The sequence below is a fragment of the Diceros bicornis genome, chromosome 31, assembly GCF_020826845.1.
Source record: "Diceros bicornis minor isolate mBicDic1 chromosome 31, mDicBic1.mat.cur, whole genome shotgun sequence".
Taxonomy (NCBI): Eukaryota; Metazoa; Chordata; class Mammalia; order Perissodactyla; family Rhinocerotidae; genus Diceros; species Diceros bicornis.
Genome location: NC_080770.1, coordinates 5,913,128 through 5,978,664, shown reverse-complemented (window position 1 = coordinate 5,978,664; position 65,537 = coordinate 5,913,128). Strand labels below are relative to the sequence as shown.

At 57.1% G+C, this 65,537-nt stretch overlaps 7 protein-coding genes across 11 annotated transcripts; 2 read left to right on the top strand and 5 right to left on the bottom strand.

Moving 5' to 3' along the window:
- Window positions 1–3,509: 3,509 nt before the first annotated feature.
- LOC131394750 (glutathione S-transferase P) lies at window positions 3,510–6,666 on the top strand. Of its 2 annotated transcripts, none has more exons than XM_058526243.1 (7): window positions 3,510–3,552; window positions 4,176–4,211; window positions 4,462–4,568; window positions 4,676–4,763; window positions 5,107–5,210; window positions 6,115–6,222; window positions 6,410–6,666. In XM_058526243.1, exons 1-7 carry the CDS (start codon window positions 3,525–3,527, stop codon window positions 6,596–6,598), a joined length of 660 nt encoding a protein of 219 aa, XP_058382226.1. In that variant the 5' UTR covers window positions 3,510–3,524; the 3' UTR covers window positions 6,599–6,666. The 2 variants fall into 2 exon arrangements, with proteins under 2 accessions (XP_058382226.1, XP_058382227.1); XM_058526244.1 differs by lacking the exon at window positions 3,510–3,552 and adding an exon at window positions 3,713–3,776.
- Window positions 6,667–23,062: 16,396 nt separating this feature from the next.
- On the top strand, window positions 23,063–28,554 carry NDUFV1 (NADH:ubiquinone oxidoreductase core subunit V1). Its single transcript, XM_058526238.1, has 10 exons — window positions 23,063–23,196; window positions 24,269–24,351; window positions 24,423–24,593; window positions 25,355–25,538; window positions 26,387–26,576; window positions 27,005–27,217; window positions 27,379–27,545; window positions 27,846–27,927; window positions 28,155–28,300; window positions 28,402–28,554. Exons 1-10 carry the CDS (start codon window positions 23,125–23,127, stop codon window positions 28,486–28,488), a joined length of 1,395 nt encoding a protein of 464 aa, XP_058382221.1. The 5' UTR covers window positions 23,063–23,124; the 3' UTR covers window positions 28,489–28,554.
- A 351-nt stretch (window positions 28,555–28,905) lies between these two features.
- On the bottom strand, window positions 28,906–32,923 carry LOC131394748 (double C2-like domain-containing protein gamma). The gene is made up of 11 exons (XM_058526240.1): window positions 32,751–32,923; window positions 32,259–32,646; window positions 32,017–32,096; window positions 31,869–31,940; window positions 31,544–31,653; window positions 31,330–31,465; window positions 31,146–31,199; window positions 29,714–29,871; window positions 29,547–29,628; window positions 29,300–29,396; window positions 28,906–29,220 (listed from the first exon to the last, which is right to left on the bottom strand). Exons 2-11 carry the CDS (start codon window positions 32,506–32,508, stop codon window positions 29,090–29,092), a joined length of 1,170 nt encoding a protein of 389 aa, XP_058382223.1. The 5' UTR covers window positions 32,509–32,646; window positions 32,751–32,923; the 3' UTR covers window positions 28,906–29,089.
- A 1,791-nt stretch (window positions 32,924–34,714) lies between these two features.
- NUDT8 (nudix hydrolase 8) lies at window positions 34,715–36,862 on the bottom strand. 2 transcript variants are annotated; one of them, XM_058526241.1, is made up of 4 exons: window positions 36,615–36,860; window positions 35,810–35,942; window positions 35,145–35,222; window positions 34,717–35,051 (listed from the first exon to the last, which is right to left on the bottom strand). In XM_058526241.1, exons 1-4 carry the CDS (start codon window positions 36,806–36,808, stop codon window positions 34,824–34,826), a joined length of 633 nt encoding a protein of 210 aa, XP_058382224.1. In that variant the 5' UTR covers window positions 36,809–36,860; the 3' UTR covers window positions 34,717–34,823. The 2 variants fall into 2 exon arrangements, with proteins under 2 accessions (XP_058382225.1, XP_058382224.1); XM_058526242.1 differs by lacking the exon at window positions 35,145–35,222 and having other exon boundaries at window positions 34,715–35,051; window positions 36,615–36,862.
- Window positions 36,863–38,268: 1,406 nt separating this feature from the next.
- On the bottom strand, window positions 38,269–46,968 carry TBX10 (T-box transcription factor 10). The gene is made up of 11 exons (XM_058527684.1): window positions 46,912–46,968; window positions 45,195–45,245; window positions 44,796–45,061; window positions 44,521–44,552; window positions 41,687–41,954; window positions 41,507–41,608; window positions 40,906–41,077; window positions 39,602–39,757; window positions 39,253–39,320; window positions 38,962–39,056; window positions 38,269–38,558 (listed from the first exon to the last, which is right to left on the bottom strand). Exons 1-11 carry the CDS (start codon window positions 46,966–46,968, stop codon window positions 38,269–38,271), a joined length of 1,557 nt encoding a protein of 518 aa, XP_058383667.1.
- A 631-nt stretch (window positions 46,969–47,599) lies between these two features.
- On the bottom strand, window positions 47,600–52,627 carry ACY3 (aminoacylase 3). Its single transcript, XM_058527354.1, is given in 7 exon segments — window positions 47,600–47,938; window positions 50,138–50,247; window positions 50,426–50,533; window positions 50,668–50,761; window positions 51,038–51,153; window positions 51,156–51,232; window positions 52,125–52,627. Coding segments are annotated over 7 exon segments (957 nt in total). The 5' UTR covers window positions 52,361–52,627; the 3' UTR covers window positions 47,600–47,722.
- Window positions 52,628–59,019: 6,392 nt separating this feature from the next.
- Window positions 59,020–63,146, bottom strand: ALDH3B2 (aldehyde dehydrogenase 3 family member B2). Of its 3 annotated transcripts, none has more exons than XM_058527352.1 (8): window positions 62,985–63,146; window positions 62,490–62,600; window positions 62,174–62,294; window positions 61,913–61,998; window positions 61,044–61,170; window positions 60,192–60,358; window positions 59,486–59,585; window positions 59,020–59,204 (listed from the first exon to the last, which is right to left on the bottom strand). In XM_058527352.1, the coding sequence occupies exons 1-8, from the start codon at window positions 63,144–63,146 to the stop codon at window positions 59,020–59,022; spliced, it is 1,059 nt and encodes a 352-aa protein (XP_058383335.1). The 3 variants fall into 3 exon arrangements, with proteins under 3 accessions (XP_058383335.1, XP_058383334.1, XP_058383333.1); XM_058527351.1 differs by lacking the exon at window positions 62,490–62,600 and adding an exon at window positions 61,711–61,792 and having other exon boundaries at window positions 61,044–61,430; XM_058527350.1 differs by lacking the exon at window positions 62,985–63,146 and adding an exon at window positions 61,711–61,792 and having other exon boundaries at window positions 61,044–61,430; window positions 62,490–62,534.
- Between the last annotated feature and the right edge of the window lie 2,391 nt (window positions 63,147–65,537).

Below are 65,537 nucleotides of genomic sequence, written 5' to 3'. Positions count from 1 at the left end.
TATGTCATAGCTGCACATACTTCTAGTTGCTGTATGTGGGACGCGGCCTCAGCATGGCCGAAGAAGCGGTGCGTCGGTGCACGCCTGGGATCCGAACCCGGGCTGCCAGCAGCGGAGTGCGTGCACTTAACCACTAAGCCACTGGGCCGGCCCCTTACTTTTCTTGAATACAGACTTTCTAGAAACATGTAATTTCTCATAGGAAATTTCCCAGTGTGGCACAAAACACGTTCATCAATAAACCCAAGCATATTCCAGTTCCTCTGAAATAAGAAGCCAAAGGCAGACAAATTTATGCCTAGTAATTAATTTTCACACTTTATCTTATGTGGACATGACCTAGATACTCAACAAATTTTTATCATTTAACTTAATTTAGCAAAACTCATCAGGTTTCAAGTCACCAAAAGGTTTTGAAGGTATTTTAAGTACACATACCATAACACGTAATTATTATTAAAAAGTTCACCCCCAACACTTTTATCCTTTCACAACCATTTCGTTTACTTGTTCCCAATAATTATATTTAGATTGCCTACAAAAACCTCATGAGACATTAGACAAAATCAGCTATTAGTCTAAGTTATTTTTTACTGACAAATTTTGTTACAGAAATAACATGTTTGTATCATATCCAATGTTGGTAATTCTGAAAACATGTCTATTTTAATTAAACCAACAACTTAAACAAGCTTTCATTTATCAAAGATCATTTTATATCATGTTAACTTGAAAGACATTTGGGTTAATTTCTATTACATTTAGAAATAATTTATATGAGCACCTACTTCAAGCCAATTAAATAGAGCTCCTTTAGAAATTATACCATCTGGAGGCAGACAAATATAGAGAGACTTACATACAGGTAGACACAAACAGAGATCTTTAAAATTTTAGCCATGTCTCAGGTACGAAACGCAAAAGAATAGTTGCATCCAAATTGTTTTTATGGCAGATGAATTAAATTAAGTTTGTTTGCTCAGATGGCTAAAAATTTTTTTTGTGTGCTTTTTTTTATTGATGTCTTAATAGTTTATAACATTGTGAAATTTTAGTTGTACATTATTGTTTGTCAGTTACCATATAAATGCCTCCCCTCACCCCTTGTGCCCACCCCACCCCCTTGCCCCTGGTAACCACCAAACAGTTCTCTCTGTCCATGTGTTGGTTTACATTCCACATATGAGCGAAATCATGTGGTGTTTGTCTTTCTCTCTCTAGCTTATTTCGCTTAACATAATACCCTCCAGGTCCATCCACACAGATGGTTAAAAATTTTTCCTGAAGATTCTTTTTTTTTTTTGTAAGGATCTTTTTTAGAGTGGTTTTTGAAGTCATTTTGTCTTTTAGAAGTTTCTGCATAACAATCAAAGAATTCATTCCACTGTTTCTGAGAGGTTTTGAATCCTCTCTTTTAAGGGTGACCCTTAAGGTGGACTTATCTGAAACGAAAGTTCAACATGAAATTGACCAGAGTACTAGCTGGTGGCTGGCTGTCAGATGTCCCACAGTTACCAGATTTTGATGTTTTGTTTCCCATTCTGGTTCAGTAAGTCAAACAAGTGATGTACAGTGGTGGATCAGAAGTGTGCTGGTTACCAGCATAGCTCCTCAAAGTGTCACCAATGAGGCGGTTCAACCTACTTAAGTGCCTTGGTTCTCCTGCCGATTATCTAACACAATCGTAGGGGCTCAGAGCACTGGTGATCAACCTTATAGTGCATCCCCAGGAGAGCCAAATTACTTAATTATGTGGTTTGGAGTCCCCTGTGGGACTGCTACGTGTCTTGAGAATTGATCTCAGACACCTCTGCTTGGCCCCTGGTCACCCAGAGACCTAATCAAATAGTTTTGGTTTTGGCAAGCTGAACCAGTTTCTGATTCTCAAGAGAGCCAAAAGAAAACTCCGACATTAGCCGCCATCTATCCTGTCTTACTTCCCTTGGCTCAAAAAGCCAGAAAATCTGAGCACCAAGTTTGCAATTCCCTTCTCTGCGAACACAGAGGATAACCTGTCCCACCTGGACAATTACAAACAATTGAATAAACTCAAGGACCTTCAATCATTAATCAGGAGATCTAAGGCCCAGGAAGGACTTACCCTGCCTCAGCTGGAGCTCCGGGGAGCCTGTTGGGTGCAAAGGGCCCTGCTGGTACCACAGCACTGGGTCCTCTCGATGTCCCAGGTGGTCTCAGGCAGTCTCTCTGGGTCCCTTCGTGGTCACCAATTTGCAGACTGCAATAAAGAGTCTCGGTGATGTTAGTGAAGGGGGTTTATTCAATAACCAGCGTGAGGAGTTCGAACCCTGGGGAAACAGTCCAACAGGGTGTTCTGATGGAAGTGCTCCGAGCTGTGTGAGTGTAAGTGCAGCTTACATCTCTGTCACAAACGGTGCACGTGCAGGGAAGAGGAAAAGAGAAAAATCTTACAGCTAGATTTCAAAAAAAGGGATAGAGGACATCAGGGCTTTTCTCTAGACTCTACATTGAAGGTGACATAAACAAGAATTCCTTGGTTAGACATCAAACAAGTTCAGAGATTCTGATGTTATCTATGTGTGAAGGGAGGCAAGGACCAGGGTCGTTAATTAGTCCCTCAATCTCCAAGAAATGCAGCTGGGAAACTTGAGAGCGCGGTATGCTTTATCTCTTCCTGCTGAGGATCTGTCCAGCTGGCGTCTTTGGTCATGAGGTGTCGGGTTGAAAGGTCACTTGACCCAGGGTGAGGATGGCATGCACGGCTGCTTCACAGGACAGCACGGATGTTATTGTACTGACTTAAAGCCTGTGCCATTTGCCTCCTAGATTCGCCTGTTAGACCAGAGAGAGGGTCCCAAAAATCTGTCCACACGGAGTAGGGCCTGAAATTCTGGAAAGCAGTTCCAAGGCAGACAGATGGGGTTAAACAGCATTGAAGCTCGTCCTCAAACCGTTTGCTATTGTCCTCAATCCTGATGCACAAAGGGACACAGTTCGGTTTGGTGCTATTGTGCCAGAAACACCCAACACTCGCTAATGTTACTTTTGAAAAGGGAGGGTCCAGTGTCCCTTTGTTCAGGTAGATTTAAAAAGCCATATTGTTCTCGTCATTTTTATGGTGACTTTCTACTTATGACAAGTGGTGCCCGTTTCCACTTAGAATGAAAGAAAGTGAAACAGGTTCCATTTTAAAGTGAGCGAATTTCAGCTGAAGAATTGAGGTAATTAGAGAAAAATGGTAAGCATCGGGGTGCCTGACTATGACAAGAACAGAGCCGGCTGCTGACGGGTATACGAAACTCAACTAGGAGTGTGAGTTTGCATGTGTGTGTGTCTGTGTGCCGGGCAGGCGGGTGTGCCCGTCTTTGTGCAGCGTCTATTGTGTCCTTTGTCTGGAGGGAAAAGTATCTGCATGCAAAGAGTTGGGCCTCTGAGGTCTGCAATTCAAGCATGGAAAGGGCGTGGACTGGGCGGACCCTAAGGCTTCTGGAAGATTCTAGAACCCCTATCCCAGCCTGTGCCGCGAATCCACCAGCCCCCGGGGGATGTTGGGCAAATCCTCGAGGGGCGCAGGTCGGGGCTCGGCGGGCTGGGAGGGGCTCGACCGGGGGGGTGATGGGGGCCGGGTGGGCAGGCGGAGGAGGCGGGGCTACGGTCTGGGGCCAGCACGGTGACTCAGCACTGGGGGCGGAGTGGGGCGCGCGGGGCGGGACCACCCTTATAAGGCTCGAGGCGCCAGGCCTGCAAGAGGTGTGCCGCCGCTGCCTCCGTCCGCGTCAGCGTGTGCACCGCAACCAGTGAGTCCGCGCCGCCGGGCCTCCGGGGGCTCGGAGCGCTGCCCTCAGCGTCGGGCCGGGGCTCCTAGGAGGCGCTGCCCCCCTCATCCCGCCCCCCCCCGCGCTGCCCCCCTCATCCCGCCCCCCCCGCGCTGCCCCCTTCATCGCGCCCCCCCCCCGCGCTGCTCCCTTCATCGCGCCCCCCACCCCCCAGCGCCGGGACGGATCCAGGGGACTCAGGACGCCACCATTGCGGGGTTGAGGCTCTGGACGGGGCGCGGCGCCCCCAGCACAGAGACCGGCTCCTGGGGGCCCGGAGCGCCCAGAGCAGGGAATGGGACCCCAGGAGGACAGGTGGGTAAATCTCCCCGTGATGCTCTTCTCCCAGACTCTTAACAGACTTTTCTTTTGTTCCTCTAGTGCCGCCCTATACCATCATCTACTTCCCTGTTCGAGGTAGGGGCCTATGACTGGGAAGGAGGGGAGGCAGAGGTTGGGGCCTGCAGCCCACGCCCCTCACCCGTCTGAGGGAGACCCCAACCCCCACTTACTCCTCCATCACGTGGCTACTAGCCCGGGCCTCCTTCCCTGTATCCCTGAGCTCCTGAGGCTGGAGTATCCAACCTCCTGGCTATGGCTGGTCCCCTCCCCAGGATGCCGTGAGATCATGGGAGGAGTCCCCACACCCCTGCCTCCCCTCCCCCAGGGCGCTGCGAGGCCATGCGCATGCTGCTGGCTGACCAGGGCCAGAGCTGGAAGGAGGAGGTGGTGACCATGGAGACCTGGCTGCAGGGCCCACTCAAGGCCTCCTGTGTGAGTGACTGTGCCCAGATGGGGGTCAGAGGCTGCACTTGAGGGGCAAGACTAGGGTGAGGAGGCAGCCGAGCTCAGCACTTCTCACCATGCTGCACTACCCCCAGCTCTACGGGCAGCTCCCCAAGTTCCAGGATGGAGACCTCACCCTGTACCAGTCCAATGCCATCCTGCGACACCTGGGCCGCTCCCTCGGTGAGTCCTGAGGTCGCAGGCGGCCCAGCGCAGGGCAGGGGTGGGTGAGCCCCAGCCAGCGTTCCTAAGCATCTGCTCATTGCCCCAGCCCTGTGAGTCTCGTCTGTTTAAATCAGGTTTCCAGCAACCCTGTGGAGTGGAGATTATAACTTGTCCAGGGTCAGGCCCGAGTCTGCCTCCCACTGAGTTCTGAGCACCTACTGTGGGTCAGGACTGTCCCTTCCTTCCGTCCACATCTTCTTCCCTGGCTGTGGCCTGAAGGCAGCCACGTGGCGTGGCAGCGGATCAACAGAGAGTTTCATGTCAGGCGCCCAGTCATGCTGTCTGCTCTCCCGACCCCCAGGGCTGTATGGCAAGGACCAGCGGGAGGCAGCCTTGGTGGATGTGGTGAATGACGGCGTGGAGGATCTCCGCTGCAAATATGTGACTCTCATCTACACCAACTACGTGAGCCTGGGCACTGGGGTTGGGCACCAGGGACGAGCACAGAAAAGGGTTACCCGTACTCTCGCCCGTCACTCCTCCCGTGGCTCTGGCTGACCCCTGCCTCAGTCAGGGTGTCTGGGCTGGGTAGGGCTCTGTGCTGGGGGCCAGCAGCCAACATGGACAAGACACAACCTGAAGCCTCATTGCCTGGGGGAGGGACCCAGTCGAGTCAGGGGCACTGGTTGGTAGAACAGTGCAAGGACGGGAGACGTGGGCCAGAGGACTCCCGATCCCCTCGGCTGGGGGAGGTCGGGAGGGCCTTCTGGGAACTGGTGTAGGAGGATGTATAGGGGGTGCTGGCACTTTCAGGTGCACAAAGTATGCAGACACGGAGGACATTCGGGGATCTCGGACCAATTTTGCAGAGGCAGGGCGTGTGTGGGTGTGTGCGCGTGCGCATGCGTGTGTGTGCATGCACATGAGAGAGAGGGAGAGTCACGAGATGGAGGTGGAGGGGCAGCAGGCCCAGGTCCTTAAGGCCTTGAACTGGCTGGCTTGAACTCTCCTGACAGCAGTGGGGAGCCGTCAAGGAGTCTTAAGCAGGGCGGTGTCCAAACTTGAGGTCGAGAAGGATCCTCCAAGGTTTTTGCAGTAGTCTGGTGAGAGATCGTAGCAGGAATGGAAAGGCGGGGGTGGAGTAGAGAAGAATCAGCAGCTGCAATGGACAGGATGTGGCAATAGCTTGGGTTGGGCAGTGAGCAGGGGAGCACTGGGGCTCCAGCCCAGGGTGGTGGTGATTCACTGAGATGGGGCGGACAGGAGGGGGCGTCACGGGGCAGGGGCAAAGGCAGGGGCAGGGGCTGGGCTGCGCTGGGCAGCAGTGTGAGGGTCAGGAGAATGATGCGCAGTGGCACCTTCCTGGCAGGAGGCGGGCAAGGAGGACTATGTGAAGGCACTGCCCGGGCACCTGAAGCCTTTTGAGACCCTGCTGTCCCAGAACCAGGGGGGCCAGGCCTTCATTGTGGGCAGCCAGGTGAGTGTCGGGCCCTGTCCTGCACCGCCCTCTTCTTACAGACGGGAAACAGGCACAGAGAGAGCACTTGAGCCATGTGTTCAGCAAAGCTGGGCAGACCTAGGGAACGGTTCGGGCTCTCTGTGCCCCCTCCCCCTGTCCCCTGGCCGGTTCCCACCTGCTGAGTCCCCGGCCCCCTGCCCTGCAGATCTCCTTCGTCGACTACAACCTGCTGGACTTGCTGCTGATTCACCAGGTCCTGGCCCCCAGCTGCCTGGACTCCTTCCCCCTGCTCTCGGCCTACGTGGCCCGCCTCAGCGCCCGGCCCAAGCTCAAGGCCTTCCTGGCCTCCCCCGAGCATGTGAACCGCCCCATCAATGGCAATGGGAAACAATGAGGGCAGCCCCCTGCCTAGGTGCTGCCTGCCTCCCTTTCCGCAGGACCAATAAAATTTCTGAGAGAGAAGCACTGCTGCGAGCATTGAGTTTCCTGGGGAGGGGACTTTGGGATCCTCAGCTGTCAGACTCAGGAGGGACAGGGCAGCTGGCTAGGGTACTTGAAGTCCTAAAACACAATCGGAGTGTCTTCCCGGAGCCTTCAACCTAGCCTGTGTTTACTGAAGTCTAGAAACTGGAAGAGAAGATAAAAAGAAACAGAAAAAGAAATAATAACCATGGTCCCTGTCCTGGAGGTCCCCGCAGTCTAGAGAGAAAAGGCTCACTTTTCTAAACATGCTTTCTGGTCCCAGCAGGCCACCTGCCAGAGGGCCCCAGTCAGGACAGCGGGAGCTGAGGGCCCCCTGGTGAGGGGGGTGTGGGCAGGAGCCGAGTAGCTCAGAGCAGCCCAGGTTGGGCCGGGCAGGGTCAGACGCTCTTCTGTTCAGACACTGAGGGCATATGAGCCACACTGGATGACCCAGGTGGCTCTCTTGCCACCTCACCATCTGGGTTGCCAAAGGATGGAGTCTGGCAAAGAGAACAGTGCAGCCTGGGTGAGCTGGCGCTGGCCTGTCCACAGCAATGAGAGGCCCAGGCAAAGCAGAGGCATTGGGTTGCTAGCAGGTCAGGACTCTGGGGGCTCCCAGGGCCAGCCAGAGGGGAGGAGCCATGGGAGGCCCCCATGGTGCAGCCTGGAGGAGCAAACACTTGTCTGGGGATTTTTGCCTAGCAGAGGGGGATCCCTACATAGGGGAACCCCTCAGGAGGTCAGCCTCATTCTGAAAGGACTCAGTAAGTTGACACTTCGCAGGAAATGTCGCTGGAGGGCCAAGGAGGAGGCCTTCTGCCCCACGCTGCAGGGGTGGTGGGTTGGCAGAGGAATCCCTGCAGCCGTCCCATATCTCAGAGGCCCCCTTTGGGGCCGTTTGTGGTGTCAGAGCAGTCACAACCCCAAGCATTAGGGTGGAATGCAGGAACCCCCTTGGGGATCCCCCAGCTGGGAGCAGTGCCAGGCGCTCCCTGGGGAACTGGTAGAAGCTAGAATAGACTTGCCAGTGGGAGGAGTTTGGATTGAGGAAATGTGGATCGAAGCTGAAAAGGCACATATCCTTGAACTGCCTACTTTGTAAATAAGTGTTTTTTGAATCATTATTTGCACTTGCAAATAATGACAACAGTAATTGCTAATGCTTGTTGAGTACCTGGTCCGTGTCAGGTGTCAGGCTGCATGCTTGAGTGTACTCCCTGCCTTATAGTAAGGACTCAAGTACCTTGAGTAGGCGTTCATCCTCTTCTTACCCCTATTTATGGATGAGGAAACCGAGTCACAGGAAGTTTAAGTAACTTGCTGATGTGTGAACTGAGGCACAGACAAGGTCATTCATCGTGTCATTTGTGATCACAGCAGATTGAAAATGGCATAAACGGACAGGAGATCCGCTAGGCGCATTAAATGCATACACAGTGGATTTTGCTGCTGTGACAAAGGACAAGGGGGCCTGGACCAGGCTCTTTTGGAGCACAGGGCGCTGGGGCAGCTGAGGGCAGCCCACTTTGCAAGGACTTTTTTCTGCTGTTCACCAGTGACATGAGGAAATGGCAGTTCCCTGTCCCCCTTGCAGTCGGGGGCGTATATGACATGTTCTGGTCTGCGCTGTGGGCAGGGTGGGTGAATCGGTTTAGGAAACCCCAGTGCTGTCCTCTGCCTGCCACGACTGGCTCTGGCAGCCTGGTCCCTGAGGCAGGATGATGTGGAGCAGAGCCCCTGCTAGTGTGTGATGGACATGGTGAGGGTGAGCAGTGACCCTGGGGTTTTCCAGTGCTGGCAGTTTCCAGTTGTTTGTAACTGCGGCATAACCTGACCCATCCTGTCGGATCCATCCTTTGTTCTCAGCTCAGGCAGAGGGAGTCCAGTCACCCCTCCAACTTTGTCCTGCCTCTGAAGGTGATCAGAGAAGGGGATGAGAGAGAGGGCTATGACTGGGGTATTCTCCCCACCCCAAGACTAGGCCCCTCCGGCTCCCCTAGACCAAGCCCTGAGAGCTGTCAGTGATGAGGAATTGAGAAAATTGCCTCATTGGGGGTGGAGGAAGACACCAAGCTGAAGGAGGTGACAGGAGAGAGACTAAAGGGCCAGCCCTCTCCTCGGCAGGGACATTTGTCTGCAGCGCAGGAAAAGGTGAAACAGATGAATGGGGTCCTATCCAAGGACTGTGGGCACAACTGGTGTTGCTCCTGAGGACAGTGCCTGGGCCTGGAGACCCTGGCCAGTGACTGGCCGCTGGGGAGAGCAGAGGAGGGTATCAGAGCTAGACTGGGCCTGCTCCTTCTGGCCCAGGAGTAACCTGCAGATGCACACTTTGTCCCCTGCATCCCAAAGTCCCCATCCCCACGGACCACTGAAGACTTTGGTCTGCCTCCATCTTCTTCCCGCATCAGCACCTTCCTCATCTTGCTTTCGGAAATTCCGCTTCCCTCATAGCTGGTTCCAGCTGCCCTGTGTGAAAGTAAACGAAGACCAACAAGTGAGAGCAAACAGTGACTGTTGACTCGGAGCTTGCCGCAGCAAGGGAGTCGGCCACTATAACTTGAATTGGCAGAGACAGAGGCAGCCAGAGGAGTGGGAGAGCGTTAGGGGAGAAAAAGGGAGACTTTCCGTGTGCCCTGATAGGACGCTGTCGGCCTGGGGAAGCTGTGGGCTGGCTAACTAGAAGTGGGGCGTCCCATGTCATTGTTTAGGGAGCAGGTTTGGCTCTCTCTGGTTGGTCCTAAGTTGGAAAAGGGGATAAAAGCTAAGGAAGCTGTCATTTACTAATCAAGTCCTGGACACTTTGTGACTGTCACAAAGGTTATCGTTTGGCTTCCTATTGACTGACTGACTTCCTAGAAACAGCAGTCTGACTTTCTGCAAGTCTGACTTAACAGCAGGCTGGCTTCCTGGCTGGTTATTGTAGATAAGAGGTTGCTTTTCTGGGCAAGTGGCTGCAGGTTGTGGGTCAGATTTGTATTTTCATCTATGGTCTGGCCATTATGGGTTTGTGGATTCAGTCTCTTGCCTCTCTGGAGACATGAGATCCCAGCCACACCAACCGGAAGCCTCTTCCTCAGGCATTTGAAACTTGATTGGAGAAAGATCCAGCAGGGAGAAAGCAGAAGCCTGCTTTCAAGAAACGAGCTCCTGGCTCATTTCTGGGCCCTGAGAGAGACTGGACACTTGATCGTGGGGCACCAGAGGACCAGTGTCAGTCACTCATCAGAACACCAAGATACAGAGATCGTGTGCCAAATGGCACTGCCCTAGAGATGACCGTGGGACCTGCTTGAGCAGGTCCTGAGGCCCCAGGAAACCGCAGGAGCCTGTGACTCCTGTCACCAATGTGCCTGCACCTGTCCCACCTTGGCCTCCAGGGCCCTGGAGACTAACCCCAAGGGCTTGGCTTCCCTGGGGCTCTGCACAGCACGACAGGCTAGCTCTAGCCAGGGTGCGCAGCCCTGAAGGACCCTGGTAAAGAAACCTCTCCCCGGGCAGAACTTCACATGGCCCCTCTCGCTGTCGATTTTGCCGGGAAAGAGAGAAGGCCAAGGTCAACATCCACAGTCCTGGGCAGAGGCCAGCGTTCAGGAACTTGAAAGAGGCAAGACTGGGGGAGTGGCGTTGCGGTTGTGGGTGACAAGGTTTAAGGGAGGGCCTTGGGGGTGAGCCGTGCATGCCAACGTGCATGTGTTGTGGGAATGCTCACCCAGAAGACCCTGCTGCAGAAAAAGGCTGCAAACAGTCGGGGCGATGACCCCCACGAGGCTGTCTCTTGAGTCGTCCTTTCCCAGCTGACCCAGTTCCTACTCAGTGGGTTTTCAGGCATCTAATGCTATACAACAAACTTGGTGACATCAGTCTCCACCAGGAATTCCGGCAGGGCACAGTAGGCCTGGCCATGAGCATTCAGTGGGTGGGGCTGGGCAGCCTGCAGGCCAGCGGGAGGGTCCACACACTCAACCCTGAGACCCTGCACTGGCCCTCCAGCCCAGCTCCCTGAGCAGGTGCAGAGAAGCCCATACCCCAGGTCGGGGGACTGGGGGAGTCCTCTGGGAGAAGTGGAAACACACTGGGGGACCCCAGTGACAGGGTCTGTGTCCAGTAAACCTGCTGTGAAGTTTACAAGCCCCTCTGTCACCCAGAACTTCCCTCAACTTTCCTGCTTACTCCTAACACTACAGATATCAACAGACAACAACAATTGCCAGATATCTGAGAGAAATTGCTAACATAATAGAAAGGCGATAACAAACAGGAAAATAAAGGAACTCGGAGAAGATAGAGACCATGCAGGCTGCATAAGAAAACTTCACATAAACTTTAATCATTATATTCAGGGACATAACAAAAGGTATCACATCCAGAAGACAAGAAAAGGAAGTTATTATAAAGAACATTCGGAGAAAAAGGAGCTCTTGGAAATTACAAACGTGATAACAGAAACGAAAAATCTCAGAAGATAAAGTTGAAAAATACATATGAAAATAGAACAAAAAGATACAAGCACGGAAAGATAAGAAAAATAGAGTATTATTCAAGGAGGTCCAGAGAGAGGAAGAGAGAGAGGGTAGGAAAAAATTAGTAGGGAGCAGATGATCAAATGAATAATACAATAAATTTTCCCAGGACTGAAGAAGATGATCTTTCAGGTTGAAAGGCACAATGAGTGCCAAGCACATTGAATGAAAAAGGATGGAAGACTAATACAAAAGCAGACTGAAATTCTAGAGCCCCCAGAGAGAAACCAAAGACCCTGCAACCTCCCAGAGAGAGAAAAATAAAAACCACACATGAGGATAAGGAATTTGGAATCGCATCAGATTTCTTGTGGGCATTTCGAAATATGTCCACAAATACTTTGATGCTCTGGCATCTCTGTGCCCTCCCGTGGAAGCTGGGCAGGGCCTTATGGCTGCCTCAACAGGGAGAACTCAGCAGGAAGCGACACTGTGAGGCTCCCCAGGCTAAGTTAGAAAAGGTCATGCAACTTTGCAGTTTCTCTTGAGACACTCACTTCAGTCATTGTGCAAAAGGTTCAGCTACCCTGAGGCTGCCACAGGGATGGGGGGTGGGGGAGGAGTCCACGTGGAGAGACCAGAGAGGGAGGGAGGGAAGGAGAGGGAGAGGGAGGGAGGGAGGGAGAGAGGGAGAGAGAAGGAAGAAGGGAAGGAGAGGGTGGGAGGGAGGGAGGGAGGGAGAGAGAGAGACAGAGAGAGGGAGATGGGGAAGGAGAGAGACGGCGGGGGGGGGGGGGGGGGGGGGGGGGGGGGGAAGAAAGAGGGAGAGAAGGAGAGGAGCAGGGGACGGAGGGAGAGAGAGAGCCAGAGAGAGGGAGAGAGAGGGAGGGAAGGAGAGAGAGGGGGAAGGAGGAAGGGAGACAGAGAGAGAGAGGGAGGGAAGGAGAGGGGGAGGGAAGGAGAGAGGGGGAGGGAGGGAGACAGAGAGAGGGAGAGAGAGGGAAGGAAGGAGAGAGAGAGGGAGAGAGGGAGAGGGGGAGGGAGAGAGAGAGGGAGAGGGAGGGAGGGAGAGACAGAGAGATGAGCACTTTAGTTGTTCCAGCCTCCAGCTGTTCTCCCAGTCCAGTGCCATCCAGGTGAGGGAAGAGGCCCTCAAGGTGACCCCACCACAACTGTCATCTGACTGTGACCACATGAGACCCTGAGTAAGAACTGCCTGGGTGAACCCCTTCAACCCCCAGATTCATACCTGGACAAGGTGTCTTTGGAAGGAGGAGGGAGAGAGAGAGAGAATGTGATGAAGACACACCTGCTCCCAGCTGCCCAGCTCTGGAACTGACACTCTTCACTTCTGCCCCATTCCGATGCAAGGGGACTCTGTGCCCAGGAAGAGGGCATGAGTTTGTGATATCTAGTCAGTCTCTACTGTAAACAACAACGGACCCATGCATATACAGGAACTTGATATGTAATAGCAGTGGCATCACAAATATGTTTGAAAAGAAGAGTTACTTAGTATTAGTAAACCTGATTCACCAAGTTGAGAAAAATTACTGGATCCTTACCTCACGCCATATACAACAATAAACTCCAGATGGATCAGTGGTTCTCAACGGGGGGGAGAGTTTGTCCCCTAGATTACATTTGGCAATGTCTGGAGACATTTTTGTTGTCACAACTTGTGGGGTGCTACTGGCACCTAGCGATGCTGCTAAACATCCTAAATGCACAGGATGGCTGCCCACAACAAAGCCGGAAATGTCCACACTGGCAAGACTGAGAACCCCTGCAACAGAGTTCACCTAAATGTGAAAGACAAACATAAAATATTAAATTAAAAAAAAATAGTAAGAGTTGTCTTTATGACCTCAGGCTGGGGATAAATTTCTTAAACAAGGTCCTCAAAAAATGAACTTGACTAAACCAAAACTGAGAATTTCTCTTGTGCAATAATGGTTATTGTTTATCAGATTATCAGATAGAAGATAAACTCAAAGGAAATATTTGCAACATCTGACGGGGATGGAGGACCTGTGGTTTAAATGTTGGAAGTGGCGCTCCCACTAATCTTATTTTTTTTTTTTGTGAGGAAGATCAGCCCTGAGCTAACATCCATGCCAATCCTCCTCTTTTTGCTGAGGAAGACTGGCTCTGGGCTAACATCTGTGCCTATCTTCCATCCACTTTTTATATGGGACGCTGCCACAGCATGGCCTGACAAGTGGTGCCTTGGTGCGAGCCCGGGATCCGAACCCGGGCTGCCATCAGTGGAGTGCAAGCACTTAACCGCTATGCCACGGGGCCAGCCTGCGCTCCCACTAATCTTTCAGAATCCCCCCACAGCCACAAATACCATGAAAAACTAAAACACACACTCCATCTCATGAAAGTGGGAGAGATGTGAAGTGATTACAGTTATGAACTTCCATGCACCAAATAACATACCTCAACATTCACAAAGCAGAAGCTAGTGGGAAGACAAGGTCTTTGGCAGCTGGAAACAACACATTTCAAACTCTGCAATAGGAAAACAGAGAAGGCGCCGTCCTTTCAATTTTGCTTGGGACATATAACCACATATCATGGCTCAGAGAAAGTTTTAGAACATTCCAGAGGGAGAGAGAGAACTAATACAGACAACAGTCTCTCATTATAAGGCAATAAAAATAACAAAACCAGGAAACAAAAAGATCCTAATATTTGTAGTTATAATATTTATTAATTTATAATATTCATATTTATAAGTATGTTTATAAATCTCTCTTAAAATGACTCATGCCAAAGAAGAAATCAAAGTTAAAAAAAAAAAAAAGAAGACGACCAAGAGGAAGGTTGCCACAGCTGAGAAAGAAAGAGGAGTGAAAATCAAGAGGAAGTGTTGCCAATACTAGGCCTGCTGAGAACGTTTACAGCCTGCTTTAAAATCGTTGAGATGAAAGAGAAGGATCAGAAAGAGGCCTTGAAGTATATTTCTCTTTTCCTCCTCTGCCCGGGATATTTTTGTTAAACACAGTTCAGTGAAAAAAACAAGGGTAATCAAAAAGAGTCTGTGGAAAGAACAAAGAAATAAGAGCGCCTTCAGTCTCTTGTTGTTGTTCTTATCGTATAAGCAAGAAGAGATTGTGTTATTAAAATGGAGGCCTGGTTGCAGGGGAGGGAGGAAGGCCGGGGGTCTGGGAAGGCTGATTAAGACCCGGGTAGTGTGCAGCTGGATCCCATGTGCTTAGTAATTTATAGCATCCTGACGTGAGATAAGTCATCTTATCTTTGACTGTGGTTTTTGCCTAACTCATTTATTACAACAAATGACTGGAAACCCAGAGCATTTGATTTATTCATCTATCAGCTTGCTCAAGCCCAGAACTAACCCAGAGAGAAAACATGGATGAGAAAACCATCTATCATTTTGAATTAAACACTTGTTACCAAATCATGAAAATTTGTCCTTTATCCAACCTATGTCCAAAATCAATAATAATAGGTCATGCCTTGGGAACAAGGTGACTTGAAGACTTCAACTAAATCTCTAGCCTTTCATGAACTTGAGCTTCAACCTTCGAAGACAACAGCACATTGAGCTGGGCAGTAAATGATCCAGTAATCTCAACGCTGATGTGAAAATTGTGACTTGCTTAATTTAAAACATCGTTTCACTGTGAAAATTTCAAGTTTTGTTTTGATTCTGGCTTCTAATGCTTACTGATAAGTATGCAGAAAGAGATACTTTGGGACTTTTTTATTACCATATTGCCAATTACTGCTTCTGTGTTTAAAAAATCTGCTTACTGCAAGCAGGGTACAGTCAATTTGTGCATATTGGATTTAATTTTCCGCTAAGCAAATAAAAATGCCTAAATGCAAAAAAAAAAAAAAAAAAAAGAAATCAAAGTTAAAATTGCAGAACTTCTAGCAAATTATGAGAAAGGAGCACCATATATCAGAAGCATTGATCTGCTTGTCTCCATTACTCTGGCTTTATAATTAGTCTTGCTACCTGGCAGGGCGGGTCCCTCCCCCTTGTTCTTCTTCAGAATTGGCTTGGCTGTTCTTGGTCTTTTATTCTTCTATACACATTTTAGCATCAGTTTTCCCAGTTCCTTGAAAAGCCTTGATGGGCTTTTGATTAGAATTTGCAGTGAGTTTATAGGTTAATTTGGAGAGAGGTGACATCTTTATGATATTAAGTCACCCCACCTGGTAAAGTCCCCTGAGCAGCTGAGGTGCTGGCTGGAGGTGAAGGGAACGTGGATTCATGAAGGAGGAAGGAAGCCATAAATACTGTCTATACTATTATGACCCGTTGCAGCCCCCTCCATATGTCCTTTGTGGCTCTGGGTTTTGTATATTGGGAGGAAATTGTCTTTGTGAAGTGCAAAGTGGTCACGGGAGGAAGAACGTGTGACAGAAGACAAACAGCTCAACCTGTTTCTAATAATAAACACTTAACAGGCTTTTTCTTTTTGCTAATTTACAAGATAGAGCGTGGCATTTCTACAAACTGAACCCTGGAGAAATGGGGAAGATGAGGCCCACGTTTCCCACAGTTTAGGATTAGTGGAGGGATGTGAGCTCTTCCTGGTGTCTGTCATCCCAAATGGCCATCAAGGGCTACATTGGGCAAAGAAGAAACTAGAGCTTTTGTATTAAGGGACAAAGGGGTGTAGGCAGGACTTCAAGGGATGACTTGGGGACAGGCAAAGGGCCAATGTGGAGACACGTCAGATACCTAGACTTGATCTGCTGGGTGTATGAATGTGAGTCTGCTGCTAGGAAGGTGCCAGGATGGGTGGGCCATGGGGACTGTACTGGGACTGGGACCTGTCCCAACTGAGACCCCACAGGTCCCCCCTGATGGAGACTGCAGATGGTTTCCAGTGCTTCAGGGCCAGTACAAGCCGAGGAGGGACAAGGAGACACTGGGAGGCTGACAGGGAGTGGTTCTCATGCCAGGACTAGAGAGTCTGCAGAGCATGCCAGGGCACCCTGTGCTGGAGAGCAGGGAGGGAGACCTGGGCTAGATGGGTCATTAATTGGGTTGCTTGCCCCAAATGTGCACACTTTGTCCTATGTGTACCCTCTCAGCCATGCCTGATCGACTTCACCTTCTCGAGTTTAAATTAATGGTAAAAAAAAAAAAAAAAATAGGGAGCTTTCCAGTTCAAGATAGCAGAGTACAACCTGAAATTCACCCTGTCCTCAAACACATCAAAATCAGAGAAGAAAAAAATGTTCCTAATGAAATCTCAGCCACACAGAAATGAAAAAGAGAATTCTGTGTAGACTTGAAATAAGCCTCTCTCTGAAGGGAAGAAACAGGAAAAAACTCACAGCCCAGAGCGGGAACTGAAGCCTTGTGTCTTAGCCAGGAAGCAGCCAGGCTGAATGCACAGGGCTTGGGGCCCAGTCCTCAGTCTGTACCCAGCGCTGGAGAGCAAAGCTGAGAGACCCCCGTGACTGGGGCCAGGTCTCCACCAGCAGCATGAGGGCCAGATATGCCCTCCCTGCCAAGTCACAAATGGGACCAACTCAGAAAACAGGAGTGCAGAACTGGGGAGGGAAGGGAGTAAAGAGGAAAGCAAGATAGCCTGTTTCTGTTTCATATTCAACAGGAGGATAGGAATATTAATTACCTTTTGCTGGAAAAAAATCTAGATATGACTTAAAATGTAAGAGAAACCACTACAAACAGAAATTAAAATGTATAACTTCCAAACCAATAGTGGGGAAGAAGAGAATAGCGTGCGCGCGCGCACACACACACACACACACACACACCCCTCAACTAATTCAATAGAAGACGGGAAAATAGAGGAAAAAAGAGAGAGAGAGAGAAAGAATGCTAAATAGAAAACACGATATAATACGGCAGATATAACTCCCAGTGGTGATACCAATAAATGTAAATGGGTCAAACTCGCTTTTTAAAAGACAGACACTGATTGGATTAAAATTAAACAAAATGAAATTTAATTAGATATTGTTTTCAAGAGGCATTCCTAAAACGAGAGAAAAACTGAATAAAAAGACAGGAAAAATACCATAAAAAGAAAGCGTGTGTAGCAATAGTAGTATCAGAGAACCTAGACCTCAAGGCAAAATCCTTAAAAAAGACACAGACAAATATTTCATATTAGAAAAAGGAACAATCCATCAAGAAAACATTCTTTAAAATATAGGTGTTCAAAATTGGCTCAAGGATATAAACAAATAACCATAAAAGAAATGGAAACAGTGATCAGATCACCCCTAAGCAGAGGCCCCAGCTCCAAATGGCCTTATAGTGAGTTCTAGTTACACTTCCAGAAATGATAATTTTCACCCTCAGCAAACTCCTGCAATGTATAGGAAAAGGTGGAAAGTGGCCCACCTCCTTTTAACAAAACTAGACAAGATCCCCTGGAGAAAATAAAACTATAGGCTACCCTCACTTATGAGCATTGATGTAAAAAGCAATCCAGCAGTGCAATGAAAGAATATTACAGCACGACCAAAAGTTTGTCCCCAGAATAATAAAAAATGAGAACAGCAAACACTTACATATTACTAGATGCCAGGCCCTGTTCTAAGGACTTTGCAGAGATTAAAACATTTAATCATCACAATGATGTCATGAGGCACAGAGAGGTCAAGGGACTTGCCCAATGCCACACAGCTGATAAGTGGTAGAGCCCAAGATTTAGTCCCAACTGGCTTCAATCTGCTCTCTTTGCTGCCTCACTCTGCCGCTCCTTTAGGTCAACAATTCAATAGATTAGCAAAAAGATTGATGTAATTAAGAAGAAAGAAGAAAAACAATATGATCATCTCAGATGCAGAAGAATCATTCATTGAAACTGAGCACCCCTTCATGATAAAAGTGTGCCTTGGAAGGGAGTTTCCTTAATATAATCAAGGTCTCTTTCAAAAGTCTCAGCAAACCTCGTACTTACAGGTTGCCATGACTATCATCACACAGGTATGTGCAAGCATTTTACCTTCCTGCCTGATGGGAGGAGAAACCCATTTCCAAAGGTGCCTCTGGGCAACCGACCAAGCCACGCCCAGATCTGGTAAGGCAGTTCAATTTTATTGTCTGGAACCAGTGATACACACATTTATAAGCAAGTCATTTGGAGGTTAAAGGTCCTTCCTCAGGATGCAGCAGGTGTTAGGAAAGGTAGTTCTGATTGATGGGGGAAGAGGACGTGGAAGGCAATAAATTCCTGTGACACCCACTTGCGGGAATTCGGTTTCTGAGCAGCCAGAGGCTGGCCTGAGGAAATCTAAAGGCATGTGAAACGAAGAGGAGGAACATAAATTCTAACAAATGGAATTGGGGACTTTAATATTTAATATTAAGCTTTTACATGCTTCCATTAAAGTCACACCTTATATAAGGACGCTCACTACTACCACCACTATTCAGCCTTATTCTGAAGCTCTTAGTTGGTGCAATAAGATAAGAAAAAGAAACTAGATCCTGATATTAGAAAGGAAGATACTAGGGGCCGACCCCGTGGCTTATCGGTTAAGTGCACGCCCTCTGTTACTGGTGGCCCGGGTTCGGATCCCAGGCATGCACCGACGCACTGCTTCTCCGGCCATGCTGAGGCCGCGTCCCACATACAGCAACTAGAAGGATGTGCAGCTATGATGTACAACTACCTACTGGGGCTTTGGGGGAAAAATAAATAAACAAATAAAAAAAATTTTTTTAAAAAAAAAAGAAAGGAAGATACTAGACTCTCATTATTTCTCAACAATATGATTATCAGCATAGAAAACAGAAATGCTTCAATGGACAAAATTTTCTTTCTTTTTCTTTTTTCTTTTTTGCTGAGGAAGACTCGCTCTGAGCTAACATCTGTTACCAACCTTCCTCTTTTTTTTTTTTTGCTTGAGGAAGATTAGTCCTGAGCTAACATCTGTGCCAGTCTTCCTCTATTTTGTATGTGGGTCGCCACCACAGCATGGCTGACGAGTGGTGTAGGTCCAAGCCCGGGATCCGAAGCAGAGCATGCTGAACTTAACCACTATGCCACAGGGCTGGCCCCTACAATGGCCAAACTTTTATACAGGGGAGTCCATGAAGGGATCCAGATACAAAATCAATAAAGGCAACTTGATAGTGCTCTATTCACAAACAATAACTGATCAGAAAATGTACAGAACACAGATCACAAAAACATCAAAACACAAAACATCACATAAATTCCTATATTCAAATATGTGCAGAATTTTAAGAAAAAATTCTAAATGTTTAGCAAAGGATCTAAAAGATCTGAAAAATGAGGATTTTTTTCAGGGGTGGGAAGACTCAATATTGTAAAGATGTGGCTCTTCTCCAAATTAATCTATAATCTGGTGCATCAAGTCAAACATTCTTTGGGCATTTGCCGTGTGCCAGGCACTGCTCGTTTACTTTTCTCAACAACGCTAACAAATGCTCCTTTAGGGTATATGTTATCCTAATTTCCCACTAGAGGAAACTGAGGCACAGGTCATAAAATCACAGAGGTAGTAAGTGATGGAAGGATTTTGAATCCAGGTCCTTAACCTTGAAACTCTGGTATCACCTGTAGATAATCATGTTTCTAAATCTATTCAATCAACATGGACTAATCTCAAAAACATAGTGTTGAGGGGGCTGGCCTGGTGGTGCAGTGGTTAAGTGCACGCGCTCCGCTTCAGTGGCCCGGGGTTCACCGATTCAGATCCCAGGCTTGCACTGACGCACCGCTTGTCAAGCCATGCTGTGCTGGTGTCCCATATAAAGTAGAGCACAGATGGGCACAGATGTTAGCCCAGGGCCAGTCTTCCTCAGCAAAAAGAGGAGGACTGGCATCTGATGTTACCTCAGGGCAGATCTTCCTCACACACAAAAAAACAAAAAACATAGTGTTGAATGAAGCAAAGGCAAGCTGAAGAATCGTGTTATAGCAAGATACTATCACTACAAATTAAAAGCACCCAACACTCATATTTTTCTGCGGGTAAATACATGTACAAGTAAAGGTATTTTTTTAAAAGAATTGGAAGATAATATTGGATTCAACAGCATTTGGTTCCGGGGTGGAGGGGCTTTTGTCTTTTCTGTTAAGGTCTAAATTTTTAAGGATCAGTATATTCCTAGCTACTGTGAAATGTTTTTAAATCACCTAGAGAACAGAGTGGCAACAAAAAAGCAAAAATGATAATGGAGATTAAGTCAGGGTGGTGAAAACATGTTACTACTTTCTTGTTTCTTTTCTGTATCTCTTAAATCTCCAACAAAGGAAAAACATTGTTTTTTTTCCTTTTCCAAATACAAAGTTAGATTCCAATGTTGAGTAAGCACCTCCCTTGAACAGCTCTGTGCTGGGGAGTCCAAGAAGAGAGAAGCTCCGATCACGCACAGTCACACTGGACCTGTGGCAATAGTTGCCCAAGACGGTTGTATGGAGCGCTGGAAGAAAGCTTCCTGCGGAGGTGACATCCGATGGGCTCTACAGGAGGAGGAGGAAGCGGAAGACGAGGGATCCTCTGGTGCAAACCCAGCTTGTGTGGGCAGAGCCATCTGCGCAGGACCTTGCATGCCAGGCCAAGGTGCTCAGGCTTTGTCCTGAGGACACTGGGGAACCACCAAGGGTCTTATGCAGGGGAGGGGCAAAATGGATGTGAAGTTACAACAATCCTGCTTGCGTCATGGTGCAAAGAAGGGATTGGAGGGGCCAAGAATCAGGCTGGGAGACCTCAAAGAGGTTTTGCAAAATTCCAGGTGAAAGCTGACGGTCATGGCTGTGGGGCAGGGCCTGAGGGCACAAGAGCAGGAAGTGTTCAAAAAAGGCCGAGTTGGCAGGACGCAGTGGATCTGGGGACAGGGAGGCTTCTGGCCTGGAGGCTGGTGGGGAAGGCAGATGTGGACAGTGGCATAGAATGGGACAGGGGCAGAGGGAGAGGTGAGCGCCAGGGCTTCCTGGCAGGTGACACTGAGTGGAGCCTGGCAATTGTGCTCTAGAGGAGTGGGGACTGAGTGGGGGAGTTCAGGGTCAGGGGACCTTAGGCTGAGTTCTGGCAGCTGTGCCATCCTGGGCAGGCCACTCAGCATTGCTAATACACTCTGTCCTCTTCTGAAAACAGGGGCTCATCACTCCTATGCCCTGGGTTGAGGGAGGATTAAGGAGATAACACATGGCAAGTGCCTGGCACAGAGCCTGGGCTGGATGAACAGGAGATCCTGCTCCTTACTCTCCATTTCCCATCACCCCACACCCAGCCTTCTCCCATCCGCAGCATCCCCAGGCTGCCTTCTCCCCACGGCCTGGTGTTCCCTTGACACGGTTAGGGAGGGATGAGTTAGGAATCCACCCTCTGGCTCCATCCAGCCCCCCTTCTCCTGCCCCAGAAGGAGGGATCCACGGACTCAGGTCTGAGCCCTGGATTAGCTGTGTAATCCCCAGCACTGTCTGGGCAATCTCTTTCCCTGCCCAGGAGAGGGGCCCCAGGGCTGGGAGCCAGGACTGCTGGGCCCTGGGCCTGGTACTGCCCTGCCCAGCTGTGAGACCTCAGACAAGGTGCCCAGGCTCTTGGGGCCTCTTTTGGGAAGACCACTGACATCCTGCAATGACGGTCACACGTGTGTCAGCTGCTCTGTGGGTTTGCTGTGTGCGGGGCGCTCTGGGAAGGAGGAAAGGCCTGGGTTGGATTCCAGCTCTACCCCTTGGCAGCCTCATGCCCGTTGACAGAGATGAAACCTCCATGGGCCTCCATATTTTTCATGTATACAATGGAGTTGACATTATCCAGGGCTGCTGTGGGGAGTATACGACAAAATAAGGGCAAATGAGGTTTTGTAAATAGCACATTTCTCAAGCGATAAGAAAGGATGATTACAGGACAAGAGAATAGAAGAGCTGGGAAGAGAAGATAAAAAAGGACACACTTATCACGGGACCAGGGCAAGGTCTCAGAGTCAAAGGGTTCCAGAGAACTGAAGAAAGACAAGAGTGAATCAGGCTTCCAGGACTTCCCCAGGAGGCAAGAGACAGAGGAGCTCTCAGGTCAAGGGAGCACCTGTATGGGGGGTATAGCCACACTAATGCCCTATAGCCCCAAGAGGAAGCGGTCCTGGGGGGCAGGAGGGACCTGATGTGGCCTGGGCCTGATGACCCTATGGGGGAGGGGTGGAGTCCTTAAATGCCAGGCCAGGGTCTGATTACGAAGGCAGTAGGGGCCATTCCAGGATTTTGAACAGGAGTGCCAAGTGCCGGACTCTCCTGACGGAGCCGAGGAGGGAACGGCTGCAAGAGCTTGTGCTATCTACTGACCATCTCCACCCTCTAGCCTCACCCCAACCTAGGACTCTAGACGCACCTCCTCTGGGAAGACCTCCGCCAACAACCCCCTGCCTGTCTCTGGAGCTGCCTTGGCTCTCTGCAGCTAATCAGCAATCCCTTCCTTGAGCCCAAGGGTGGGACTGGGGGAGGGACTGGGGGAGATCACAGTCTGAGAGGGCTTGGCCTGGGCCAGAATAACTACAAGGTAGTCAAGAGGGTCAGACTGTAACCGGCCTGATTCCTCCTCCTCCCCCCCATACACTTGTGCATACAGCAGGTGCACACTAAATGCGGAACCTGTAGAAAGTGGAAAACACTAGAACCCTGCAGAAGGGACAAGCGAGGTTTGTTTCCTTGGGGTTTGAAAGGGTAGGGGTCCGGAGGCTAACGCGAAGAAGCCGAGCAGGCGAGCAGGGAAGTAAGTGCCAGCCCCGCAGAGGGAGGAAGGCGGGCCGGAGGCCGGCGGGACTACATCTCCCAGCAGCCTCAGCTACAGAGAGTCTACTTCCGGCCTCTTCGCCCTCCAGGGAGGAGGCGGGGCCGAGGGCGGGGCGGCAGAGGCGCAGGGAAGCTTGGGCGCGCCACTGGGGCTAGGGTTCGTGACGTTCTTCCTGTGCGCCGCCTAGCGTTTGGGTTGCGCCGGGTCCTCAGCCTCAGAGCTGTGAAGGTGACAGCGGGAGGTGACCGTGCTGGCCCCCGCGATGCTGGCGGCACGGCGGCTGCTCGGCGCGTCGCTCCCCGCGCGGGTGTCTGTGCGTTTCAGCGGCGACACGGTGAGGCCCGGCCTGGCTCAGGCCAGGGGTGTTCGCGGGCCGGGTTTCGCTGCCGCGGCTCTGTGCGCGCGGTCCCTTGGGTCTGTAGTGCCTTCTGGAGAGGCCGCCTCATCTCCCCAGCCCGGCGGGAAGGTCCCCGCTTCGGCCTGGGAGTAGAAGAGGAACGACTTCCCCCCAGCCCTCCGGCTCCTTAGCTTCTCTTATTTAACAGCCCCGCGGCAGAGCGGGAAGTTTTGCAGGTGGCAAAGTGTCTTTGTCTCATTCCTCCGTTGCCACAACCTTGTAGGGCGTGAGGGAGTCGTTGCCCCATTTTACAGATGCAGGAAACAGCTTTGGAGAGGGATGTGCGTCGCCTGACTTCCCCTCGTCCAGCGCTTTGCTCCCTGCGGTGGCTTTTAAGTGGGTGGGAGTCTGGAACCAGGTCCCCTTAGCCCTCAGCTGGGGCACTCGCCACTGGGTCATGTGAAATTCCATCCCCCACCTCTCTTCGTCAGTTTTATCCCAAGTGGGCCTCCCTCCATCACCTTTGTGTCCCAGCCCCAGGAGGCATTTCTTTTCCATCAGTAAATGCATTTTGCCTCCGGCAGAGTGAGTAACATAAGGCTCTGGCCTAACGAAGTTTTGGTCCAGCAGGACAGCCAGATAACTAAATGGACACGACATCACACTGGGCTCAGGGAGGTAGTGTGGTCCTGTGGTTCAGGTGTGGGCTTTTGCCCGGACAGACTTGAGCTCAAATTCCATCTGCTGCTTTTGGCTGTGCGCCCTTCCATAAGTTCATTTTGCTCTGAGCCTCAGTTTCCTCCTTTGTGAAATGGAGGAAATCATTCCTGTCTCAGAGTTATGAGGATGAAATGGGGTTTGGATGTAAAATGCTTAGCCTGCTAACCAGGAAGTGCTTACTTAGTGGCGGTGGTAGCTGTGATGCTACAGAGGGTTCTGAGGTTTAGGCCCCTACTGACTCCCCAGCCTAGCCCCTTTTAATCAGGGGGACCCAAGAGTCCTTAGCTTCTGGCCTGGGCCCTCGCGGTCCCACGGCTTTGTTGGGCCTCCTGACCCTCTGTGTCCCCAGACAGCGCCCAAGAAAACCTCATTTGGCTCACTGAAGGATGAAGACCGGATCTTCACCAACCTGTATGGCCGCCATGACTGGAGGTGAGACTGCCCTTAGCCTGGTGGGTCCTGGGGCAGATCCTCCCCTTCACTGCCTTCCCCACTCTGTCCAGGCTGAAAGGTGCCCAGAGCCGGGGCGACTGGTACAAGACAAAAGAGATCCTGCTGAAGGGGCCTGACTGGATCCTGGGTGAGGTCAAGACGTCGGGCCTGCGGGGCCGTGGAGGCGCTGGCTTCCCCACTGGCCTCAAGTGGAGCTTCATGAATAAGCCCTCAGATGGCAGGTGTGTGTAGGGAGGCAGCGATGGGGTTGCAGGAGAGACCTTGGGGGTGGCTGGGGCTGCCCGGGCCTTTCCTCTGTTTCCTTGGAAACTAAGAGTGAATGAAATGGGAAAGTGTTACCAGAGCTTAATTAGATGGGACTGAATTCTCTCTGGTCTTCCTTAGGAGAGACTTGAGGGGTAGCAGAATCAACACAAGATTTTGTCAGGCAGACTTAATTGATCAATTCCTAGCTCTGCCTTCCACACATCATACCTTTGGGCAGTCTCCTAACCTTTTTGAACCTCAGTTGTTTTGGGTTTTTTTAAATTTATTTTGTAAATTGATATAATAATTGTGCAAGGATTAATGAGATAATGTTTGTACAGCTTTTGGCCTGCACATTGGTTGGCACATAGAAAGCAAACGATAAACATTAGCTACTTTACTTCTTTTTGGCCCCAGAGATGTCGTGGAGGTTCAGGAAGGCTCTTTGTGACCAAGAGCAGAATTTGGGCTCTTGGGAAAGCACAAGGAGAGACAGCTAGATTTAGCAGAACAAAGACCTTTCCTGTGCTCATAGCCACCCACAGATGGAATAGTCAGTGAGCTCCCTGTCATTGGTGGTGAGCAAGCAGAGCCCCTGGGAACATGTTGGGAGGGCAGAGAGGGATTGGCTGTCAGAGGAGACATCTTTGAGGCTTCCCTGGGTGGAGTGGGGTGGCATGTGGTTGATGGCCCAGCCCTGATGGCCCATAGCCTGACCGACCTGCTGGCCCCACAGGCCCAAGTATCTGGTGGTGAACGCGGATGAGGGGGAGCCGGGCACCTGCAAGGACCGGGAGATCATGCGCCACGATCCCCACAAACTGGTGGAAGGCTGCCTGGTTGGGGGCCGGGCCATGGGCGCCCGTGCAGCCTACATCTATGTCCGCGGGGAATTCTACAACGAGGCCTCCAATCTGCAGGTGGGCGGGGGGGTCCATCAGCAGGGGAGGAGGCGCTCAGTGTGACTCACAAGCCTGCTCACCTGGATAGTGGTTCTGAGATTTAGCACCTGATCTGTCTGAGGTCAGACTGGGTGAGGGGTGACCACCCCTGCATGTATCATGAACGGCACATGATCCCCCAAGTCTCCTTCTCTGGGCTCCTCCTGTGTCCTCTAGAGCCTCAACTGGGGAGGCCTTCCAGGACTCCTGGGTGGGATTGGGCTGGGGGATTCACATTCAGGCATTTTTCCTGCAAAAGAGTCAAGAGGTCATTTCAGGAATTCGCAGCTTGGTGACGTCTGTATCGATTGGTCCAGGGCCAGAGTCTCACACCTTTCCATTAGGCTCCTATCCGGCAGCGATGAGGGGTATGGGAATAGCACCTGGAACAGTGCTTGGCATGTAGGAGCATGATGTATAAGGGTTATTATTATTACATAGTTTAAAATAAACCTCAAGAGTCTTTTCTTCTACTACAGAAGCAGTACTTAACGCGTTATGAAGTTAGGAAACCACACGCATACAAAAAGAAAAATCTCCCACAGATCCACCACCTGGAGAAACTACTTGTTAAAATTTTCATTATATTCTTAAAGTCTTTCTTTTACTTGTAGTTGGAGGATTTTGTTAAATGTTATTACACAAGTAGCACGCACACTGTAAAAATCCTCACCCCTCTCCCAGAGTGTCCTGGGACACTCTGGTCATGTCCAAAGGGAGCTTTCGCCCTGGACTTTGGTGATGGGCTCACTGGGCCGGTACCCCGCCCTCTAAAACACGGTGTCCCCAGGCTCTCAGGGCCGGTGCCCTCACACCCCTCTCCACAGGTGGCCATCCGAGAGGCCTACGAGGCTGGTCTGATTGGCAAGAACGCCTGTGGCTCCGGCTACGATTTTGATGTGTTCGTGGTGCGCGGGGCTGGGGCCTACATCTGCGGGGAGGAGACAGCGCTCATCGAGTCCCTTGAGGGCAAGCAGGGCAAGCCCCGCCTGAAGCCGCCCTTCCCTGCAGACGTGGGTAAGACCTGGCCCGATCCTGGGCCTTGTCTCTGTCCTGTGGAGCCCGGGATCAGGGTTCAGGTTCCCACTGGTAGTTCTTAGGGAATTTCTGAGTTCCTGCTGGACTGGGGGCCAGGCACAGAGAGTAGGGAGGTAACATAGAGACTCTACCAGTGCCACCTGCAGTCTCTCATGCTGCCTCTGCCCTCACGGCAGACACCCAGGTTCCCTCCAGCCCTCCGGGAGCCAGGGGCAGAGTGGTGAACAGGTGATGCAGCTCCTGCTGGACTTTGGGCTCCAGTGGGGGATGAGAATGATAAAGGGGTGAAAGTGGGGCTCTCTGCCATGGGAGCAAGAACCTGGGACAGACCCCACGGCCAGGAAACCAGCCCCAACCCGTCCCCACCTGTTGGCAGCCGCCAGTCTCTTGTCCCATTTCCCCCGCAGGAGTGTTCGGCTGCCCCACAACTGTGGCCAATGTGGAGACAGTGGCCGTGTCTCCCACCATCTGCCGCCGCGGGGGTGCATGGTTTGCCAGCTTCGGCCGCGAGCGCAACTCGGGCACCAAACTGTTCAACATCTCTGGCCACGTTAACCACCCTTGCACCGTGGAGGAGGAGATGTCTGTGCCGCTGAAGGAACTGATTGAAAAGCATGCCGGTGAGGCCTGGGGCCAGCCAGGTGGGGGACGGGCCAGGGTGTCTGTGAAGAGAGCCAGGAGTGGGAGGGCCTCAGGAACTGGGGCTGGGGTGGGGGCTGACAAGGGTGTGTCAGCCCTAGCCCTGATCATCCATCCTTTTGGGGACTGACTGGGGCCCCAGGGGGTGTCACGGGTGGCTGGGACAACCTCCTTGCTGTGATCCCTGGCGGCTCGTCCACCCCACTGATCCCCAAGTCTGTGTGTGAGACGGTGCTAATGGACTTCGACGCACTGGTGCAGGCACAGACGGGCCTGGGCACGGCCGCGGTGATCGTCATGGACCGCTCGGTAAGGGCTGGAACTCACCCCCCACCCAGTCCCTGCCTTATGCCAGCCTGCTTAGCACCCCTCCTGGGCTTCTCTGAGAACTCCTGCCAGCTCTCAGGTCCCAGTTCCTGCAGCCTGAGATACAGTGAGGTGGGAGAGGAAGGGAGCAACGCTGCTCTGGGGGGAATGCCCATGGAGTCTGGGCAGTGCAGGGAGGGTGGAGGAGGTGCCCAGAATGCCATTGGAATCAGGAGAGGGGGTGCTGCTGGGGGGCTCAGGTTCAGCCCTTGGGTGCCTGCTCACTGTCCCTTGTCGCCCCAGACAGACGTTGTGAAAGCCATCGCCCGCCTCATTGAGTTCTACAAGCATGAGAGCTGTGGCCAGTGCACCCCATGCCGCGAGGGTGAGCACCCCGGGCTGGGTGGTGCCTTTCTCTGTGACTTAGCCAGGGCCTTGGTCCAGCACAGGACAAAGGTGGAGTGGGCCCTGGACCCTGAGTAAACAGCTGCTGCTTCCCAGCCTGCTGTGGCTTCTCTTAGCCCACCCCTCATGTGGCCTGCACCCCTCGAGCGCCACCCCCACGCCCCACCTCGGGGAGACCATCAGGCCCTCTCGCTGCCGTGCCTGCAGGTGTGGACTGGATGAACAAAGTGATGGCCCGCTTCGTGCGGGGGGACGCCCGGCCGGCCGAGATCGACTCCCTGTGGGAGATCAGCAAGCAGATAGAGGGCCACACCATTTGTGCGCTGGGCGACGGGGCCGCCTGGCCCGTGCAGGTACTTGCTGCCCCGCTGCGTGCCCCTTGGCTCGGGTGCTGGGAGCCTAGGGCGTTGGGGGATTTTCAGACCCCGCATCACATGCTGCCGCCCACCCCCAGGGCCTGATCCGCCACTTCCGGCCAGAGCTCGAGGAGCGGATGCAGCAGTTTGCCCAGCAGCACCAGGCCAGGCAAGCTGCCTCCTGAGCCTGTCGCCCTGGGCTGGTGTCCGTCTGTCCAATGGCTGGCCAATAAAACAAGTGCTGCCCACTCCTCTGTTGTAGCTTCTCTGTGGCCTTGTCCTCACCCTGCCACCGTGGCCCACTACTCCTGGAGGCCTGTTTCCCTGACAGACCTGGGGGCTTGGGAGGGACAGGCCAGCTCAAGGTCATGTCGTGAATCCACACCTTGGCCTCCTGTGGGTCAGTCTGTCCTAGGGCATCCTGGGCACCCATTCCTCAGTGCAGGAAGCAGGGGCGGGCAGGCAGGCTTTCCCGTGTGTGGTGAGGGGAAAGCTGTGGCCTGGGGTCCAGACCTGGGATCCTGGAGAGGGGAGCAAGGAGAACGGGGCCAGTCTGCCCTGTGAGGTGATGGGAAGGGAAAGAACAGGCTGGGCAGTCTGGTTTGGAGGAGAGGTTTATTCTTGCTTCATGATTTGGCAGTGGGGTGAATGTGAAAGGGGGGAAGGGAGGAAACAATGGACTAGGGACTGGGCGCAGTGGGTGAGGCAGCCCCAGGTCCTCCCAGCTCTGGAGACGTCCGTGGGTCAGTTTAGGGGAGCAGCAGTGAGCAGGGCCAGGCGCCGCTGCTAGTCGCTGAGCTGGAGGGGTGCACCGTCCAGCGGGTGCCACAGCTCCAGCCGGCGGTCACTGTGGCTCAGGCACTCGCGCCAGTGCTGCTGGCACTCCCCACTGGCCCGGCCACTCAGCTGCACCCCGCCTGGGTTGGGGGATGGGGTCAGGAGCCGTGTAGGAGCCCATTGGGCCCCACACCCCAGATTCCCTGCATTCCCACTCACCAATGAAGTCGTCAGCCGTGGCCAGGTCGTAGTCCCATACAGTCACGAGCAGCGTCTTCTGGGCCAGCTCCTCTCTGGGGCCTGCATAGAAGAATTCCTGCAGGGAAGGGGGCAGAAAGGCAGGAAGGAGGTGGCCTCGGGTCCTTCGCAGCTTCAGAAACAAGCTCAGGCAGGTGAGTGGCTCAGGTTAGCTGGAACCTGCACTTTCTGACTGAGCCAGGACGGCCTCCACCCAGCCCTGTCCTACCTCGTTGAACTCGGGGTTCAGGGTCTTCTTCCGAACACTGGTCTTGTATTTAGATTTCTTCCCCACGTTTGGATGCAGGAAACTGATTGGGGAGGGGAGGGGAGGATTAGATGTGGCCCCGGAGAGGTCAGCCCCTGCTGCCCACCTGTCCACCCATTCACACTCACAGGCGGACGAAGGGGTCCGAGTAGCCGTTGGCATCCATGGGGGCAAGGTGGGCGCAGCGCAGCACGCCCACCAGCAGGCCGCCCCGCTGAGAGCTGTAGCACAGTGAGAGCAGGATGCGCCCGCGTTCCTCCCCGGCCGCCTCAGCCTCCACCTCTTCCTGCAAGGGTGGGTGGGGGTCAGCCCCAGCACAGCCCAAAGCCCACCCACCTACCCATGTCGGCCTGGATGTGAGAATTCAGACTGGCTGCAAAGAAATCAGGGCCAACCATTTAATTGCATGATTCAATTTCCAAAAACAGTCACTGGCCTAGTGCCCTGGAAGGGAACTTACAGGACAGCTGTACCCTCTGGGGCCTGGTCAGGCCATGTGACTGGTCAGTTCAGTGCATCTCTCATGGAGGGGAAGGGAAGTGATGTCTCTGAGTACCACAGACATGCCAGGAGCTTCCCAAGTGGCCTCCCACCATGTGCCCATCACTATCCTCCTGCAGGGCAAGCCCCGTGTCACGGAAGCAGTTCTCCACCCAGGGACATAACGGGGCTCTTCAGCTACAAAACCCACCCTCTTCACCCCCATCACCCAGGAGACCAGATCCTGAATGTCCTCTGCCACACTCGGCCCCTGGTGCTTCCAGAGGGACTCAGAGGGCGTCTGGGAAGAATGTCCCACTCTCACACTTATCGTAGGATTCCATTTGGTTGGCAGAAAGCCTGACCACCTGGCTCACAGTCAGTTCTCAGTAAGGGAGTGCTCCGTGAGCACCCACCGTGTGCTCTGGCGCTGCTGTGTGTGGGGTCTGGGGCAGGAAGTGGGAGTCCCGCATTGGTGGGACTCGCCTGGCCTTGGCTAATCAGCAGCTGCAGCAACTTGTGGCTCCACCAGGGGGCAGGGCAGCAGCACCTGGCCCTTCCATGGGACCTTGCCACCTCAGCCTTGCGGATGCCACGCCCCTGCTGGGCCCCAGGGGTTCTGGCCAGGTCTTTGGTCTCCCATGGGGCCCCCTGTAGTCACCTTCACTGCCTCTTGACAAGGGCCTGTCTAGGGCTACCTGCCCCAGCGGCTGACCTAGCAGCCAGGGAGCCCCACCCCTATCCATTCTTTCCTGGACCTTGACCTCCCAGCTTGGAACAGAGACAAATCCCACCAGTTCCAGCCTCTGCCTCAAGGTGGCCTGAGTCTCTGCGCCCCACAGCATCGCGGGGCTGCCCTGGCAGGGGAGTCACCCTCTCTGCCCTGCCACTGGGAACTGGCTGTTCCCTGGGGCAACGAGTACCCACAGGGCCCATGAGAGAGAGGGCCTCAGTTTCTCCAAGGCTCCCTGGGCCTGGACCACTGCCCAGCCCATCTTGGTCCCTGCGTGACCCACTTCAGCCTGGACCACCCCAGGCCTGCCCACCCCGCTCCCTGCTGGGTCCCACCGTCCTACCCACCTCCTCATACAGGGACATGCCACGGGCTGTGTCCAGGCTCTTAGGTCTCTTGGTCTGAACAGAGAGCCTGGTCACCTTGGCTGGATACTGCCCAGTGCCCCCTCCCTGCTCCTCCCATCTCCAGCTCCCCCATCACAAGGTTCCTGGCCCCTAAAGCCCCACCTTGGACGCCAGCTCCACTCACCAGCCTCCGCTTCTCCAGGCACACGTCGAAGCTGCGGGCTCGGTTGGGCACCAGCTTCCTCAGGGGCACTCGGAGCTCCCCCAGGGGAGGCGCCCGCCGCCGTCGCCGCAGCCGCGGGTCCTCACACACGCACAGCCTGGAGGCCGCCCAGGTCAGACCTGGCCAGGCAAGCCCCCTCCGCCCCGCCCCCTCGAGGCCCAGGCCCGGTCCTTACCGCAGGGTCTTGCGCCCAGCGTCCTGGCGGGTGAAGCCGTGATAGGTGAGTGTCTCCTCCCAGACGGGCCCCCTTGTGCCCCGAACTGTGCGTGTCCGCAACTGGCTGGCCTGGGGGCCCGGCAGGGTGGGTCAGAGCCTCCTCGGGCCCAGGGACCCACACTGGCCCGCCTCCCTGACAGGGCCCCCAGTTGCCCATCCGGGCAATGGGGAGCTCCATGCCTGATGTCCAGGCCTTGAAGGGGAGGAGTAGGGCAGGGCCGGGTGGGTGCTCCAGGCTGGGTGTGCGGCCAAGGGGCAGTAGCAGGGCCTGGGGCTCGCCTCACCTTGCTGGCCCCAGGCAAGAGGTTGGCTTTGACATAGGTGTCCACGGAGCCTGAGGCAGGTGGCTTGAGGCCCTAGGAACAGACAGTGGATGTGGGGCAGGCCTGCGCCCCAGGCCCACGGGCCAGGGACCCCCGCCCCCATCCTCACCTTGGCACGATGAGCGGTGCAGTGCAGCGCACTGTTGTCCGCGTCAAAAAGAAGCGTGAACTCGAGGGTGCCCAGGGCAGCTAAGGGCGGGGGTGCAGGCAGGGTCAGCTCCTACCTCACCGCCCCCCCACAACACAATGCCTCTTGCCCTCCCCCTCCCCAGTCAATGCCTGGGGTGCCCCAGATGCCATCCTGGCTGGGCTGGGCACGGGGTGTCCCCCTTGTCCCCCACCCCAACTCACTGCTGTCATCTGAGTCTCCCTCTGGTTCTGGGTCGGATTGCGGCTGGGGTGCAGAGCTGATGGCGGGAGTCACTGCAGCGCGTGGGCCTGGGGCGCGCTGGGCGGGCTCCGCAAAGGGGTAGAAGTGCGGGAAGTAGTCGGAAATGAGGTGGATGGGCCGGATGGGGCCCGGGCTCACGTCGATGGCCATGTGCTCCTGCATGCTCACCCGCTGTGGCCGCCCCCGGCTCGCCGCCGCCATGCCTGTCATGGGGGCAAGGACAGGGGGGCGGGGACTCAGAGAAGTCCCTGCAGACTGGAGATGAGGGGAACGCACCAGGCCAACGAGACAGGGCCAAGAGGCATCACTGAGGGAGCCGACGGGGGGGTCCAGGTTGGCAGCCGGGACCTGAGGACGGAGCGCAGGGTCAAGGCGAGTTGGGGGGAGAAGTAGGGACTCCGGCCCGGATGGGGAGCCGGTGCGCTGGCAGTCAGGCCGGCTGGGCTACTTACCCTCCGAGAGCTCCTCCAGCTGGTCTGGTTCGATGCTGGCCCCAGCTGTGCGCCTAACAGAGGCAGCCGTGTGAGCAAGGCTGTGAGTGAGTGGGGGGAGCGGGACTGGGGGTGCTCAGAACCCAACTCCAGAGCTCAGGAGACCAGCACCTGCCTGCCCTCTACCCCGAGGCTCTGTTCCCCAGCTGGGGGGGGCCAGCCTCCCTCCTCCTCCCTCGCCCCCCTCCCCTCCCCATTCACACACTGTCAGAGAGTTATTTTTACCACTGTCATGTGGCCCTGCTCCCAGGTGAGGAGGCTGGAGGGCCAGAGGTGCCACAAGGGGTGTGAGGGGCAATGGGAGGGGTGTGTGGGGAGGAAAGTGTAGGTGAGAAGGGACGGGTGCAGGGGAGGGAGCATGTGGGGAGGCGTGTGGGGAGGGGGAGGGGTGGAGGGGGTGCATGGGAAGGTGAGAAGGGAGGGCTTGTGTGGAGAGGGGGAGGGGCGCCAGGGGAGGAGGGGCACCCAGGAGGAGGGCATCTGCAACCAGGTCCCCTTGCAGTAGCCAGCTCAAGCTTTTTAAAACATGACTCCTTCACCATCTCTCTCCCTCTCCCGGCTTGGAATAAAATCCTAACCCATTGCTGAGGCGTGTCCTCTGGCTACCTCACGGCAGCGGCCCCGAGTGGTGGGGTCCCTCCCCCACCTCCACATCACTCTTGGTTCCTGTGCACCCCCCATGTCCGTGCATGTGCTGCTCCTTCTGCCCCACTACCTCCTCTGCCCTTTGACCTGGCCCACTCCTGCCACCTTTGGTTTACAAATCCCTCCCTGCGGGGAAACTTGGCTGGTTTTCACCTGGTCAGCCTTCCCTTCCCTCTCTTCCCAGTGGTCCTTTGGGCCACCCCTTCCCTACTCTCAGTCCAGGAGATTTACCCTCCTCCCCAGGCCTGTGCCCCAGACCTTGCCAATCCACGAATTCCACATCCGGCAGGCCACGTGGCAAGCCCAGGGAAGGGCATGTGACCCACGGCAGGCAGTAAAGTGCAATTCTGGGTGAGACTGGCTGAGAAAGGGCAGCTGTTTTCTGTTGATGGGACGCCAGTGCCATGCCATCCTGGAGCGTTTGCCCTCTCCTCACCCTTCATCCCTGTGGGGCAGAGAATGCTCCTGAGAGTGAAGCCAACACGGTGGGAAGCACAGAAAGAGAAAGAGCACTGCTCAGCCCCTGGATCCAGCCATGCCTGACGATAGTTGTCTCTGGAGTTTGTAATCACCATTCCTCTTTTGGCAAAGTCAGCTAATGGGTGGAGTTTTCTATCACTTGTCTTGGCTAATACTGCCCAAGAAGTCTTCCCAGATCACCATGTCAAGGTCGGACTGCCCACTCCTTCAAGTCTCCCTCAGAACCCTGGTCTACAGATTGATGTATAATCCCACTATTATCTGTGATTAATGAATGTGCAATCACACGATTATCTGTGTGATCTGGTCTAAGGTCTCCCCTGAAGGAGCATCCCTGCAGAGGGCAGGGCAGCATCCAGCTGGTCTGCAGATGTGGCCCCAGCACGGCTCGGCGTGTCGGAGGTCTGCAGTAACACGCAGGGCTCCTCTCCGGATCCCTGGAGCCTGACACGGGGTCGGAGGCACGGAGGGGGGCAGGAGGGGTGAGGGGCAGGAGGGGTGAGCTGAGACTCATAGAGCCCAGCAGCTGACAGCTCTGGAGTCAGAGAGGGCGTGGTCCAAACCCCTGCTTGGGGTGACCTTGGGCAAGGTGTCTGTCGTCCCTGGGTCCATCACACCAGCCAGGGACGGCGTTGGCCTCACCATGGGGCCGTGGTGAGGCTGATATGAGAGAAATGACGCAAAGTGCCTGGCACACGGTAAGTATCACAGTGAGTGTCCACAGCTGTGGGTGACAGTATGACTGGACAGAGGCACCCCACCAGGAGGCCAGCTGTCCGGTGGGGTCTGCCAAAGTCAGGGCCCCAGTGCAGTAGACACAGTTGCCAGAGTGGTGTAAAGGCTCTTTATTCAGTCCTGAAGTGGAGCTGGCCTGGCAGCGCGAAGGTAGGGGCTGCTGAGGGCCAGGCCTCAGCCCCTGGACAGCTGAGGGATGGCCAGGCGGGGCTGGTAGGCACCAGGTGCCAGCAGCTGCAGGGTGAACTCGGTGATGACAGCCGTGATCCCCCAGACCCGGTGGGGCCCGTGCAGGAAGACGGGCAGTGTGTAGCTGAAGCGGCCGCCCTGGCAGAAGTGGGTGTAGCCCTGATTCTTCGCCTGCAGCAGATGGGCCAGGGGCAGTGCGAACACCTCGTCCACCTGTGGGCAGCAGGCGGCGAGACGGTGGATGGAGGACTGGCCGCTGCAGCCTCCCCGCATTGGGACAACCTGGCCCCAGCCTCCCCTGCTCACCTCCTCGGGGTTGGGCCTGAGGCTCTGGGGATCCAGTGGGCCCACGCTGGCAAGCACCGGCACCACTGAGGCCTTTTGCTGGGGTGGGAGGGCAGGCAGTCAGGGCAGGCCTGGCCTCAGCGGGGTTTTAGGGCCGGGGAGGGGAGCCTGAGAGGAAGACCTCACCTTGCCATCCAGGGGCCTTCAGCAGTCCCCCTGGCCCCTGCCCTGGGGCTCACTCCAGCCACGCTGACTCAGGTCCCCCAGATGCACTAGACCCGTTCGGGCCTCTGGGCCTTGGCAGCTGTTCCCTCCACTTAGAACAACCTTCCTTACTTCTACTGTAAAATCTCTCACTTGTCCTTCAATCCCTGCCCAGCCTGTGAAGCCTTCCCCAACCTTCGTCCACCAAGCTGAACAGAGCTGGCTCACCCTGGGGCCACCTCCCCCTGGGACCTGAGCCACAGTATCCCCCCGAAAGGGGATAATATACCCCGGGCCCCTCCCCGGCAGGTCGTGAGGGAATGGAACACGACTGCCAGGCAGGTGTCTGGTGCTCCTCTGCACTCTACACCTGTGGGAGTCCATGACCACTCTCTCCCTGAAGTCCCGGCTCCTGGCCCAGGGCAAGCAGAGTTGTGAATGGGGTAAGGGCTGGCGGTGGCCTCAGGGCCTGGCGGGCTCACCTGGTCATGCGTGGGCTGCAGGATGCCCCATACATGCTCCTCAGGCACAGCCAGGCCCAGTTCCTCGTGGGTCTCCCTCAGGGCCGTGTGCACCACGTCCCGGTCAGTGGGGTCACACTTGCCGCCTGGGAAACTGAACAGGCACAGGGAGTCTGGCCCTTGCCGCCATGGAGGGGGTGAGGGTGTTGGCTGGGGCAGAGGGCCAGTGACCCCCCTAAGCATCGGCTGCCTCTGCCGCTAGTTTGCTGTGAGGCCGGGGGGTAGGCCTCACGACCTCAGAGGCTCAGTTTACTTCCCTGAGCAGTGGGGGTAATGGAGAGAGGCCCTGGGCACCGGGGTAGGAGATGGGGGTCTAGCAGCAGAGGCAAGAAGGGCCTGGGGCTCAGACACCAATATTCTGCCTATGGTGGCCCCAGTGGTGCTGACATTGACCCTACGGTGCCCCGCCCAGCTCGCTTCCGCGGCTCGGGGACCCGAATCTCCCCATAATTGCCAGCAGGGGGCGGGATCCTGTCTTTTTAGAGGGGTGGCCACAGCTCAGAGAGATGTCCCAGCCCGAGTTTGGTGCGGGACGCGCTACGAGGGACCCAGGGCGGCTCCCGGACCAGAGCACCCGCGGCTCCAGGCTCTAGGCGGAGGCGCGCGGGTAGCCGACTCCCCGCCGCAGCCCGCGGGCGAACGGGTTCTCCCCAGACCCATTCTACAGAGGCGGAAACCGAGGCTCGGGGAGGCTAAGCGCCTTGCCCTCGGTCCCCGGGGTCTCCGGGAGCCTCCTAGAAGGGAGAGGAGCTCCCAGCCGGTGTACCTGACATCACCCTTGTGCCTCCCGGCCAGGCGGCTGGACCGCAGCGTGTAGAGCAGCGCCGGGACCCCGCGCACCAAGCACAGCGGCACGAGCACCGCGGCCGCGGCGGGCCGCGCGCGGAGCCGGGCCGTGGCCCCCGCCAGCAGCCGCCGGCAGCGCTGCTCGCCCTCCGCCGACAGGCAGTCGGGCAGCATGTCCGGCCGGACGCGGCCGGGACACCCAGGGCGCGGAGCCGGGCGAGGGAAGGGGCGCGGCGGCGCGCGCACTCCTGGGTCCCTCGGGAACCCCGGCGGGGGCCGCGGGAGGAGCTGGCCGGAACGCCCCGCCCCGCCCCGTGGTCGCCGAGCTCCGCCGGCGGCGGGGGCGGGGCCTTACAGGGGGCGGGGCCTCGGCGGCGGGGGCGGGGCCAGCACGGCGAGGCTGGGGCGTGGCCCGGCGGCCTGGGCTTCCCGCAGAGGGGCGGGCCCGGGCCGGGGGCGGAGCTGGGTGGATGGTCCGGAGAGTGTGTCCCGAAGCAGGTTGGGTCCCGCGCGGCCCGGCGACCGTCCCCGGCCTTCCTGACTGCGGGCTTTGGGAGTGGGGGTGTCTGCCTGTTGTCACAGGAAGTGCTCCAGGATGCGCGGAGTTGGCGTTTAGGGGTCCGTCGGGCGCCCCTCCAGAGGGCAGAGGGCGTCAGGGGCCGCGGGAGGAGTACCCGGCCTCCCTCCGGGCCTTTCCCCTGGTTCCGCGGGGTGGCGCGCGCCGCCGCCTCCCGCTCCCTGGGCCCTGACTCCAGCCCCAGACTTTTGCCCTGCTTTCCAACCGCCGGGAGCTCGTCCCTCCTCCTCCCCGTCTCCTGCAATTTCTACTCCTTAGGTGTTGGTTTAAGTGTCACTTTCTCTTGATCGGATTCTCACATCTCTCCCTCGCCCCCGCTGTGGCCCGGGTGGTCACTGCCCGACGTGCTTCTGCACCCCTCCGACGACCAGAGGACCCCAGCCTTGCGCACCGCACCTAAACCCGGCATGGCAGGTGTCGTCGTGCTTTGCTGGGTAACTGAGCAGGTCCCGGTGCTTCTCTGAGCTAGTTTTGGTCCTCATCCGGGCACACAAGGCAGGGAGCAGGAATCCCAGCCTCCCTCACAGCTCTGCCACTCTCCTGCTTTCCTGAGGCCCTCCACCGCGACCCCCGAAGACAGAAGTGCTCTGACCACCCATGCCAAATGGTTTAATGTTGGGGGAAGGGAGAGGAAAGCAGGGTTTGGAGGAGTCACCCCCAAGGCAGAGGGGGCAGGTTGGGAGGTAGGAGGCCTGGTTCCAAGCCCAGCCTTGCTATGACTCTGGGCAGGTAGCCTCCCCAACCTGCTCTGCTCTCCTTGGGAAGGGAGGGGTCTCTGCAGAGATGGGGCTGGAGGAAGTGTGGTCCAGGATAAGAGGACTCTGTCCAGAAAGAGAAAGACAAACACTGCATGATTTCACTCATATGTGGAAGATAAACCAACATACGGACAGATAGAACTGTTTGGTGGTTACCAGGGGCAAGGTGTGTGTGGGGGGGCACAAGGGGTGGAGGGATGCATTTATATGGTGACTGATAAATGATAATGTACAACAAAAATTTCACAATTAAAAAAAATTTAAAAAAAAAGAGCACTGTGTCCACAGGGCTCCCACCATCACTGAGGGTCCTGGCCAGGCCCCAGGCACATGGCGGTGGGGGACAGAAGCCCCAGCCCAGCTGGGAGGGGCAGGCCCCCCTGATCTCTGTCAGCCTGGATACTGGGAAGGGGGTACGGTGTGGGTCTGGCCCTTGGGATCCTGAGGGGGCTTGAGGCTCCAGGGTACAGGCTCTGATAGGCGAGGGACCGGTAGGTGGCTGGGGCCAGCAGAGCTTCAGGGGGCGCCAGCAGCTGATGGTGGAGCCGGGCAGCGGTCCTGGAGGTGGAGGCTGGAGCTTTGTTGAGATCTGAGGGAGGCAATGGTCTGAGTGGACCCCAGACCTTCCCTCACACCCTCAGCCTGCCCTGTCCTGGTCCTGGCTCCTCCCATCCCAAGTTGCCCACCTCTCAGCCTTTGCCCTTGCTCTTCCCCACCTGCTCTCTCTGTCCAAACGCTTCCCAGTCCTCCAAGGCCCAGCTTGGGAACCACCTCCTCCAGGAGGAGGAGCCCACCTGACACCCCCTACCCCTGCTCTCAGCACCTTGTCCCTGCCTTGGGCCCGATACTGTCTTAGAAATCCCTGCCCCCGCCCCCCGCCTTCTCTGTCCACACAGGTGTCCAGTGGGATTGCTGAGCACGCTGAAGCCGCTTGCTGGAGGCCCTGTGGCCGTCCGCTCATTCCCCGCCCACCGTACAGGCTCTGGCCTCACCTTTTTCCTGCTCCGTGGAGCCCTTCAGCAGGCAGGAGCCAAGCCTGCGGCAGCGCCGGGCTGGCACGCTGAGCGGGGGCCGTGGAGATACAGTCCTGAAGGTGGGGCAAGCAGGAGTGGGGAGGGGTCAAGGTGAAGAACCCAGGCACAGTCAGAGTCAGACAGTGGGCCCCCAGGACAAGTCAGTGGGCATGACCCTAAAACAGGGGTCAGGAGCTGAGGGCCTAGGAGATGCCTGGGGCTGGGGTGAGGGGCTGGGTTAGGGCAGAACTGGCAGGGGCCGGACAGTACCAGGAGTCCGGGTCACTCTCCCTAAAGCCCTTGGCAAAAGGGTTGCTGGCGATTTTCAGCTGGGTGATCTGCAGAGGAGAAAGTGCAGTTATGGGTCAGCCCTGGCTCAGCCACCCTGTCCCCCCTGGATCCCCCAGTCAGGAGGCCCTGGGACCCGGGCCCCTCAGCCCAGGAACCACAGAGCCAGTGGCGTGAAGGCAAGGGGATGACTGGCAGGTGCCCACTGAGTCCCAGTGAAGGAGAGGAGGGCAGGGGTCTGTGTGCATGGATGGGCTAAGCGCCTCGGGCCTCAGTCTCCGTCCCTGTGAAGTGGGCTGGCAGCTGCCACGGGAGCTGTGGGCCGACCTACCCGGTGGTTCTGATAGGCCGTCACGGCCATGAACTGGGTCTCCGTGAAGATGAAGGACTTGAAGTTCTCCTGGGCGTAGCGCGCGCTGTCCTCGCGTGGGTCCATGAGAACCACATGGAAGCGGGGCTGGTAGCGGTGCATGGAGTTGAGAATGATCTGTAGGGGTGCGGAAGGGGGTGGACGGGGCGGGCAGCAGCAAGCCCTCACTGAGGCTGCAGCCCTTCTCCGGCCGCTGCCCCCCTTTCTTGTGGTGGCGGTGCAGGCTCTGAACTTGCGAGACTACGGTTCTGCGTCAAAGGCCCCTTTGTGTCTGAGCATCCTTACCGCTCTGCCTTCTCTCACATCCACATCGCGGCTGTCAGCTTGTCCTTCAGAACTATCCAGAATCTGACTGCCTCTCCCACCCCACCTGGCCACCATCGTCTTTCTCCTGGATTCCCTCAGCTGCCTCTTGGCTGGTCTCCCTGCCTTCACCTGGCCCCTCTGTCCAGTCTCCACACAGCAGCCCCCGTGAGCCAGGCATGTCACCCCCTGCTCAAAACCCTCCTGTGGCTCCGACTCCGCACAGAGTAAAAGCCAGAATCCTCTCGGCAGCCAACTGGCCCTGCAGACCAGCCCGGGCAGCCTCTAGGATCTCCTCTCCTCCAGCTTCTCCTCCTTGCTTCGCTCCAGCCACACGGGAGCCTCCTTGCAGTTCCCCAGGGCCTTTGCAGTTGCTGTTCCCTCTGCCTGCAACAGCTCCCTTTCTATATGCACAGGCTCCCTCCTCCATTTCCATCAGATGTCTTCAAACATCCCCTTAGCAGCTTCCTGAGCCCCCTGAGCAGAAGAGCCACCTCTGTCTCAGCCCCGCTCCCTGGTTCCTTTTTCTCCTGGTATTTGTCACCATCTGAGACACTGCATACAGTGTCTTCTGGATTCCTACCATCTGCCCCCTACCCCACAAGAGCAGGGATCTTTGTCTGTTTGACAAAGTGTCAACGATGCTGTGTTCCTGCACCTACAACGGGCCTGGCCCGTGGTGGGTGTCTCATAAACATTGTCCACGAGGAGGACAGTTTGTTGGAACATTCCCATGCCCTCAGCCCACTTTGCCACCTGCCTAGACAGTCCCCTCTGCTGTCCAACCCCCGGCCAGGTGAACTCGGCCCCCAGCCTTGGCCATCAGCAGCAGGCGGGGGTGCTGGGCACCGAGGCCACCAGGCACCAAAGGACAGCCGGCCCTGGCTCCTGGCTTCGTCATCATCAGGCCCCAGCGTCCCCCGCCCGGGCCCAGCCCCTCCCCGCTGTGGCCCAGGCCTCACGTGGCCGTTGTCGTCCAGCAGGTTGTTGGTCAGCTTGAGCTTCTCGAAGGACACGATCTGGCGCATCCACTGCGCACCCTTGGCCGGCGAGTCGGGGTGGAAGTGCACGCGGCCGGGCGTGGCCGGGTCCGCCTTGCCCGCCACCAGCCAGGCCGAGCTGTGGAAGGCGTACCTGGGGAGCAGGACGAGGTGGCGAGGGCGCCCCGTCTGCCCCCACAGCACTCATCTGCTGCCCCCCAGAGCCAAGCCTGGCAGGTGGAGGGGCTGTCACTGCTCATTACTGCCCGTGCACTGTCCCATCTCGCACATGAGGAACCAGAGGCTCCAAGAGTGCTGTCCGGCCCTGAGTTCCCTGTGGCTGCAGCTGCTGCCCTGGGCTAGCCCACTCTGCCTGCCCAGGCTAGCCCGCTGCCCACTTCAGGCTGTCGGCTGCCTGAGCTGGGCCCCCACCCCTGCGCCACCAGGCTTCCCACTGTTGCCCCCGGATAGGCCTCCCCGACACTGCTCCCGCTGGCCTGCCTCACCCCGGAGTGCAGGTAGGGGTCTGTCTCCCCGTCTCAGCACTGAGGTCTGAGCTGCTCCCCCCGGCCAGCCCCCAGACCTGTATCTCTTGTCGTCCAGAGGCACGAAGTCCATGAGCAGGGCGTAGTCAGCCAGCGTGTCCATGCCCAGGATCTTCACCTGGAAGGTGGGGAACATTCTCCTGCGGGAGGGAGGTGCTCAGCAGCCCGAATGCGGCCCCAGCCCCCTGCCCCCGCCACACACACGCCTGTGCTCACACCTGCCCGCCTTGGTGACAATCATCTCTGTGCCCAGCTGGTTGAATTCCTCCCACAGAGCCTTCATCTCCAGCTGAACCGTCACGCTGGACACAAGTGGGTTCTTGGGGCCCTGCCCGGTGGGCTCAGCCACGGCTTGGGCCCCTATGGAGCTTGTGGAAGGGCCTGATGGGAATGGGGAGTCCAGCCGAGGCTCCCAGCTGGAGCTGCTCACGGGCTGGGTGTAGGTCTCTGAGGGTGCCAGTACCCTGAGGCCGGCAGACAGGAAGGCTGGGGAGAGAGGATGGAAGTGTAGGCCCCTCCTCACCTCACCCACCCCCACTCCACCCAGCCAGCCCTCATCCTTCAGGCTGCACCTAGGTGCCACCTCCTCCAGGAAGCCCCCCTTGACTGCCAGGCCTCTTCCCACAGTATCCCTGACTCAGCACCACCGTGTGAGGTAAATGCTCACTGAAAGCTCCTGGAGGCTGGAGACAGGGCCTGTCTGGCTCCCCAGGGAATCTTTGAGCCATCAGGGGGCCATGTGGCCTTGAGCAAATTGTTTCACTTTCCGGAGCCTCAGTTTCCACATCCATCACAAGGGGTTCTTAATACCTGCCTCACAGGACCGAGGTGAGGATTTGTGAGGACACATACAGGGCCTGGCACACAGGAGGCCCTTCAGAAACCACACCTGTTATGGATGAGACCATGGGGGTTGGGGGTTGGGGGTGGGGGTCTTTCTCAGCTCTGTGGAGACCCCACTGCCTGGTCCCGTTTAAGGAGAACTGAGCTGAGAGGAGATCCCTGAGTTATCACGAATGACTCTTATCCATCTCCGACCTCGAAAACCTGCCCAAATCTTGCCTCTGGAAGCCCGTTCTAATATCTTTCTTCTCTGGCCTCCTCACTTTTTTCTAAAGATCCTATCTTTTGGTCTACAATCCTGGCACAAGCCTTGACCAAAAGCATTGCAACCCTCCACCCTTCTCATTAAAAAAAAAAATCCTAACTACAATGAGATACTACTTTACATTCACGAGGATGGCTATTACCAAAAACAAAAAACAAGAACAAAAACAAAAACAGAAAATTCCAGTGTTGGCGAGGATGTGGAGAAATTGGGACCCTGTGCACCGTTGGTGGGAATGTAAAATGGTGCAGCCGCTGGGAAACAGAATGACAGTTCCTCAAAAAAAATCAAAGATAGAATTCCCATGTGGTCCAGCATTCCCCTTCCAGGTATATACCCAAAGAATCCGGAGCAGGGACCTGAACAGACACGTGTACATCAGTGTTCATAGCAGCGTATTCACAACAGCAAAGGTGGAGGCAACCCAAGTGTCCCTCAGTGCACGAACAGATAAGCTAAATGTGGTCTATCCAGACAAGGGAATATTATTCAGCCTTAAAAAGGAAGGAAGTGCTGAAACACGCTACCACAGGGACGAACCTGGAGGACACTATGATGAGTGAAATAAGCCGGTCACAAAAGGACGTGTGTGTGATTCCACTCATAAAAGACAACTTCATAGAGACAATGGTAGAATGGTGGGTGCCAGGGGCTGGGGGAGGGGAGCGGGGAGCTCGTGTTTAATGGGGACAGAGCTTCCATTTTGCAAAATGCAAAAAGTTCTGGAGATGGATGGGAGTGATGGCTGCACAAGAATATGAATGTACTTAATGCCACTGAGCTGTACACTTAAAAGTGGTTAAAATGGTAATTTTTATGTTATGTATATTTTACCACAATTAAAAATTTAAAACTAGAAAATAAATCCTGAAAAGGAGACTGTTAGTTTCTAGCAACCCCCTAAGGGGCCGAGGGCCTGGGAAAACCACAGGATCCCCTGGGCAGAGGTAGGATTTTGGTGCTGGATGGATGGACAGACAGACAGGCAGACGGGTGGCGGGAGAGTCCTGGGGCGGTATAGTGTACGAGCTGACAGGTGGGCAGTGCCTGGCCAGAGCCAGCACACAGCAGGTGCTAGTGAGAGTGTGGGGCCCAGGCCCCGTGGCCCTACCCTTTGCAGCCCTGAGAGCCACGTGTGAGAAGTGGCACCTCACTAAAGCCCCTGGCAGTTCTGCAGTCTGGGGGCGGGTGGGTTGCCCTGAGAGGGTTGGGCCACATCAGGTCTGCATCCCCCAGAGGGGCATGAAGGGTGGATGGGCTGATGTCCCCAGCACCTGGACCAGGCGATCAGATGGGCAACTGCCCGTCGCTCAGCTGCCCTGCAGTGCAAGTACGTCATCCAGGCAACCAGTGCCAGCCCCCAGGGTCCATGGCGATGGGTCCCAGGGGGAGAGGCTCATGGCTTCGCTATGCCTGGGGGCTTTGCAGGCTGGTCACTGGCTCCCAAGTCTTCTACCAGCCCAGCCCCTGTCCCCCGCCACGCCCCCAGCCCCATCAATGTGCTGGCCCTCGGTGCTCTCAGGAACTCTGGGGAGGGGCCCTTCCTCTGCCCGGTTCCTCTGAAAGCCAGCACCCCTGGGGGTCAGGAGATGCCAATTTCCCACAGGCGTGGAGTCAGGTCCGGAGGGGATGTCAGAGGCTTCTCATCCAGCCGCCCACCTTGACACTCAAGGGGGCGAGGCCCAAGGAGCAGAGGGGCCAGGTCCACGGTCACCCACGCCTGACAAGGCTTTCACCTCCCAGAAACGGCTCTGTCTCCCTGCCTGTCAGCACCCCCACATTTGTGTTTGGGTGGCTGCGAGCCCATCAGCCCTGCCCTGGCGGGATCTGAGGCCTTAGCCAGGGGTGCCCCTGCCCCACCCTCTTGCCCAGGGCCTCGGTCCAGTGGGGTTTCCTTGGTTCCCAGTCCCTGCCCTGCCCCACTCCCCTGGAGCCCGAGCCTACCCATGGGGCCGCCTCGGCTGCCTGCACTGTACCTGCCATGGGGACAGCCAGGATGTCCGGCTCCTGGAGAAGCCCTGCTCAGCTGGGGCCGGGCTGCGGCTGCCACCAGAGGGGCCCCTGCCTGCTGGGAGGGGTGGTCAGCCTCTCCTGGTCTCCCGGTCCATTCGGCAGCACCACTCAGCTCTCAGGTGCTCACTCCATCCCTGGTCTCTTGGCAGGACTGTCCTTCCCTCCTCGATCACCCAGGTCTTGGGTCTCCACCTGAGCCTGGGTACCTGGGGTCCTGGCTCTGGGGTGTGTAGGGCCCCTTCTCCAAGCCACCCTCAGACTGGACGGTGCGAGGCCGCTGGCTGGCCTTGTCCAGCTCTAGGGCGGTGCTATGCAGGAGGAGGGCAGGTGGGAAGGCTCTGACGTCGCAAAGCCTCCTCTCCCGCTCCCGGTCCCCGCTCCTGGTGCCCTCCCTTCCCCAGCTAGGAAGCCCCCAGCCATTCCTGATCAATGGGCCCAGGCGCAGGGCGGGGAGGCCCGCTTTGAGGATGCGCTGTGTGGTCCACAGAGGCCCCGGCCTGGCAGACTGGAGGGGCTGGGGGCTGATGGGGCCTTGGGGAGGTTGGGGAGGCCACAGTACTGGCAGGAGCACGGAGGGCTGAATGGCAGAGGCGGTGCCCTCTCACCAGGACGCAGACCCCTGACCTGGGGCTGCTGGTGTGGAATCGCCGGGGAAGCTGGAGAGGAAACGCTGGGGGGGAGGGGGGTGGCAGCAGCAAGTGCTGGCAGAGGCCGAGCCCCCGGACTGGGTGACAGGGAGCTGGGTCCTCCCAATGGCTCGGCCCAATGAGCTGTGCAGGTCCCTGATAGTCCCTGTGCCTCAGTTTCCCCAACTGAACTAAGTGCATAATCTCTTCCGCCTGGGACAGGCTGGCTCAGCCTGGGAGCAGTAAGCTGTCCCCATCCTCGGTGACGATGCCTACATAGTCCCCACAGGGTAGGATGCTGGCCCACGTCAGAGACCTCTGGGGCATGTGTCTGCTCTGCCCGTGGGTCTGTCTGTTCTCTCCAGGCTGTCCCCGACTGTCCGGGGCTGAGCATTCAGGGGACATGTGTATCACTGGTCCGGAAGGCAGACGGGGCTGGGGTCCTCCGAAGCTGGTGGCTCTCAGTTGAGAGTGCTGCTTGGTCATTTCTTCCCTGCTCTGTGGCCCAGGAGGATCAGCTGGCTAGACCCCAGGTTCGCCCATTCTGGGAGGGAGCAGCCCAGGCTAGCCCCCAGGCCAGAGTACCAGGAGAGAGCACAACAGCCTGGGCTGGGCATGCTCAACTGGGGTCCCCAAGGTAGGCGGGACCCCCCCACACACACCTCCTCCAGAGTCGAGCACTGGGGACATGGGGTTGGCAGAGACGCACACCTAAGACGGAGCACGAGGGGCGGAGGGTGGGAGGGGCTGCTTCTGTCCGAGTGTGACATCCAGGCCCCTCCCAGAGCTTCATGCCCGGGGCACACCTCTCCTCCCTTGAGCTCAGAGATGCCTGCTGCTCTGTCCCCTGCACCCCAGATCCCTGCCCGCGAGCTGGGAGGACCCTGGCACGGACACATGCCCAGCTGTGGGAGGAAGCCCGCGCCGCCTCTGGGGTTTGCTGCCAGGCAAGAGGAGGGGGCTTGTGATAGAGGCTCCCAGCGCTCTCAGGGGCCACAGGGGGGTGGATGGGAAATGAGAGAGACAATGGAGGCGTGTGGGGGATCCACACCAGTCCTGGTGGCTCCCCCTCAGACTCCCGGAGTGGGCCAGCCCGGGGTTCTGCTGGCTCCTGATGTGTGTGTATGCACACATGCTTGCACATGCCTTTGGTCTGTGTAATGGGAAACACCCACACGTGCGTGAGCACACTGACACGCCAACCCACATGCACACAGACGAACCCGAGGCCAAGGACCCATGACCACCCGTGTGCACAAGCACAAACTCCTGTGTGCATGGATTCACACGCTCTCTTACACACACACACACCTACACACCATGCACACAGGCACGCCTCCCTGCACAGCCTCCTCCCCGGCTGGCCCGCCCTTCCTGCCGGAGGCACCCACTGGCCCCCTGCCCCCTCATCCATCTTGCCTGCCAGCCCGTCCCTGGTGCCCCCACATCCTTCACACCTTCTCATCTCGCTGCTCAATAGCAGGAGGCAGCGCGGCAGCCGTGGCCGCGGGGAGATGGATGGGTCAGGCGGGGTACAGAGGGGCGGGGAGTGACGCCCGAGAGGATGGAGCTCGGGGCTCCACCAGCCCCGCTGTCAGGCGGGTGTGGGAAGCGTGAGGCTGCGCCCAGGCCCCGTCCTACCCTGCCCGGTTCAGCCCTGTCGTGAACACCCTGCAGAGAGCCCCTGGATCAGGACCGGGGGCCCCAGCAGCAGACCCTGTGCCCGCTCCCCACCGCCGCTGATCTGGAGCATCCTGGGATGGTGGAGGAGGCGGACTTCCCTCCGCCCCAAGCCAAGGCACCTGCTTCCTGTGTCCCCGCACTTGGACGGGCTCTCCAGGGTGGGGAGAGCCTTGTCGAGCTGCACCCCCTCCCCTGAGTCCCCACGGGCGCCAGGCTCATTACACACCTGGAAATGCACACCCGGACGGTGCGCCGGCCACATACAGAGCTCCCCAGGAGAACGCCCAAGATACTGAGGCTAGCGGAAACACGTGTGTGCAAAGACATACACGAGCACACACACACTCAGCATCTGGGGCAGGCACACACATGGATACGCCCACACACGTGCACACACATGGGCACAGCTTCTCCTCCCCCAGACCGACTCTCTGGCCCTGGGAGTGTAGCGGAGTTTGCCTCTGGGTTGCAGTCTCCTCTGGAAGTCCCTCTGCTGGCCCCAGGACAGTCTTTTTCCAAGTTACCCCCACACTATGGGATCTTCCCCCTGGGCACTGATGGACAAGTATGGGCACAGAGACAGCCACCACTGGCCCCAGGACACAGCATGTCCAAGACCACACTGGGCCAGACCTGCCCCAAATCCTGAGGTCACAGAGAGGGGCTATGCAGGATAGAGGATACAAACCATGGACCCCGGACATCTTCCATTTTATAGAATGGGAAACTGAGGCACAGAGGTATGGGGGTGGCAAAGGGCCCTGGGCCGGGGAGTGTGCCTCAGGATCCATTCTTCAGATGGGAGGGCTGAGGCTGGGCCTGGGTTACGGACCCCGGGTGGTGGTGGGGGCCAGCGCGGGCAGGGCGGGCACGGAGAACGTGAGCTTCTCGGTTTGGAAGAAGGCAATGCCCTTCTCATAGTAGGCGGCCTCATTGATGAACACAGGGTGCACGGTGGACTCCCCCTCATAGAGCACGTCCTCGCCGCTGAACATCTGGAAGATGGGTGCGCCGGGCCGCAGCGGCTCGAAGTCTCGGTCCTGAGAGGAGAGCCAAGGGCCGAGGTTGTTGGCGTTGACCTCTGCCCCGGCCCCTGTGGGAGCCACCCCAGCAGGGACTGCCCAAGTGTGTGGGCGAGGACTTATGGCCTCGCCCACACAGTCCTTCACTTCCTCAATTGATGTGACAAGGTGTCTGCTGAGATGCCAGCTGGCTCTGTATCTAAATGGAGACACCAGTCATCTTAAAAAGACATTTGTCATTGTGGAAGTGCAGTCTAGTGGTTATGGCCACAGATAGTGAAACCTGGGTTCAAATCCTTGCTGGCTGTGTGATCTGGAGCAAGTCACTTAACCTCTCTGGTCCTTAGCTTCCTCATCTGTAACATAGAGATTATATCTCCCCCATCAACCTGAGGTTTAAATCAAATGGCTAATAGTGTCTGGCACGTAGTAAACACAATATAAAAGTTCATTAAATATATTTTAAAATTGTGGAACAAATCACTCAAAATGACTGTTATTACTTAGCCTCTGCATGGAAGATGGGCAGGGCGGCTTAACACCCTCTAGCCTTAAACGCTGAAAGGATGGTGCCCCTCCACCATAACGTCATTACAAGCAAGATGACACCTCCAAATAAAACACGAAGCTGTAATAAGAAGACAAAAAAGTCCAACCAAGTTCTGATTTTCCTACAATTGTTACTTTGGTCCTTTAAAATATTTTTTTTTTTTTTTTTTAAGATTTTATTTATTGGGGCCGGCCCGGTGGTGCAAGAGGTTAGGTGCGCGCGCTCCGCTGCGGCGGCCCGGGGTTCGCTGGTTCGGATCCCGGGCGCGCACTGACGCACTGCTTGGTAAGCCATGCTGTGGCGGCGTCCCATATAAAGTGGAGGAAGATGGGCACGGATGTTAGCCCAGGGCCGTCTTCCTCAGCAAAAAAAAGAGGAGGATTGGCGGATGTTAGCTCAGGGCTGATCTCCTCACAAAAAAAAAAAAAAAAAAAAAAAAAGATTTTATTTATTTATTTTTTCCCTCAAAGCCCCAGTAGATAGTTGTATGTCATAGCTGCACATCCTTCTAGTTGCTGTATGTGGGACGTGGCCTGAGCATGGCAGGAGAAGCGGTGCCTGCGCACCCAGGATCCGAACCCGGGCCGCCAGCAGCAGAGCGCTGGCACTTAACCGCCAAGCCACGGGGCCGGCCCTAAAATATTTTTGAAATATCAATTTCTTCCCAACATTTCTCTCTTTTTCGTGCCTGTGCTCTGCTGTGCCCTCAGCACATGCCGGCTCTGTCTGCTGGGTGGCTCCCACGCTGGAGGTCCCGCAGGCCTTGGGGACCAGGGCCTGTACCTCTCAGGGACGGACAGGGCTGACGGAGGAAGGAAGTGGAGGCCCCCGCGACAGAAGCCCATCCTTGCAGAGGTTCAGCATTACTTGGTCACCTCCGATACTAAGGGGAGGGTCCCCCACCTGAGTTCCGCTGGCCCATAAGGACTCACCGTGGAGGAGGGGGCTCTGGCTGGTCACTGGTGAGGGGGCAGGCTGGTGCCAACAGAGCAGGTGGCCCCTCTGAAGCCCCTCTCACCTCTGAAGTCCAGTTGGGGGGCTTGGGGAACAGTTACTAAGGAGGCTAGGACACCCCTGCTGCCTGGGCACTGCTGGACACCAAGGCCATGGAGGGCATGGGCCGTTTCAACAGCCCCCCCATGTGACAGCAAGCAGAGCAGCAGCTGGGGGCCAGCCCATTCTTCCCAACCTCCTCCTGGTGGTGTAGAAGCAGAATTGCCCAATTCCTGGAACATTCAGGAAGGGAGGCCTGGTGAGGGACATGCTGGACTCCCTGCTAATGTGCATAGGAATGCTCAAGAACTTAATTGGAAAATAAAGAGAGGGCTCTGTATTTGCACCCCCAGGCAGAGGAATTGGATCGTGCCTGCCCCCATCTCCTCCCTCCCTCTGCCTTCTGCAGCCAGGAGAGGCGTGTCCAGGCTGTTGAGGGGTCCTCTCATGCCTTCCGTGGGTGCCATGAGGATCAGTGTGGCCCCAAGTTCCAGGCCTGCGTGTGGGTTTCCAGGGGAGGCAGTAGGGGGCCCAGGCTCCCGTCCTCCTGCTCCTGATTCTGAGATGCTGGTGACCCTGTGGAAGGCACCTGTGGTCCCTTCCTTTGGGCCTCAGTTTCCCCTGACATCCCCAAGGCTGTGACCCAGGAGTCCCCTCCCAACACACACACACACCTGCAGCTGAGGATGCACAGTGCCTGCCAAGTCCCCGGCCTCCGTGCGGGGGAAATCCACAAAGCTCAGGATTCTATAGGCTTCCATCTCAAAGGCAGGTAAAGCCGTGCCTGTGTGGGAGACCAGGTGTGTGAGCCCATCCCTCCCTCCAGCTCTGTGGCGGGGTGGGCCGAGGGGGCCACTCAGGGCTGGTTCCAAGCCTGGCCATGAGCCCAGCTCCTTGGCCCCTGGGCCAGGCCCTCTCCTCTTTGGGCCTCAGTTTCCCGGCAAGGCCCTGGGAGGTCTCACCCTGGTTGAAGAGCTCAATGAAGTCCAGAGCTGCAGCCACCAGGGCTCTCATCCTGGTGAACAGGTCGGCCCGCAGCAAGCCCTGAGGCTGGGGGCCCAGCTCCGGGGCTGGGGACCGGGAGGCAAAGGGTCAGGCAGGCTCCACAGAGGGAGGGTGCTCCAGACCCCAGGCCCCTGGCCCCGCCCATCATCTGGCCCGGCCCCTCCAGGCCCCGCCCACTTCTCCCACGGTGGCGGCCTACTCATTCCGTTCTTGGCTATCGAGTCCAGGTGGAAACTCTCCTTCCTGGGCACCTGCGACAGGAAGACCCGGCAGGGCAGCTCCGGGCTCTGCAGCTGGGAGCGGGAGGGGCGGGTCAGGGCCCTAGGCCTGCTTGGGAGGGGAGACTGAGGCGGTGGGGGAGAGCATGGAGGGAGCACGGGGCACCACCCTCCTGTCCGAGGCCCGTCTCCCCCCCCCACCCCCCACCCCCCGCTCTCCGGTGGGGAGGGGGAAGGGAGGAACCAGAGGGCCTGGAGTACCCGAAGGTGGCAGGGAAGGGGGGCCATCCCCTCTGCCCCCTGTCCCCTTCCCCACCCTCCCTCGCTCTGTCCTCTGGAGGGCAGGGCCACCTGTAGATGGCGGCACAGGTGCAAGGCAAAGGCGTCGTGGGCGTTGTCCACGATGAGGCAGGCGGCCATGTTGGCCGTGGTGGTGTGCAGGTCGAGGATGAAGTCGAAGGCCGGCGGGAGTCCTTGGGCCCCAGCAGCTGGTTCAGCTCTTGGCCCCTTGTCACCTCGTATGGGTCGCCTGGGTGGGCCGTGGCACTGCAGGGGCAGGAGTGGGGTGTCAGCCCCCCGCCATGCTCAGTCAGTGATCAGAAGTTTAAAGGGAGAGCAGCCTAATGGTGCCCACAGGAGTGAAGCTGCTGGGACACCGCAGGAGAGACAGAGCAGCTCCAGGGCTCTTCCTTCAGGCCACTGTGGCCTGCCTGCTTGGCTCAGGACCCTCGTTGGCTCCTCACCGTCCCCATAAAGTCCAAACCCTCCGCTGCCGCCTCATCAGCTTTCACTCCAGCCACACTTCCGAGCACCATGCTGGTCTCACCTCCAGGCCTTTGCACCTGCTGCGCCTTTCCTGGGAACCCCTCTCCTCTCTTCACCTGGTTAACTTCTTCTCCACTTGGCTGAGATACCACCTCCTCCAGGAAGCCTTCCCTGACTGCCTTTGGCCAGATGAGATGCTTTGTGTCGCCCCCACCCCTGCATTTAGCTTCCTGGGTTGTGGTTGCTGGGTTCTTCCTCTGTCTACCCCAGTAAACTGAGGACAACACCTCGGTCCTATTCCCCATCCTCTCACCTGAGCCACCTGGAGCCTGGCTCAGAGATGGGGCTCACTGCATATCCACTGAAGAACAGTGTGAACAGTGGTTGGGGCACAAGATAAGTAAACACAGCCTGTGGGGCTGATCTGAGGCAAGCCCAGGGTCTGGGGGACCCAGAGGAGGCCCTGACCAGCCTGGAGTTAGGACAGGCTTCCTGGAGGAGGCGGCATCAATCTGGATTTCTCCAAACTGAAAAAGGAGGAATGGGTATCCCAGGCAGAGAGGTGCGCCCTACTGGTGGCTGGAGCGGGTGTCTGAGGTGGGGACTTCAGTGCCAGGCTGAGAGGCTGGGCCGGCTTGGCCGACAGGGGTCCCATAGTGGTGAGAACACTCACGTGAGAAAGGCACTGGTGAAGGTGCGGTTGAGGTCACGGCCCACGTAGCGGCGGCAGGCAGCTGTGGCCGCCGGGTTGGCCAGCACGGGCGTGGCGGAGAAGCTGGGTCTCTGCAGCTCCCCCGGGGCCCGCAGCCAGTGCCGGACCAGGTAGATGCCAGACATCTCGTTGCCGTGGGTGCCCCCGGTCACCGCCACGCGGCGCAGGGGCTCTCGGGGCACAGGCCGCAAGCACATCCCCGTGTGGGGTGGAGCGCCTGCTGGTGGGCCTGCCTAGGTGACCCTGGCACAGACACAGGGCCCCGTGGGCAGAGCTGGGATGGCGGTGATGAGCTCCCTGAGGCCTGAGGAGGCCAAGCCAGGCAGGGCGGCTGTCTGTCAACAGGTGTGGCTGGATGGTAGCTCAGCTGTGTCCCGCGTGTGCCTCCAGTGGCCCAGCTCGATGTTTCTCCCTCGGGGAGCCTACAGTCCCTCCCCTTCGAATCGGCACCTCTCCTTCGAGGATAAGCATTACCCTCCCCGGCCTTTCTCTGAGGAGACCATTTCCCTGCTCCCACTGGAGATAGTTTCTTTCTCCTAAGCTGAGAAGAGGGGCCCAGACATTCGGGGAGATGGAGTCATCAAGGCATACTCCCTTAGGCAAGAAGATTATGCACCCACTTTACAGATGGGGAAACTGGGGCGCAGCATGGGGAGTGGAGAGCTCCACATGAATTAGCGGTGGAGGTCTGGCTTCCTGCTCCTTCCTGCCCCTCCCCCGTGCTCCTCGGAGCTGGTGCAGGGGCCTCAGGGAGGGGTGAATACCTGCAGATGCGGGTCTGGCTTCCTGGGCCTCCAGGGCTGGGGTGAGCCCCTCCTAGGCCAGCGGCTATATATGGGCCTGGAGATCTCCGGGCAGGAAGTGTTTGTGCTGAGCTGGCGGGGAGCAGGGGGCGGGTGGTGTGGCTCAGGTCCACCCAGAGGTCAGGTCGCTGGGGTCTCCCCGCCCAGCTCCCCCCCGCAGTGTTACTTGCCGCTGCCGAGTTCAGGTCCCACGGCCAGGCTCCTGTCCTTGCCCTCTGTCCTTCTTCTGGGAATAGGGGCAGCCCTGCCTCCCAGGGCCAGGTAGGGCTCCCGCTGGGGAGCTGCACTTGGGCTTGGAAAGTGAGCTGCAGGGACTCTACGGCTTGGGATGAAGACGAATTCCCCCAGAGAGAGCCCCAGAGGGCTGCCAAGCACAGGCTGTTTACTGCACGGGTGTCCAGCCAGGGGCGCCGGGTCTGACCAGGCCACTGCCAGTTACTTACTGAGGCGTGAGCCTTGGCGGCTGTCCAGATGAGAAGCGTCCTCCCCTCCACCGGCTCAGCAACGTGCTTCTGTCCTTGCAGCCCCCAGAGGGCCAGGTTCACTCCCAGGCCACCCTTACCCTAAGGGGCTATGGTCTGTGGGGTCCCAGCTTTATAGCTCTTTGATGCTTTCAAAAAATTTTCAAAATATTTCCTCCTGTATTATTAGCCGTTTTTAGGGACAGGTGAAACTCAGATGACTCAGCTGCTCCGTTTTGGAAATGACCTTCAGACCCATTTTACAGATGTGGAAACTGAGGCTCAGACAGAAGGACTAAAGGCACACAGGGCACTAGAGATGAGGCTGGACCTGGAACCCAGGGGCATCCAGTCTGAGCCCACACTCTCCCTGCTGCTCTCATGGGGCAAGGGGGAAGGATGAAGGCGAAATCCCCTGCACCCAGCCCTGGAGCCTGTCCTGCGCCCCACCTGTCCTCCCCCCACCGCTCAGCTCTCAGAGGGGAGCTGAGGACAGTCCAGAGGTCCCTGAGGAGACAGGCAGAGGCGGGCAGTGAACTATGCAGTCGGGTCACCTATTGCCTACTGTATGCCAGGCCCGGGGGCCCTGTCGTTCCTCACTGCCAGACTGGGTCCTCCCTGGCCGGTCCAGCCCTGCTCCAGAACCAGGCCCACCAGCTCCCGTGGCCGAGCCCCCCAGGCCAGCCCTGTTTGCAGCTGCTCAGATCACACACCACTCATGATGAGGGCCAGGCCCCGCTCACCACTCTCCCAATCTCCTGCCATCCCCACCTGGATCGTGGGATTGTGGCTCCCATCAGGACCGCTCGTACCTCAATAGGGTGGCTGGGAGGGTGGGGAAGTGTGAGGCTGGGTCACCAACAGGGCAGGGCTCCCTGATAGCTCATCCAGGGGCCACCCCCTCCTGGGATCTGGAGGCTCAGCAAAGGGAGGGCCGAGACCTCCAGTAGGGTCGTTGAATCTTCATGGGAGCGGCCCCGGAAGGCCGCAGAGGGAGGGCAGGTCTCCCTCACGCCGTTTCATGGGTGTGGACCTGGGCTCTAGGTTGAATGACTTGGCAGTGGTTGCAGAGCGAGTCAGCGGGGGGCCGGTGTCTGCCTCCCTCCCAGGCCCTGCTCCCTGCTCTGCACAGGGTAGGGGTTTCAAGGCCCCGCTTTCCGAGTCAGAAGCCGTGGTCTTTGTTCCAGAGGCCCGCCCCAGCTGCTGGGCTTCTGCTGACGCAGTGCTGGGCCTCTTGCGAAGGAAGGAAGGCCCTACTCGGCAGCCCTGGCTATGTTGGGGGCTCCTGGGGATCAGGGCGCTTCCCTCCAGGAGGTGCTGGGCCCCTGACTCTGGAGAGGACAGCACTCGAGGGTCCTGGAAAGTTCCACTTCCCTTGGCTGGGGTCCAGCTTCCCCATTTCAGAGGGTGTTTATAGAATGCAAGGGGGTCCCGGAGCCGGGCAACGGCCCCCAGAAACAGCAGCCCCTACAGAGTGCGTGTCTGAGGATCTGTGTATTCACGTCTGTATCATGTGTACTGACGTGTGTCTGTGAGACAGCAGTGAGAACAGTCTGGAGGTGGACCTGCTGAGTCCCACCTCTGAGCCCCAGGAGATGGAGAGCCCCCGGCCCCTCTAGGGCTATCCCTGACGCCTATCCCTGACAGGCTGTGTGGGGAGAGTCAGTGCCCTCTCTGGGCCCTGGCTCCTGCCTGGGAGTGAGGCTCTCTGCCAGCCCCGGGCAGCTGTGAGGAGCGAAGGAACCAAGGGCCAGCACAAGCTGGGGAAACAGGCACACGCACGCCAACCCTGGCCTGACCGAGGGCAGAGGCGTCGTGACTCCTGGTGAGTCCAGCGTCTTCACCGCAGCTGGGGAAACTGAGGCCCGAAGAGGGGTCAGAACCTGAACCAACCCACGAAATTGTAAGGCTTGGCCCAGGAGAGCCACGTGACCTGGGAGCCACGCCCGAGGGCCACTGTCCAGTGGCTTTGGAGCCCCCTGCCTGACCGTCCGCCTAGGCTCTGACTCTCCCTTTGGCCTCTGCTCATCCCCCCACCCCCGCTGGCCTTTCACAGCACCCTTATCACAGCCTGTTCATCCATCCCCCCCAGGACCACTCTGCCCTCTGCTTCTTGCAGGCCTGGTGTCCTGCGCCCCACGTTGTTCTTTTTCTCAATGGCCCACTCTGGACTGTGGCTGGTTACACAGTGGCACCAGCACCTATGGCTGAGGCTGAGCCCTGAGCCCTAAGGGACCCTGGGACTGCCCCCAAGCCTTGGGGTGGCAGGACGCTGTGACTGCTGGACCAGGAGAGGCTGCTGTCACAAACCTTGAGGCCATGACAGAGCTCTGGGAAGCTTTGGGAGGTGTGTGGCCGGGGGGAGCCTCTGCAGTGGCTCGTCTTACGTAAGAGTCTGGACTCCACTGCATCCTGGAATGGGGACCCCGGGACCCCAGACCCATATGATCCCACTTCACTCTCACACCAACTCTGAGAGGCAGGTGAGAACCCCATTCTATAAGATAAGTGAAAGGTGGCTCAGAGAAGTTAAGGGACTTGCCCAAAAGCACCCAGAAACACTGGGGCACTGGAGTGATGCGCACCCAAGCTTTCTAGGTGGTGGAACTACTGCAGCTAAGTGTAGGGCACTATGTGAGCCAGATGAGGGCCACAGAGACCTGTCTGGAATTAGAGCTGGATTCCTGGGGGAGGCAGTGCCTGAGTGGGGTTGAGGGTGGGGCAGAGGGGGAAGGGAGGGGGTACTGGGAGGAGAGAACAGCGTGAGCAAAGGCCAGGGCTCTCTGAACCTCTGTGTTGCTGGGTCATAAAACGCAGGACAGTCTGTTCCATGTCCAGATGACACGGCCTCCAGGACTGGGCCCAGTCAGCTGTGACCGAGAGAGCAAAAGGCTGGAACTGTGAAGGGTGGAGTGAACAGGGGACACTTGTGACTTCGTGGTCTCTCTTGAACAGCCTCCAGGGTAGAAGTGAGGACATACTTCCCAGCCTCCCTTGCAGCTAGGGTGAAGTCATGTAACTCTGCTCCACCAATCAGATGAGAGCCTGCCATCTCGAGGGGCCTGTGAGCGGGCAAACGGGTGCAGAGTCCAGCTATGGCTGGACTCAGGGAGACAGGGCCCCAGACTTCTCTGTGTGACCCTAGGAAGTTTTCTGCACTCTCTAGGCCCCAGGGACAAGATGTCCTGCCCTGCTCTGGGCTTTAGAGCAGGCACACTCAGGTGTGAATTCAGCCAAGCCTTAGAGACTCAGAAACTTAGAAACTCAGTCTTTCTGAGCCTCAGTTTCTCGCCCATAACCGGACTAAGAACACCATGATAGAGATTTTAAGGGTGGTGGGAACAAACACACAAGCCGAGGGGCTCACCATGCACAGTCTCGCTTCGTCCTCCCCAGATGCCTGTGAAGCTAGCACTACTGACAGCCCTAATTCATGGCTGAGGCTCAGAGAGGGCTCACAATTGCCCTAGTTCACACAGCCTGGATATCACAGAGCCAGGATTCAAACCCAAGTTGGCCTGAGTCCAGACCCTGTGCCCTTGACCCCTGCACCAACTGCCTCAGAGTAGGAGAAGGGCAAGGTGCATGGGCCCGACTGAGAGAGGGAGAAAGGCCATCTTGACTGCAGACGCCGTCATGATGTCATTCTGGGACTGCTCTCCTGCCCTGCTGGCCCCCCAGAGCCACAGTTTCCTTAGAGGTTTTGTCCCCTATCTGAACCACAGCAACTAATGGCCAAGAAGGCAAAGGGAACAAGATTGGGCGTGGTTTGGGCAGCGAAATACTTGAAGAGTCTTCAATGAGCTGTATCTTCCGTTCTTTGCTCACTGGACCCACTGCCCAGACTGTGGCTGGGGGACCCTCTGATTCTCCTCCATCTCTCTAGGTCTCTCTTTTCAGTCCAGTGGTTATTTTGAGGAAACAAATTCCCCAGGCACGGGTGGGGAGAGAGGGAATCTCTTAGATCTAGGTTCATTGGTCACTCAGCTTCTACCTGGGTCTCCTACCCATCTACCGATTCACCCATCCACCCACCCAACTATCCATCATCTCATTCATCCATTCACCCAACCACTCACTTGTCCTTCTACCCACCCACCATCTCATCCATCCATCTATCCATCCATCCGTCCGTCCGTCCGTCCATCCGTCCATCCGTCCGTCCGTCCGTCCGTCCGTCCATTCATCCATCCACCCACACATCTACCCATCCATCTACCCACCCACCTATCCATCCATCCATCCATCCACCCACCCACCCACCCACACATCTACCCATCCATCCACTCACCCACCTATCCATCCATCCATCCATCCATCCATCCAGACATCCGTCCATCCATCCAGACATCCATCCACCCATCCGTCCGTCCATCCATCCGTCCGTCCATCCATTCATCCATCCATCCACACATCTACCCATCCATCTACCCACCCACCTATCCATCCATCCATCCATCCACCTACCCACCCACCCACCCACCCACACATCTACCCATCCATCCACTCACTCACCTATCCATCCATCCACCCATCCATCCGTCCATCCGTCCTCTCACTTCCTTATTCACTCTTTCCTTCACTCATCAGTAAGCCCCTGTTAAGCACCTCTTTCGACTCCATCCTGTACCCTCTTGGAGTCAACTATCTGCAACAATTCCGGGGGGGCAGGAAGATCATACCTCCCCTTCTTCCCTCAACCTCAGGCCACTAGCCCAGTTTTCCCATGGCTCTGAGGGGTGAGGAGCCCACTGAAGCAAGACTGGGGGAGATCAGAATTGGGATCCCAGGGTGAGGACTGGGGAAAGAGCAAGAGGCTGGTCACAATGGACCAGATATACTCTGTTTACTGACCCCCTACCCCTACATTTCTCAATAAAGCCCACCGTTGCTCAGCTCTGCCCTGCTTTGCTGTATAAACTCAGTTCAGCCCTCTCCTGTCTCTAGACCTCAGCCTCCTCATATGTCAGATGAAGTGACCAGATTTAGATTCTGGGGATGAAGAATTCTTGAGGGATGACGGATGTGGCTAGCATGTGCACAACTCCAGCCTGTGTCCATAGCAGACATCACTAATCAACTGTGCACACGTTCCTTTGATTCCACACACAGCATTAGAGTCTTTGTCAATGATACACTTCAGGCAGCCACCACCACTTGGCCAGATCTGGGTTCAAGATGTGATCACTTCAGGTCAGACACACCCAGCTCCCCAAACCAGATGTGAATGGAGCTGTTTGAAATTGCTCTGTATTTTGGGAGCTTATTTCTAGATCTGACACAAGGGAGTCCTTTCTAACCATAAGAGCTGCCCAACCTTGCAAGGGGTGAGTTCTCCATCATCAGACATACCTAGACATATTCGCAGAGGGTCAACAAATCTGTCAGAAGGCTGCAGAGGAGACTGGGCCTTAAAAGGAGCTGGCCCAGTGGCTCAGAGGTCCTGCCCAGCCAGGGGTCTGTTCAGATCCCCAGGAGCAGGATCTTTGCACTCTTGGACAGGACGCCCTGCCTTCCAGGGACCACTGAGCACATTGGCAGCAGCAGGACAGAGGGGTCATGGGAGTGGGGTGCTGGAGGCAAGCAGGGTGCTCACAGAAGGGTGCAACTCTGGGAGCCCAAGGCCCAGCGTATCAGCTGCTGGTTCCGGTCAGTATAGGGCGGGTAGCGGATTTCATTGAGCTTCTCCAGGCCCGAGGGGGAGAGCAGGCAGGCACGGTGGTGGGAGAAGGTGTCGAAGGAGTACTTGCCGTGGTATCTTCCCATCCCGCTGTTGCCTGTGTGGGCACGGAAATGAGGGCCTGAGGCTGGGCAGCCCACCCAGCCTCTGCAGCAGCCCACCGCCCAGGTGGAGCCCACTGCTGGCAGGGAGCTCAGGGAAAGTCAGGCTATTCTAAGAGCCATTTTGCAGATAGGGAAACTGAGGCCTTGAGAAGCCCAGGGGCTGGATCAAGGTTGAACAGTGAGTGAAGGCAAAACTGGGCCTCCTCGGTGTGGGGTATTACCCCAGACTTCCCTGGGAGGTGGGGGCTGGAGTGGGGAGGAGGGTAGGGCTCACCGACGCCCCCCAGTGGTAGGGACGGCAGAGTCAGGTTGACGAAGCCATCATTGCTGGTGAAACTACCGCTGCTTGTCCGATCCAGCATCTCGTTCACTACCTGGGGGGAAGTGGGGGAGGCGAGGTGGTGGGCTCTTCATCAGGGAAGAGGGCTCAGGCCCCCACCATTCCACGGGGAGCAGAGGGGCCTCCCCTGCCTCTATCCTCTACTGAGTAAGTGTCGCCCCTCAAGGACTTTCCAGATCTAGGGGATCCCATGACTGTGAAAAGTGGCAGGGAGGGTAGCAAGTCCTAGCAGTGTGCAGTCCCCTCTGTGAGCAGCCTGATTCTGCCTGTCAGGTCCCAGCTTTGCCCTGCCCCTATCTCCACTTCAGGGCCTCTGCTCGCCCATACAGAACCTTTGCACGGTTTAGGAAAAGCGGGCTCTCTGGGCAGGCCAGATAGAAAAGAGCCCTTCTTTATCCTGGCAGAGGCTGTCCCAGCCACGGCCGACAGCTGGCCAGCCACGCGTCTGGCAGGTTTGGGGCCCTGCCCGAGCCCTCTCTGCCAGGCGCCCTCGGGCCAATGTCCAGGTGGCCTGGATTATAGTTACACTGGAAGCATTATCTGCCGCGCTAACCCTCAGAGGGTGGGCTGTGAAAGGGGCGGTCACCAGTCTGCACCACTTTTGGCCCCTCTGCTGCCTCAGCCCTGCCCGAGCCCCCACCTGGTTGCTGTTGGAGAAGGCATACAGGGCCAGGGGCTTCTCCCGACGCTTGATGAAGTCGATGGCCTCGTCCAGACTCCTCACGTTCACGATGGGCAGGATGGGCCCGAAGATCTCCTCCTGCATCACCGGCTCCGTCTCCTGCACGTCCACCAGCACCGTGGGGGCTGCGGGCACAGGGGACGGCTCAGCCCCGGGGTGGGGACCGAGGGCTCCAGCTCGGGGATTTCTAGGGGACAGAGTCTCCCCACAGCCCCCGAGAGGTGACTGTCAGGGGTTCCCCAACCTGACCAGGGGACCAGGGCCTGCGAGGCCCGGAGAACCCCCCAGGCTTTGTCTGACGGTCAGGGGGTGACAGGATCTTAGAGCCCTGGAGTCCGAGCTCCCAGGTCCCAGCCTGTTAGAGCAGCAGTGTCACCCACTGAGCCATGTGGCCCAGGACACGGGCCACTTTGTAATTACAGCAGAGCGATGCTCAGGACGGGCCGCTGGAGTTCAGAACCCGGGAGTCATGGGCTCATAGGACCCGGGGTCATGGCCCAGTGGAGCAGCGGATCGTGGGACGGAAGTCTGGAATCTGAGCACTCGGGGTAGAACACTGGGGTCCCAGCTTAGAGAGTCCAGAGCTGGGGCCAGAGTGTGGAGTTGTGGGGTCACAGGGGCAGACCACGGCGACGTGGAGCGCTAGTGTCACGGGATCGTGGCACCGGAGCCGTGGACCAGGCAGGGCTCTGGCGGTGGGGCCGTGGGAGCCTCAGGGCCAAGGTTTCAGCCGGGCCCAGACTCGGGGCCCAGCGGTGGCCTCCAGCGTGGAAGGGCCTTAGCCCGGGTGGCGGGGAGAGCGCGACTCACCGATGTAGCGATCGCTCTCGTCGCTCTGGCCCCCGATGGCCACGCGGCCACAGCCCAGCAGGCCCTGGAGCCGCTGGAAATGCTTCTCGTTGATGATGCGGCCCAGGTCTGGGGAGCTCCGGGGGTCCTCGCCGTAGAAACGGGTGATGGCGCTCTGCAGGGCGGGCAGCAGCCGCTCCTGCATCTTGGGGCTGCACAGGACGTAGTCAGGGGCCACGCAGGTCTGGCCGGCGTTGAAGTAGCGGAAGAAGGCCAAGCGGTTGGCCACGGTCTGGGGGTCGCAGTTGTCGTCCACGTAGCAGGGGTTCTTGCCCCCTAGCTCCAGCGTGACGGGCGTCAGGTGCTTGGCAGCGGCGGCCATGACGATCCTGCCAACTCGAGGGCTCCCTGGGGACACGGGAGTTGACCCCCACCTCAACTGGCCTTTGCCAGATGGTCTGGGCACTACCTCTCTGGCCCATCCTGCCTCACCCACTGGGATCTGCCCCCAGCCCTGCAGCCCCAGGATCTCACTCCTCCAAGACTCCAAGACCCAGAGGCCTGACCCACCTGTCTGGACTGATTGCCATCTGGGACACTCCTCATCACTGGCTACTGCCTCCTCCCTTCCAACTCTACTCTCGAACGTCACCCCTCCGCCCCAGGACACTGGCGGGGCCACACTCACCTGTGAAGAAAATGTAGTCAAACTTGTGCTCCAGGAGCTGCCCCGTCTCCTTGGGCCCACCCGGCATCACAGCAAAGCAGCTCTGCAAGGTGGGACGAGTGGCTCAGGGGACACCACAGGCCCCAGGCACAACTGGACCTCCCCAGCTGGCAGGGGCGGGGGTGTGGGATGCAGGGCACTGAGGGGGCAGGGCCGCCCTTACCTGGTCCAGGTACTGGGGCAACACCTCGGCCAGGACCTTCTCTGTGCCCTTGCTTATTTCCGATGGCTTCAGCACCACACAGTTCCCTGCAGGGGCAGAAGTGGGAGACAGGTGCCACAACCCACCCAGGGGCTGGATTCAGAGAGCGGAGTCGCAGGGAGAGCACGCAAGGCTGGGGGCACCACACAGGCAGAACGCTGGGCTCCCCTTTGGGAAGCACTATGGGCTGGGAGGGCATAGGGCGCAGGATCCTCTGCTCACCTGCGGCAAGGGCGCCCACCAGGGGCAGCAGGGTCAGGTTCACGGGGTAGTTCCAGGGAGTGATGATGAGCACCAGGCCGAAGGGCTCCTTCCGGATGAAGGCCGAGTCCAGCTGCGTGAGCTGGGGTGCAGGACGGGTGGTGAGGCCCCGCTGAGGACCCCTCCACAGCCTGCCCCCACAGTGTCCTCGAGCTGCCTGTGCAGTGCTGTCCCCATGAGGAGACAGAGGTCCCACGACAGTCAGTGACTCTCCCTGGGTGGGGGTGATGAAGGAGTGTGGGCCGGCGTTGCCCCCCCCACCCGGCCAGCGGCTCACCAGGCTCTTGGCCACGGGCTCGTCCTTCATCCAGGGGTGCAGGCTCTTGAGGGCCAGGTCGACCTCGTTCTGGCACATGATGAGCTCAGACACGTCCGCCTCAAAGGCTGACTGCAGTGGGGGTGGAATTTGGGGGTCAGGCCCGGGGCAGGGTGGGGAGGCAATCTAGTGCTTGGGGGTCAGGGTCCCCAAGGGTCCCCACTGGAGATATGGAGACGGTCTCCAGGGGCGGCACAGCCGGTCCCCTGGGAACTGCACAGTGAGCGCCAAGGGTCACGGGCCATGGGCCAGGCAGCCTGGGCTCCAGTTCCGGCTCTGCAGCTTCCTGGCTGTGGGACGTCGAGCAAGTGACTTAACCCCCACGCACCTCAGTTTCCCCATCGGTACCACCATGGCACCTGCTGCACAGGTTTGATGAGTTAGAATGCCAGGGGAGGGTCTGTTAAGTCAGCAGGAGAGACTTGAGGACACAGCCGGCCCGCCTCCCTGGCCCACCTTGTGCAGGTCCTGCGCCAGCGCCTCCTGCAGAAGCTGCTTGTGGTCCCGCAGGAAGCGGCCCAGGCCCTCGAGCTGGGCGGCCCGGAACTCGGCCGGCTGCGTCCGCCCCGCGCGGAAGGTCTCCCGCAGCCGCTGCAGCGTGTCCCCGACGGGGTCCATCCTGTCGGGAGGGGGTGGGCAGCGTGGGCTGGGGCTCCCCATCTTCACGGGCGCATTCCCCCTCCCCGCCTGTGCCCGTGTGGGCTCACAGTCACCCCCCCAGGGACTCACGCATAACCCCAGGGGCCCGGGGCTGCCCCTGCACCCCTGGAGCACATGCACCCCGCCCACATTCACGCCTGGCACCCCTCCACCCAGACCACTAGGGATTCGTTGGATGGTGGGCAGGGCCCCCGCTGGGCCTAAACCAGGGACTCCGAGGGTTCTTTGCTTCAGAGCCCGCAGAGCATTTGTGGTGGCAGATGGGGAAACTGAGGCTGGGGTGTGCACGAGGAAGGCTCAGTGTCTGCTCTGGGGAGGTGGTCCTGGAAAGAGAATTTCAAAGCAAGGAGCAGAAGGGGGTGTTTGCGCAGGCCTGGCATCTGTGGAAAGGTGGAGGCGGAGGTGGAGAGGCAGGTTGGCAGAGCTGAGGCTGCCTGGACTTGAGTCTATCTTCACCCTGACAGCCCAAGGGAGCGCCCTGGGACTGAGAGTGGAGGAGGCACGGGGCGTGGGGGTGAGAAAAGGGGCCCAGCCAGCGGGCGCTCAGGAGGGAGGCCTGCCTAGACCCAGAGCAAGAGGGGGTCTGAGCACCCCAACCCAGGGCTGCAAAGGCGGGCATCGTTTGTGAGTCTGTCTCTCTGTGTATCTGTGTGTGTCTCTGTCCGTGTATGTCTCTGTGTGTCTGTATGCATGTCTGTCTCCTGTCTGTGTGTGTCTCTATCTGTGTGTGTCTCTGTCTGTCTGTGTCTGTGTGTGTCTCTGTCTGTCTGTCTGTCTGTGTCTGTCTGTGTGTCTGTGTGTGTCTCTGTCTGTCTGTGTGTGTCTCTGTCCGTGTGTCTGTGTGTGTCTCTGTCTGTGTGTGTCTCTGTGTGTCTGTGTGTATCTCTGTCTGTGTGTCTGTGTGTGTCTCTGTCTCTCTGTGTGTGTCTCTGTGTCTCTGTGTGTGTCTCTGTGTGTCTGTGTGTGTCTCTGTCTGTGTGTCTGTGTCTCTGTCCATGTGTCTGTGTGTGTCTCTGTCTGTGTGTGTCTCTGTCTGTCTATGTGTGTCTCTGTCTGTGTGTCTGTGTGTGTCTCTGTCTCTCTGTGTGTGTCTCTGTCTGTGTGTGTCTCTGTGTGTCTGTGCGTGTCTCTGTCTGTGTGTCTGTGTCTCTGTCCATGTGTCTGTGTGTGTCTCTGTCTGTGTGTGTCTCTGTGTGTCTGTGTGTGTCTCTGTCTGTGTGTCTGTGTGTCTCTGTCTCTCTGTGTGTTTCTCTGTCTGTGTGTGTCTCTGTGTGTCTGTGTGTGTCTCTGTCTGTGTGTCTGTGTGTGTCTCTGTCTCTCTGTGTGTGTCTCTGTGTGTGTCTCTGTCTGTGTGTCTCTCCGTCTGTCTGCGTGTATGGACGTAGGCTGTCTTCAGCCTTCAGCAGCATCTCACAGCCGTGCCCAAGACCTCGGAGCAGCATCAGCCTGGAGTGAGCTGGGGCTCAGTGTCCCCAATGGGCACCTGCAGGCCAGTGGCCCCACCAGCGCCTCCACCACTCCTAGGGCCTCCGCAGGTCACCCCTCCTCTCTAAGCCTCAGTGTCCTCATCTGGGAAGTTGGGACAGCGTTCCTCTGTGGGGTGCACAGCACAGGCCTGTCCATCCAACCGTTGGTGGACACTGGCCACTGCGGCTGCTATTCCTAGGAGCAATGAGACAAGGAGAGAAGCCTGCCCGCTTAGTGGGTTCTCCAGCATAAGAACGTGGGGAGACAGGGACGGACGCTGGGCATGTTCCTAGACAACCCACAGACACTCTCCCTCCCCAGGCAGCGAGGCCGCCATTCCTGGCACAGTTCATCCCCTCTCATCGGGACAGGGACTCCACTAGGTCCCAGTGCCTGGAGGAGGACATGGCCCACATTAGGTGCTCAGGAAAGACTTGCCACTATGTCCAACCCTTAGGTCTTGGGCTGGAAGGGGACAGGGTCGTGCCCTCCCACAGCCAGGCCCAGGGCAGAGGGTCCCACCTAGACTCTCGCCCAGATTGCAGAGGCGCAGAGTGAAGCCAGTCCTAGGCCCAGGCCCAGACCCAGGAGGGACCAGGGGCCATTTTCTTCTGAGCGCTTCCTAGAGGAGCTGGGCCTGGGCGTGCTGCTTTTGGCCCAACTCTGGCCACTGTCACTGCCCACTCTCAGTCCCAGATTTGGCCTTCAGGTTCCAGGGCTGCCCCAAGGCTCTGCCTGGAATGCCAGCCTCACCCGCCCTCCCTCAGCTTTCTCTGCCTGGGGTTCAAGCAGCTCCTGGCCCATGAGCTCTGCTCTAACTTCATCCATGGCTCCCTAGTGCCTCAGCCCTGAGTCAAGGCCCAGGGTGGAGGAGTCCGGGGT

Excerpts from the sequence above, each read along its gene's own strand:
- LOC131394750 (XM_058526243.1), top strand. The coding sequence starts at position 3,525 with ATGTTGGGCAAATCCTCGAGGGGCGCAG. Across the intron at positions 4,764-5,106 it reads ACACCTGGGCCGCTCCCTCG|GGCTGTATGGCAAGGACCAG; the intron begins GTGAGTCCTGAG and ends CCCGACCCCCAG. Across the intron at positions 6,223-6,409 it reads CCTTCATTGTGGGCAGCCAG|ATCTCCTTCGTCGACTACAA; the intron begins GTGAGTGTCGGG and ends CCTGCCCTGCAG.
- NDUFV1 (XM_058526238.1), top strand. The coding sequence starts at position 23,125 with ATGCTGGCGGCACGGCGGCTGCTCGGCGCGTCGCTCCCCGCGCGGGTG. Across the intron at positions 25,539-26,386 it reads ACGAGGCCTCCAATCTGCAG|GTGGCCATCCGAGAGGCCTA; the intron begins GTGGGCGGGGGG and ends CCCTCTCCACAG. Across the intron at positions 27,928-28,154 it reads GTGCACCCCATGCCGCGAGG|GTGTGGACTGGATGAACAAA; the intron begins GTGAGCACCCCG and ends CCGTGCCTGCAG.
- LOC131394748 (XM_058526240.1), bottom strand. The coding sequence starts at position 32,508 with ATGACAGGCATGGCGGCGGCGAGCCGGGGGCGGCCACAGCGGGTGAGC. Across the intron at positions 31,941-32,016 it reads GCACCGCTCATCGTGCCAAG|GGCCTCAAGCCACCTGCCTC; the intron begins GTGAGGATGGGG and ends GTCTGTTCCTAG. Across the intron at positions 31,466-31,543 it reads GCTGGGCGCAAGACCCTGCG|GCTGTGCGTGTGTGAGGACC; the intron begins GTAAGGACCGGG and ends GGCGGCCTCCAG.
- NUDT8 (XM_058526241.1), bottom strand. The coding sequence starts at position 36,808 with ATGCTGCCCGACTGCCTGTCGGCGGAGGGCGAGCAGCGCTGCCGGCGG. Across the intron at positions 35,943-36,614 it reads AGGCACAAGGGTGATGTCAG|TTTCCCAGGCGGCAAGTGTG; the intron begins GTACACCGGCTG and ends GTGCCTGTTCAG. Across the intron at positions 35,223-35,809 it reads TGCAGCCCACGCATGACCAG|CAAAAGGCCTCAGTGGTGCC; the intron begins GTGAGCCCGCCA and ends CTCCCACCCCAG.
- TBX10 (XM_058527684.1), bottom strand. The coding sequence starts at position 46,968 with ATGCTCCAGATCAGCGGCGGTGGGGAGCGGGCACAGGGTCTGCTGCTG. Across the intron at positions 41,609-41,686 it reads ATTGTCACCAAGGCGGGCAG|GAGAATGTTCCCCACCTTCC; the intron begins GTGTGAGCACAG and ends TCCCTCCCGCAG. Across the intron at positions 39,057-39,252 it reads GAGAGTGACCCGGACTCCTG|GACTGTATCTCCACGGCCCC; the intron begins GTACTGTCCGGC and ends CCCCACCTTCAG.
- ALDH3B2 (XM_058527351.1), bottom strand. The coding sequence starts at position 63,146 with ATGGACCCCGTCGGGGACACGCTGCAGCGGCTGCGGGAGACCTTCCGC. Across the intron at positions 61,999-62,173 it reads GGTGGGCGCCCTTGCCGCAG|GGAACTGTGTGGTGCTGAAG; the intron begins GTGAGCAGAGGA and ends CTGCCCCTGCAG. Across the intron at positions 60,359-61,043 it reads CGAGAGCGATCGCTACATCG|CCCCCACGGTGCTGGTGGAC; the intron begins GTGAGTCGCGCT and ends CTGTGCCCGCAG.